At 34.7% G+C, this 72089-nt stretch overlaps 4 protein-coding genes across 5 annotated transcripts; 1 reads left to right on the plus strand and 3 right to left on the minus strand.

Moving 5' to 3' along the window:
- Positions 1–1691: 1691 nt before the first annotated feature.
- LOC132293152 (ubiquitin-conjugating enzyme E2 2) lies at positions 1692–7304 on the plus strand. Its single transcript, XM_059790500.1, has 5 exons — positions 1692–2064; positions 2186–2211; positions 3763–3852; positions 4004–4092; positions 6871–7304. Exons 1-5 carry the CDS (start codon positions 1940–1942, stop codon positions 6997–6999), a joined length of 459 nt encoding a protein of 152 aa, XP_059646483.1. The 5' UTR covers positions 1692–1939; the 3' UTR covers positions 7000–7304.
- Positions 7305–7832: 528 nt separating this feature from the next.
- LOC132293148 (probable inactive leucine-rich repeat receptor-like protein kinase At3g03770) lies at positions 7833–14382 on the minus strand. 2 transcript variants are annotated; one of them, XM_059790494.1, is made up of 9 exons: positions 13903–14382; positions 13546–13603; positions 11723–13171; positions 10824–10957; positions 9993–10233; positions 9450–9655; positions 9306–9355; positions 8783–8894; positions 7833–8394 (listed from the first exon to the last, which is right to left on the minus strand). In XM_059790494.1, exons 3-9 carry the CDS (start codon positions 13056–13058, stop codon positions 8116–8118), a joined length of 2358 nt encoding a protein of 785 aa, XP_059646477.1. In that variant the 5' UTR covers positions 13059–13171; positions 13546–13603; positions 13903–14382; the 3' UTR covers positions 7833–8115. The 2 variants fall into 2 exon arrangements, with proteins under 2 accessions (XP_059646477.1, XP_059646478.1); XM_059790495.1 differs by having other exon boundaries at positions 13546–13624.
- Positions 14383–26025: 11643 nt separating this feature from the next.
- On the minus strand, positions 26026–29646 carry LOC132293153 (plant cysteine oxidase 2-like). The gene is made up of 5 exons (XM_059790501.1): positions 29036–29646; positions 27072–27193; positions 26723–26879; positions 26429–26632; positions 26026–26270 (listed from the first exon to the last, which is right to left on the minus strand). The coding sequence occupies exons 1-5, from the start codon at positions 29262–29264 to the stop codon at positions 26131–26133; spliced, it is 852 nt and encodes a 283-aa protein (XP_059646484.1). The 5' UTR covers positions 29265–29646; the 3' UTR covers positions 26026–26130.
- Positions 29647–35260: 5614 nt separating this feature from the next.
- LOC132293154 (membrin-11-like) lies at positions 35261–40399 on the minus strand. Its single transcript, XM_059790502.1, has 4 exons — positions 40062–40399; positions 38362–38482; positions 38107–38256; positions 35261–35973 (listed from the first exon to the last, which is right to left on the minus strand). Exons 1-4 carry the CDS (start codon positions 40307–40309, stop codon positions 35812–35814), a joined length of 681 nt encoding a protein of 226 aa, XP_059646485.1. The 5' UTR covers positions 40310–40399; the 3' UTR covers positions 35261–35811.
- Positions 40400–72089: the final 31690 nt, after the last annotated feature.

Genomic DNA, 72089 nt, shown 5'->3' on the forward strand with positions numbered 1-72089 from the left:
TCATTTTTATTATTGTTATTTTTTCAACCTTTTATATTGAGATGACACGACTGTCATTTAGAACCACTCAATTATGTACTCTCATTCTTGTTTTTCACTTTTATTCACTCGCACTCTATTTTTAAAAGAATAATGATAGGGAGACGGATGATCGATGAATTAACTTTAAATAAGTATTGAATTTGATGTGTTTTTATTCACCTCATTTACTTAAACATTGTTCAAAAATAATTTTTTAGCACGTGATAAGAATGACCAATCACGTCAAATTCGATACTAATTCGATAATTCCTTTTCGATTTCCTATCATTACTTGTTCTTAACAAAAATAAATAAAGAAATAAAAGATAAAAAGCCACATATATGGTTTCAGTGTTCCTCTCTCTAATCTAATCCAGAAAGTCTGAAACTTCTTTAGTCTAAAAGCCTGTCGAACTAGGGCCTATAGACAGTATTTGCAGGGCAAAGTATACTTGGTTTAAGAAAAAAAAAAAATACTTTTGTTAAATCTAATGCACCGAATTAGCCTCTTAAAATTAAAATTAAAAGTATTTATTATTTTTTTTTATGCAGTTAAAGAATTATCTTAATTTTCTTAAGAGACTTGAACCTCTATTTTTCAAAATGAAACATGTAAATTAGAAGTAATTTACTTTGCATGAATTTTTATTTCAACTGATGATGAATGCACATGATATAACAGTTCAACAACGCTAGAAAGACAAAAACATTTACTTCTCATTTGTTGACAAATAGAGTAATATACACTCCGATTGTTTAGGTTGATTGAATATGGCCTAGTGTAATTTTCTCTTTTCTGTTCCTTTTTTCAACCTGTCTATTCAGAATATAGTTTTGAAATTTATAAAATTCTTCTCATAAATAGAGCATAGTGGTTTTCTATTTGAATTTTGGATTCAATACTTGTCGGTGCAGTGGACAGATAAATCAGTCCAACAATTAATCTCAAATTTCAATTGCTCGTATTGATCATAATAATAGCTGATTCGTGATAATGTTTGCACTAATGAACTCTAATTTAGAGAGTTGAATTTTCGAATTTGTAGAGACAAATATATACGAGTTTGCTTGAACTTAAAAAAAAATAAAAAATAAAAAGTAAAAAAAAATAAAAATAAATCTATACATTACACATGGTAAATTCTTAATTTCTTGACATTTTTATAATTAAAAATATCTTAGAATGAGAAGGTGATTTTTTTTTAAAACTAACTACCACGTATTTGATTTCTCAAATTGTGATACCATAGAAAAAGTAAAATAGGAGAGACCAGTACTACTATATTGTAAAAAATAAAAATAAAATGAAAATAAGTTTAATCTAGAAAATGTTTAGGAAGCAATCTACTTATATATTCTTTTTAAACCACGAAGGTGAGTTGATTGGATATTTTTTTTTATATTCTTTCATTATTTATTTATTTGGTTTTTCAGTTCTCCATATTTCTTTTATATTCTTTCATTATTTATTTATTTATTATATATTCTTTTGAAACCACGAAGGTGAGTTGATTGGATATATATATATTTTTATATTCTTTCATTATTATTTATTTGCGTTTTCAGTTCTCTATATTTCTTTTTTATTCTTTCATTATTTATTTATTTATTTGTCTTTTAGTTCTCCATCATAGAATATCAGTGTTTTCATTTCGTTATGATTTTTATTTATTCCTAATTTCACATCAAAAGCTATTATTTTTACTCAGCAAGACCTGTTTCAAAAGAATAACAGGAGAAAGAAAGCCTCAATCAATCCCCTTTCCTCTCTCTCATGATTGCTCTCTGTTAGATTCTCCCAGATCTCTACTTTCTCTTTTTCTCTCTCTATATTTTTTATACCTCTCTCTATATATCTATATCTATCTATATGCGTGTTCGTATTGTTGAAGCCATCTTGGGATAAGAGTTCGGAGACATGTCGACGCCGGCGAGGAAGAGGCTGATGAGGGATTTCAAGCGGTTGCAGCAAGATCCACCCGCCGGAATCAGTGGCGCCCCTCAGGACAACAACATCATGTTGTGGAACGCTGTCATTTTTGGGTATGTATACAATTATTATATACATATATATGTTTATTTGTATGTCTTCGTTTATACGGTCTTGTTTTGGAGATTTTTAATATTTTCGCAATTTTTGTTTGTTTGTGTTTTTCATTTGTAGACCTGATGATACTCCTTGGGATGGAGGTCAGTTATATTCATCTCTGCAATTCGTGCAATTTAATTTTCAATTAAGATATATAAACATATGCATGTATGTACGTGTGTATGGGACTCACAGGGATGTTGTTATATATCATAGTTGGGAATTATACTGCAATTTTTTAACTATCCATAAATTGAATCAAGATTATGGGTTACGTTTGATTGTGGCTGCTGTTAAGTTTTGGTTTATAATGCTTGTGATCACAAGTATTCATGGTTTTGTTATCTATCTATTTTTTCGATTGATTGGTATATGAAAAGTAATGGTTGTTCTTGCAGTGCTACACATTTAACTGATACAATGATTATCTTATCTTTCTGAAATATAAATAAAGAGGAGGGATATAATGAATCACTAGTAAACGGTCTTTGTTTTGATTTTCTCCAAATTTTGGATTTTTGCTTAAGTACGCAATGTGTGATCGCTAATCGCTTCCTTTATATTGGTATTATTGGGTTACTTTAATCTGGATCACCACTTATCAACTGCTGAGTTTGCTAAGGACATGTGATTGCTTTCATCATATTAATTTTTGTTTGAACTACAATCATGGTTGTAAGTTTCTACTTATCAAAAAAAAAAAAGAAGTAAAAGTGTGTTGTATGTTTCTTTTGAGTTCCGGTTTATAATATTGTATCTTAATTGGAACGCATACATATTGTATGTTTTTCCTTATGTTGATGTTGATGAAGAAGAAGGCTCTTTACCATTGTATACAGATGAGCTTACTGCTCTAATTGTTCTAATATCTGGGTAGGTTTTGCATTCTGTTCGATAACCGTATGAATTCAGGACTTTTATAAATCTGAACTTTATTGTTAAGCACTAACGTCTTCTTTGGAAGTGTATTTGCCTTGTTATGGGCTATGCTGCTATGTAACATGGAAGTAAAGTACCTGTGTTAGAAGTACCACACCCGGATAAGGGTATGGGATATGTGTCCACCTGGTTTTCTTGGACATACACCTAAAAAGCATTTCCAATAATTTAATTTTATTATATTATTGCTTCAAAACTGGTGAAGTGTGTGTTGAATACTATGTTACTTCTCTTATTGTGGGAAATAAAAGAAAATATGAAATATTTTGAATACTTCCCTATATCATTGTATCATTTGGTTTGGGAATTTGATACATCCAATGCACGATACATGTAACAAAGTCCATTTAGCATAGGTTATGGGTAAAATTTAGTACTAATAATGATTTCACATCATGAGAGATCACTAGTAAATTGTAGATCATGACTTGTCTTGAGAAAATGAGTTGGCTTTTCTGTAAGTTGGAGCAATCTGGATGAACTGATGGAATATCATACATGGGTTAGATGCTGCATTGCTCAGCTGGGTTGGTAAATCTAACTGAGCGGACTAACTTCGGTGGAGAAATACATAGACTAAGTGTGGCATACGACCAAATATTAGCAGTTCTAATTTTTATTGGATGCTTTGATGATGTCTCTTGCATCACCTTTGTTCAGGAATATTCTGTTTGTTCTTTTTGTTTAGTATCCAAATATTTTTGTGAGTGCAGGTACGTTTAAGCTGACTTTGCAATTCACAGAGGACTACCCAAATAAACCACCAACAGTACGTTTTGTCTCTCGGATGTTCCATCCAAACAGTATGTTCTAATTCTCATTGGAAACGTTATTGCTGCCTTGAATAGATTAATTACTTGGTGTCACTGTTTCCATTGACCGTCAACCATAATCTATGCTTATAATGGACTTACACAGGCAGGTCATTTTCTGATTGTATTTTGGATTGATCAGTCTATGCAGATGGAAGTATTTGCTTGGATATTCTACAGAATCAGTGGAGTCCCATATATGATGTTGCAGCTATCCTCACTTCCATCCAGGTGTTGACTCTTGATTTTCTGAAAATAAAACCTATTAATGATTTTGTTGAGTCCTTCACTATTGTTTTATACGTTTACACGTGGTATGTGGTTATAAAATTTATTTTTATGATTCGAGTTGCAAAATAATGTTCCTGTTTGCTATATTTGAAATTTATATTCATATTAAGGTTGGTCAACTTGGTTGCATAGAATCATGAACTTCATCTTCCCAGCTTTATTCATAGTTTTTTATTTTTTTCCTTTTCTTTTTATATTATTTCAGGCAAGCCTGATTTTTATAGGGTACTGACTTTAAAATTTTAATAAAATGTATATTCTAATGATCAATGTTTCATTTTTCGATCAATGACAATGAGTCATGACACATATTTTGTCCCTCACAAGAAATGTTCTGATCACTCTGCTATACAAGCTTATTGGAGAGTAATCAGGAATATCAGTTCAGATGGCAAAAGTTGATATGGATATCTAGTCCCACATTCTAATGGGATTGGGAGGCCTATTTGTAGAATGAGTTAAGTTCAGGTTGTTATAATTCAACCTGATTAATAAAGGCATGGGTGCAGGTCTGGCTTTTGGCTCTTTAATGTGAACCAGTGTGCAGTATTTTTTAAAACGCTATTATATTTCTTCTTGTTGCTACAAATAAAAAAATTATCTGTCTCTGGATGGTGGGTTGGTAAAAGGTAGTGCTGTATAGTGCGAGAATGAAGGTTTGCGTCTAAGGACAACAACTTCTTACCAATCATGTCAAAGATTCTGTAATCAGTCCACCTCTCCTAGCACCCTCCATTTGCAGGAAAATACTGGATAATGACGACTTGGTAATATAAAAATAAATAAAAGAATTATTTAACAAAATTCTTGAAATGTAGGGTTGATTGCATTTGGCTTTAGTTCACATGGGTTTGGGTTTTTTAGGCTCATCTCAAACATTGCGAATCCAGCCCATTACAAGCTTTTGAGTACAAGACATCACTGCCATGAATACATATCATTAGACCCACAAGATCTCAGCAATTTTGTGCTTGTTGAATTCCCTCATTTTACATCTTGAATATGGATGGCTTGAATGTCTCTATTTATTTATTTTTAACTTCTAAAATCTCTCAATTACTTCACTCCAAACTGAGCTTGACTTGATCTTCAGTTCATTTACCACAAATTCTCTTTCCCCCGCCCCCCCCCTCTTTATTTATTGAGATTTGTTTATGGTAATGGCAAAACAGCCACAACAAAATCTCAGTTATTAGAAAATTTTCAATTATGTTACTTGTTGGTACTTACTACTAAGCATTTATTTCTTCTTGTTATTTCTTACTATTTATTTTTTGTTTGTGTGTACTGGTTTAGGAGTCCAAATCGAACTTAGATATGATGTACAAATTTTATTTCAACTGATCAATTGCAAATTGTTACATTCACAAAATTATTATATTCAGCTGGCTATCGAGACTTTGATGACTTGCTGAATTTAATTGGATGGGGGGAGTCATTTGATTATTTATCAAAAGAAGCAAGGGAGATATTGAGTTATTGAATACATGGATACTTCTCAATGAGGACTATTTATTAAAGATTGGGATCCTCTAAGTGAAAAAAATGTAATAGGTGAAAAAAGTCCAAATCTTACGTCCAACTTGAGATTTCCATTCTTTGAATCTAGAAACACTGTTGAATAAGCAGAAAGGAGATCGTACAAACTTCCAGAAGAAAATCAAGGGTGAAAAAAGGAACTGTTGTTGGAATAATTAATTTGGGAAATAGCGTTTATATAACAGAATATACATACATATATATGTATACACACACACACACACACACATATATATATTTATTATTATTTTTTGGTGTATTGTCTTTGAATTGTCATGATTCATGAATGCTATGTCATTTGTGTAATTACTTGATTACAATATATTGACATATTAAAAAACAGCTTTCATGATTGATACATCATTTTTAGGGCTTTTGACACTTAGTAACCAGAGAAAATGAAGATCTAAATTTAGGATTGCTTAACTAATGAGATTGGAAATGCTACAATTTAGCTTCATTTCTTTTATTTGATTGCTCTAGAGTTGTTTCCTGATACTTACTTCTGATACATCATAGCTTAACAAACATAGGATTTGTTACTTCCCTTCAACAATTTATTCAATCAAGGCTTGAGCCGCAGAATATCATAGGGTTGGTAACTTCCTCAATGATTTGACTTCCACAGCTACTTCAAGTGGATAAATACAAGCCTAAGATTTGAGATACGAGATTAAATGCTACGTAAGATCAAAAGCATTCAAGTCAAATACAGTTTCAGACATAGTGAAAGGCTTCATTTCACTCAATCCTGATGTTGGGAATTACATTTGTTGCATTTTGTGTAAAACAATTTCCGTTTTGCAATTTTGGCCAAAACTGCAACTTTCTTTTAGTATGGTCTTCCAAGTCCGTTTATTTTATAATAGATCACGTTAGAACAAATTTGTTTCCAGACACCGTCACATTTTCTTTTTCAAACTATAGTGTGGTACTCTGCAGTTATGATTTTACCATGATTTATCTACTAACAAATTTTTTTTTTCCCCCGTCTTTACCTAAAAAAAGGATAAAGCATTTGTTTTAAAAATTGGCTGTTGAATTATTTGTCTGACATTGATTCTTTATGGTATTCTCATAAATAAATACATTGTTGCACCTTACAGCAAGTGTGCTCCTGAAATTGTAACTCAATTTATCATGAGCACTATTGAATCATACATCTTATGTTTTCTGCAGTCACTGCTGTGTGATCCAAACCCAAATTCTCCAGCGAATTCTGAGGCCGCTCGCATGTTCAGTGAAAATAAGCGGGAATACAACCGAAGAGTGCGTGAGATAGTGGAGCAGAGCTGGACAGCTGACTGAATACCAAACAAAACACCACCTAGCTCTGTTGTGCCAAAAGAAAATAAGAAGTGAGGAAGTGGTGTTTGAAATTGTTGGTTTTGAAGCGAGACTTCTGCAAACCTCGTGTATTCAATATCATATGTTTTTGTGTGCATTTCTCATAGGAAATTGCTTTGTAGTGAATTGATTTCGCTTATGAACAGCTTTGTTTGAAACTATAGATTGCCCAGGGATCTATCTTGATTCTTCTAATATTATGTTTCAAGCATCCACGGTAAGTCTGTTTTTGTAGCATGTGTATAAAGTATTTTGTTGTAGTTGTATGTCTTGTGCAATATTGGTAGTGTGGTTAATACTCTCGTGATAAAAAAAATTAAAAATCGGGAAAAGTTTTTTTTTTTTTTTTTTTTTTTTTTTTTGTGAAATACTTTGAACAGGATATTTGGAGTTTATGAATTGCTGTTTGGGAACTCTTTACATGCTTGATAATTGATGTGGGTTTGCTTTTTTTCTTTTATATAATTATTTTATGTTTTTGTGGGCTTGTGTATGGGAGATTGTTTATTGTTCTGAAAAAAATAATGCTATGATTGACAGATCAATGTTGATGCAGATTGCTGTACCATCGAAATAATGAAAGCCACAAAAATTTCGTTTAATCTGTGCTCGGTAAGAAACAAGTTGGCATGTAGATCATACTTGACTGCTGTTTAAATCATATCCTGATTACTTTGCGACGAAACCTGACCTTGTCAGGAGTGTAATAGGTTAACCTGGATGAACTTCGCTGTTTGTTTGTCTTCAAACTACTAACATGGTCTAATTACCCTAGATTACACTACTCATAAATGTGAAGAAAATGGTTTGTAATTGAGTGACTTCTAGTTTCAATGTGTTAACAGCATTCAAAAATTTTACCGTCTCGATTCCAAAAGGATTCCATAATTTACATCATACATACGCACAAGTACGTGCATATGAATGTACATCACGAAGCCATGGTTTTGTAATGACATGCAAGAATAACTGAGAAAACACAGAAAAGTAAATCTCAGAAATGGTTCTTGAAAAGCAAACGTTAAGCACCCACATATCGGTGCCTTAATACTGTTGCTGTTGGATGGTGAGCTGTTGCTATTTGATGGTAAGCTGTATGCGCCGAGAACTGAAAGTTGAGACCGGAGATCCATCACTACTTTGAGAGTCTGTCCGCCATGCATCCTGAACCTGAGCAGCAAACTGCAAGTTCCACAGCACGTCCTCGACAGAAGGTCTATCAGCCGGATTCTTAAGCAGACACTTGATGCAGACTTCCATCATTGTCTTCAATGATTCATCCGAGAATGCATTATGAACTGCTGAATCAACCATGCTCCTTCGGGCTGCATCCCCTGCTGTTATGCTTGCTTGTAGCTGCATGGTGCCAATCCACGATTATGAGTATGGTATGTGCCTATTATTGCAAATAACTACTAAAGTATATAAATACATATTTTTCAAATTTATTAGCTAGTAAAATAAAAAACAAAAAAAACTATATTCTAATCACTGCACGATACATATCACTTCTTTCATATTTATTTGCTACAAATGTTATCAAGAGATCAGATCCCGGTATACTATTGAATAAATATATCAATCCAAAACACTATATATTCAACTCCCCAAGGTTGACAGAAAATGATTTCATCAAGGAGCAGTATGAGTGGCTATAGGTTACAAATATTACTGCATCAGAAAAAAATCTCTTGCATTTTTAGGAAACCTATCTCATGTATATATCATTTGGAATCACCATTACCTGATCTATGAGAATATCCACTTCATTCTTGGAATTGAATGACCTCCCCACAATGACTTCAAGTAATATTATTCCAAAGTCATAGATATCACTCTTATCCATATGTTTTGACCTGCTTAAAGTCAGAGAAATGGAAACAACATACTTATTGACTACTCATTGAACAAGAACATAAGTTGATATGTTCAGCTAAATGATAGATACTGGAATCAGTAGGAATCACTTTAAGAGTAGGGGATAATTTCATAAGATGACAAGCAAGAGAAATCAATATAAAGTGCCACAGTTAAGAGGAAGAGTTGGATACCTTAAATTGAAAAAATCAAATCAACACAGCAAGATTTTATCATGCAAGAATTACCTACTTACTAGTCAAGGCATACGAAATGCAATTTAGAGTGTGAAATGCTCATCGGAGACTATTAATGTTCATGTGCTCAAGACCCAAGACCTTTCTATTAGCAAATTTTTTAAGGAACAGGAACAAAACATGAAATGAACTAAGCAAAAATTCATCACAAACCTCGTGTTGTTAAGATCCTTGGATCCACCAGAAGACGACTCGGTACCAACCTGAGTCATTCAAAAAAGCTGAATGTCAACATAAACTATTTGTTTCAAGAATAAGAATGAATGTTGAACTTTAAAGAAAACTCTTCCTTCATACCTTTCCCATATTTTCGGCTAACAAAGGCAGATTATAACTGCTAATTTTTGCCACAAGGTTCTGATCCAATAAAACATCTGTTATTTTCAAATTATTTGAAAAAACACCCGGCACAATTCCTGTATGCAGAAATTGGATACCCTTTGCTATCCCTATAGCAGCCGCTATGCGTTGTGTCCAAGTAAGTTTTTGTCTGGGGTGTCTCTCTGCAAATAAGTTTAAAGACACTGAAAATCAACTATTATGGCCAAAAATATGATCCTGTTTATTCTAAAACCTATTTCTAGAGATTATGCACCCTTTAAACTCAAATTTTCAAACTGTTATAATGCCAATATTTTCGTAAAATCAGCCTACTTTTTCCAAACTCCATCGACCCTTTGTACAATGACTTTTTTTTTTTGACTCCACAAGCCATGACAAAGCTGGAATATTCTTAAAATTTAAAATTCCCTTAAAACAGCCCCCTTTCTATAAATTCCCATACCAGAACAACTTAGATATGTAAACTACTGATAAAGATAGGTATGTTTGTTTGATTACCAGATATCCAGCCCCTTAGAGTCCCATTTGGTACATATTCGAAGACGAGAAATATTCTGCTGACACTTGAATCATCCAAATAGCATTCGAAGCAGTGTCCAAGAGAACTGACCAAATGGCGATGTCTGAGTTTTGAGATCAATTCTATGTGTTGCATAAAGTTTTGAGTGCTGTGGCTTCTGCTCATTTTCAGGCATCGAATAGTGACAAGGGAACCATTCTTCAATTCACCTCTGTACATCTGAGTTGAAAAAAAAAGAAGCCAGAGACCAAACCATATATATAAACACACATATATTTTAAAATTTTATAGCACTGAGGCAAGTTTTCGTATTGAAATCACTCGATCATAGTAACAGTAATGGATGTGAAAAATATCAACACAATGCATAGAAAAAAGATGAACACAAAACAAAACAAAAGTTCGTTTAAGATCCATGAACAAGAAATGCAGCATAATACATCAATCAGGCAGTGTAACATTTGAATAACTTAGCCCTTCAAACATGGGCATGGTCATGGTCATGAAGGAATATATGAATTAAGGATTATTATCTTGACGTTTGAACTCAGCAATACATTATTGAATAGAGAATTTGAACGAAAAGAAGTGTTCAATCATGGAAGTTATTAGACAACCCCACTCATCTGAAGCTAGGTAAGGCAGTTTCCTTTTCGCTTGATGATTAAACTTATTACACCAATAAAAATTTGGAAAGGACTAACAGAACTTCATTATAGGATATAATATAAGAGTGTCATATAATGCTGCAAAAAGAAATTCGATAGTACAACCGCATGAATAATTATGAATTGGCCAACGCTGCATACCTGACCATGAGAACCTTCACCCATGAAAGTTGATGTATCAAAGTTATTTGTTGCCTTCTCAAGCTCTTCCAATGAGAAGGTTCTATAAGCTGGAAGGCCAAGTGCTCCTAGCTTGATTGCTTGCGATATATACCCTGCAGGTTAGGAAATTATCATACCATCATATTTGTGGTCATGAGAAGTAAGAAAAAAAAAAAGTTAGCCTGCTTTCAAGACACTTTGTTTCCTTCTATATCTTTTTTTTTTTTTTTTTTTTTTTTTCATCCAATTATTTACAAGGCCAAAATTGGCATGATTCAATCGATTCTATTAACCATTATATATATATATATATATTTGTATATATTCTACTTTATCCACAAATCAGAACAGCTGCATTTTTTTTTATTGATATTAAACAAACTATGAATATTACCTATTCCTTTCCAAATCTCTAGCAGTTCAAACTGTGACAACAGATTAAATTGGTCTATGTGGCTAAAACTTCAATGTCTACAGAAATATTTTAATAGAATTAGTTCATTAGGGCTAAAGAGCAGAGTTCAGGTTATTGATTGAAAATTGTTTTCATTCACCTGGGCAAAAATCATTCTAGTAATCTGAAAGATAATGACCTATAAGAAAATATGATACTGAAATTTGTGATTCTGTACTCACAAATCTGCAAATATAGTTTTAACACTAAACTCATTATTCTAATTAAAATTTTGGCTTTGCTAACATATTATTTAAATTTGATCTAAGTATATCCTCGATTCAAATATCTAAACATATTGTTCTCATAATTCTAAACATATTACTAATGTTTTTCTTTTCTAAATTATTTATTTTGTCTCCCACCCAACTACCCCCATAACACACTTAGTAAAAAGAAGAAGGGAAATAAAATGAAACCTTACTTGCATCAGAAAGCAACTTTGAGGTGTACCCTGTTGATGCATTTTCTGTTATTGATCTTGTCGGAGGTGCTTTCATTTTCTTTTTGTCGTGAACTCTTCTAACAATCATGAAAGCTAGACCAACAAGTGCAATTCCTCCAACAATTCCTCCAGTTATGCTTAAGCCAAGAACTACTTTGGAAGCATGTTTTGGCTTCTGGTGGTGAGGTAGGATTCCCACAGCCAAAGCTTCATTTCGGCAAAAAGAAAATGGATGTTGAGTTCTATCTTCAGATGATAAACAATTCCTAGCATAAAGGACAACCCTGTTCTTGGAATCAGACAGAAGACAGCTGGGCAAGTTTCCAGTCAAAAGATTTGAGGACAAATCCACAAATTCAAGTTCAGCATTGCAAGACAGATTTTCAAAGAGCTTCCCAGTGAATCTATTTCCCGCAATATTCAGATAAGTAATTGATGGCAAGGCTAACAATGATGGTGGAAATGGTCCCACAAATCTATTCAAAGAAATATCTAGTCGTTGCAGTTGGTAATAGGAGCTCACTTCAACAGGAATGCCAGAGTTGAACTTGTTCTTTCTCAGAATAAGAGTATCTACTTTATTACCAAGCTGAGGAAATTGAGGTCCAAGCAAGTTATCTTCCAAGTCCAGCACTTGAAGGTTTGTCAAACTGCTAAGATCAGGAACTTCACCAGTAAAATGGTTATGTGACAGCGAGAGAATCCTGAGATTTTCCAAACTTCCTAGTGAATCTGGCAAAGATCCATTTAACAAATTCTTCTTCAAACACAAGACAGTCAATTCTGAAAGTGAACTTAGCCAATCTGGAAATCGGCCAATGAACATGTTGTCATCAAGTATGAATGTCTGGAGGTTTGTCAAAGATGAGATCTCATGTGGAATGGCACCATAAAGGAAATTCGAACTTATGTTAAATATTTCCAGTGTTGATAAACGTGAAATTTTAGCAGGCAATGGCCCCCATAGACCAAGAGAAACCAATGTGAGGACTTTCAAGCTTGGAAGCCTAACGAGTGTTGTCACGAAAGAATCAATGGAGAAGTTCCGCGGTAATGGAGGAATCTTCTTGTTCCCAATAATATGCAATTGGGTTATGCTTTCTTCATAACACACAACCGTCACAGACGAACTTGGTTCAGTGTTGCAGAAATCTGTGTCCTCGGTCCAGTTGCTTAACACAGCTGGGAAGTTCAAAAGGCCTTGAATTCTCAAAAGGGTCTGTGCTTGGGATGATTGTAGTTGCTTTGAGTGACAGATTAAAACTGAAGTAACAGCCAGAACAATTAAAGCTGAAGGGCTAAATGCTTTTGCCATCAGCACAAACTATGACTGGCTAATGGAAAAAAACAAATACCGAATCGAATAGCTTGGAAGGTTGATTTGCTTCTATATTATATTAATCAATAAAAAGGTAACTGTCTTCTAGTCTGCATCCATAGTTAATGTGAAAGAAATTAAAATAGAGATTTTGAAGATTAATTAAAAAAAAGAAGAGAGATACTACAAAGTAATATTTATCTGACAAGTATATATATATATATTTAAAAAAGAACAGGAAATGAGATGAATAAAAAAACTAAGACAATTTGACTTGAGATTTTTATCAGTTTATAGAGGTGTATCATGCTTTAGGAATTCAAAAAATATTTTTAGAGATTGCTGTGGTTTTTGTGGTGTAACTAATGAACATTTCATTTTAAACAAACACATATGCCTAAGAAAAATATTACAATTACAAAAAATTTACTTATACATCTGGCTAAAATAATAGCAATATGAAAGGAAATTTGAGGAAGGTTACCTCTCTAGGAGCAGAAATAATCAAACTCTGACTTCAGAACTCTCTCTGGTGTATGGGCCTGAAATAGGATAAATCCCAGCTGAATTCATATGTTTTGAGAATAATAGATGAAACCAAATCAGAGCCTCGAAAATGCGGTGAAAAGCTAAAGAAAATCACCACCAAAATCAACCAACTCAGTGGGAAAAACATGACTTTCAAATGAAGGAATCAACAAATATTAATTAAAAACCCTGTGAAATGACTCAAACCCAATTCAAATTATCACTTCTACTTATATTCTACACTTTAATCATACGAAAAGAAAATGAAACCTACAGAAGGAGAGAAGAAAATAAAAGAAAAGAAAACTCGTACCTTCTTTTTTTTCCCCAGTTTAATCCCCAAAATTTCATGCATACATTTTTTCTTTTCTTTGTTTCAAGTCCATAAATTTATATCCTTGTAATGAGCAAAGCCTGAATGTAAGTTAAACACGGAGACTTTTTTCAAAGAGTGAGCAAGAATGGACACGAAGACAAGTTATTGACACGGGTTACAGAAACAGAGAACCACAGTCTAGAGATAGAAACTAATCGAGGTCATTCTGATTCCACAAACCGACAATTTCTCTCTCTTTCTCTCTCTACACTACCTCCCATGTTTCTAAATTGTCTCTGTGCTTTTCAAGCTGTATTGAACGCCATTTTTCGACGCAAAAGAAAAGAAAAGAAATGAAAGAGATTCTTGCAGAAGAGAAGAGAAGAAAAGCCTTTATTCCCTTCTCTCTCTACCTCTTTCTTTTTCTATGAGTGGAGAGAGTTTTAGATTTAGCTCTGGGATTTTGTAACTTTTGTTTTAATTATTTGTTTGTTTTCGATTGAGAAAATAATGAAATGAAAAAATGGGTTGCGGTTGTGGGGTGTTGTGTCAGTCACACTGTTTGCTTTCGCTTTCCGAGTTTGGCTTTTGCCTTCTTGGCCGTGGCCCCTCTCTTATATATATATATATATATATGTATGTATGTATGTATGTAAATGTATATAATATATTCAGTTGCATTTGGCGCCTTTCTTTTCCCTCCTTATAGTTTGTATAAATTGATTTGATATTATTAGTGCAATTGCTTTCAATTATTGAGACCTAGTGTGGGGATGTAACATGTCTTTGCTCGGAAAATTATTCGAGTTTGAACTGTTTGATTACGAATAAGTGGAAAAAAAAGAAAAAAAAATGAAAATGAAAGAGCTAAATACAACATAAATGTGACAAGAATTCATAACTAAAAAACATGAAAACATCAATCAATTAATTCACTTTCAATTGGGCTAGACATGTCCCATTTGATTGATCTATTTTTACTCATATATCATCTTTATTAATAGGGTTGAAAGGAAGTATATAGCATTATTTTTTTTCTTGAGCAAAATTTCTTGATGTCACAAATACTTTTATATTTATTTTATTTGTCAACCGAAAGCACATGCAAATTCCGAAACATCCTTATGATTTCTTCTATCAAATTTCAGATTTCTTCACATTAAACATTTTGCTTCATATTTCACTTAGATAATATATTTTACAAATATCAAATTATTGTGTAAACCTTCTTCTATAGTATATCAGCAATGGTGATAAAGACATAAATTAATTTGTATATTAATCTATAAAAACTTTTCTTATCTAAAAAATAAAAATAAAAAACCCACCTGATATGTCGGTGGTGAACCATAAAGAGTTGCCACAGTAGTGAAAGTAATGGAGTCCAACTGAAAAAGCAATTTCCAATGTGTTGGATAGTAATTGGATTGAAAAAAAACAATAATAATAATATTTGGAGACTTTTAGGAAATTGAGAGCCACATTATTAAAGCTAGCTAAGGTATGGCTCACCATAGAAAGAGCAAGACTGTATCCAAATAAAGGTTAGGTATTCCTTCATATTCAACCACGTAGCACTCTAGACTCCTTTTCCCTTTACTCAGGCTTTCACTTTCAAAGTACAAAAAAAATTATTCTTAGAAACATGATTGAAAACTCATTCTTGGAGGTTTCTTTAGAAGATTGGGTTCTAATTTTCTGTGCCCCATGTAGTCTTCTTAAATATTGATGGAACAACCTTCTATTTTCTTTCTTTATTCATTTTTTTTTTTTTTTCTAGGAATATAATCTCAATGGTTCCTCTGTGAGTTGTCAAAAACATTAATCATTTTGTCAAAGTAATGTAGGTACAAGGAAAATTTGTATTCCAAACAGTACTCAAAACACTTTTGCGTGACTCACATAAATAGTGGGTTCACGAGAAGAGTTATGATCCAATAGTGACAACTTTGAAAGTAAAATAGTGTAAAAATTATGCTATAAATTAGTGTTGCCCCTTTGACAATTTATAAGAAGTAGAATTTCTATAATAATAGCTTTGTCCATTACTGGAATGAGGTTATTTTTTCCTTCCTCCAAGTTCAAGTTATAGAAGTTATGTTTCCACTACCAAAAGACTTCAATTAAGATCATCCCAAAGACACATGGTATGAGAAAATGTGAGATTTCACCAACTCCGACCATATTATAAGGTTCACTGTGGGTGACTACACATATTTGTGCAAAACGATACCTAATACTGTATTAAATATATCTTTGTCCTCTCAGAGTATTCTTTGTGAACGTCTATTTCAAAGATCAAATTACATCAATATGAAGTGCTCTTTATTAGCAAGACCTCAGCCAAATTAATTCATTGCACGATATTTGTGAGGTCAGCTCTAGGTTGGTTCATTTTGGTCTGATCAGAATTCACATTAGGTAAGTTGTGAGTGAGTGATCGTTGGTTGATAGAAGTTTACTTAATTTTTTGAATCGTACCCTGTCCCACATCGACAAATGTATGTTGAATTTTACTCTTTATATATAACTTTGGGAATCTCTTTGACTCGCTGGGCTTGGTCGCTCAAGCCTTTAACTCAAGTGAGGGCATTAAGGATGGTCGGAATTGAGTTTGGTCCAGACGGTAGGACTTTTTGTGTATATTTGCTGGCTCGCCCTGTCCAAGTAAGGAGTTCGTTCATGGGCCTGGGGCGAAAGCTAAGGGCTCATGGGCCTTATAGTGGGGGGCACAGCGTCAGGCTGGTTTCACAGAGCACAGCGAGCACCTCCCGTTCCTGTCGGTGGAAGGATAACGAACCGGTGCTCCGTACGACCATCTTTTTCCCCTTTCTAGTATTATGTATTTTTTTTTTTGATGCAATTGTTTCTGTTTTTATTATATCATGATCAGCTAGGGTTTCTGTTTTGATTACATTTTCATAATCTTCACTTGCCATAGTTTAGTATTTTAGGAGATGGAGATGTTTGTGGATTCTCTAGATGTCATTTTGTTATAAAAAAGATTACCCAAGAATATCTTGCATCAGTTTTCTCAGGGGCTTAACTTTTTTTTTATTTTAAGGATTTTGAAGGTAAGTTCTTGTTCTCTTCTAGCAAGCTTTTTTGTGGTCCACTCTTCGTGTTCGTAATTGATACTATTATTCTTATTATTGCCATATAATCAGCCTGTGAATGTCTTACATAACTATTAGTGTGGATCCCACATGTGCTTAATGGCCTTTTTAACCAATTTGCTTCACTAATTTGTGGTTGTAAATTGTAATTATTTATTTGGCTCGTTTGGATTTTGATAAGAGTGTGGCCAAATACTTCTTAGTTGCTTTGTAGAATGCAAAATGATGCCAAGGTTTATATTAATTTTACTTTGTTAGTGTTAAACGAGTTTGGTTGTGGTGTGGGGCAACCAGTTTGATTTATTGTGTAATGTTATCTTGGTTTAGTGTTTCTTCCCATGCACAATCACCCTGCTGCAAGAATAAACTTGTGATTTTAGTTCAATATATATATATATATATATATATATATATATCTTACTTTCAAGAGCTTGCATGAGTTAGAAGGTTAAAATTATGCAATGAGGGTCGTCTTTTATTTTTTTACTTGAACTGTTCTATATATGAGTGATCTTACGATTCTTACTCAATGTTTTGAACCCGTCTGCATTGTTTTTTTTTTTTGTTTTTTGGTTTTTTTGTTTTTGTTTTTGTTTTTTTATTTTTAATATTTTTCACTTTGTTAACAACCCGATTGAATTTAATAGGCTATAGTAATCAAATTTGGATTCTATTGGTCTATTAATGCTGCCACCAGATGGGGTGGTTGGGACCTTATACTTTTATATATCATGATTTCAAAATTTTGTACTCTTTTTAAGTACAATATTTATTGTGATCTTGCCACATCTATGTTCATTTAAGTGAAAAACAAAAGATTAGGGCCCCATCATTCGAACTGTCAAAATGGATGGCTTGCGAAATATTGGTTGAATGGGTCAATGATTATGAACGTACACTGATTCAAGGGTTGTTCAGATGTCCGACCCGTTGACTTTTGGGAGTGGAGTTGATGTAGTCTGCAGAGCATGTTTTAAAATTTACTCCTTGCTTTGTATTATCAATTAAGAGATTAAGGTACTAAAAGTCTTTGAAATAGGTTCTGCTCTGGCAAAATCTAATGAGGAACCGGATAATCCAGATTTTCTGCGAGCAGAAAATTATTACAGTATGAAAGAAGTTCTACGCAGATTAGAACACCAAGGACAAAATTCTCGTCCTGCTAATCTCCCTGATCTTAAAATGGAGATTAATCTTTTAAAAGAAGAAATTCGTCAATTGAAGTCTAGGCAGACTACGATGGATTTGGAAATTACTCTTTTAAAAGGAAAATCTGCAATTCCATCTTCCTCATCCAAGGAGGAAGCTCCTCAATCAGAAGAAGGTAATAATTATCTTCAACTCTTGAATCAAGTTACTTACCAAAAATGGTATATTACTATCAATTTGGTAATTAATCAGGAGTACACACTCACTAATGCAATTGCTTTAGTTGATAGTGGTGCAGACATGAACTGCATCCAGGAAGGATTGGTTCCTACTCAATATTTTGAGAAAACCACTCAAGGTCTTACCAGTGCAAGTGGAGGTAAGATGCAGATTAAGTATAAACTTAATCATGTTTTCATTTGTAAAGAAGGTATTTGTCTACCATCTACTTTCTTACTCATCAGAAACTTGGCACAACAGGTTATTTTGGGCACTCCCTTTTTAGCTTTGATTATGCCAATTGAGAAAATTGATTCTCATGGAATATACTCTACTTTACATGGTCAGTCAATTACTTTCCAGTTATTGACCCCACCAGTAAATAAGCATATCAATGCTCTTAAAGATAACATTATCTTTAAGGAAAAGCAACTGAATTATTTGCAACAGGAGGTATCCTCCTTAGCAATTAATCAAAGATTGGTACAACCCAAAGAGCAACAGAAAATTGAGTCACTACGGCAACACTTTTTAAAGGAAATCTGTAGTGAGATTCCTAATGCTTTTTGGGCCAGAAAGAAGCATATTGTTTCTTTACCCTATGTAAAGGGGTTTACCGATAGCATGATTCCTTCAAAAGCTAGTCCCAGCCACATGAAAGCTGACTACTTGGAATTATGTAAGACTGAAATCAGCTCTTTAATGGCTAAAAAGCTTGTCACTACTAGCTACTCCCCCTGGAGTTGCAGAGCTTTTTATGTCAATAAAAAGGAACATCTAGGGTTTTCAATCTCTGCTTCAGAGGAAGAAGAAGACTGTAATTCCATGACAACATCTCCGTAATCACTTGATGATTCTGGTTCAGAAGAACTAGTATTAAGTAATAATTTACTTAATTGAAGTCTCAGTTCCTCTTCTATGTGAAGACTACTGAGCTTCTCCTTAGTTCTACACTTGTTTGCATAGTGGCCAATGCGTCCACATTTGAAACATTTAGCCTCAGCCTTGGGCTTTCCTTTACCCTTTGCTTTCGGAGTATATCTCCTTTTAGGCTTAGTATACTGTCTAGAATTATCCTTTTCCTTTGAATAATTCTTTCTTCTGGAATACTTCCTTTTATAAGGTTTTTCAACCTTATTTCTTTTCCTAGGTTTAGGATAAGATAAGGGAGTCTGGTAGGCAAATTGATCACAAAATTCACCTACTTCCTTTCGACCAGTTAATCTTTGGGATTTTAACTGGGATTGTAACTTCAGATCATTACAGAGAGCTAGACCTTCCTGGATTACAATGTTAACTAATCCACCATAGGTATAGTTTCTGTAAGGGATAGAGATACCATTATTCATATCTCTAAGCTTTTTCCTGATTCTTTCAGCAAAGAAGGTTGGTAAACCATCTACAAATTTGGCTTTCCAGTGCTCATGATTTGCATCATTGAGCTGGAGAACCTTTGCCAAGAATACATCTTTATACCACCGGAAATGAGTTAAAGATGGACATCTTAGATTCTGTAGAAGTTCACGACTCCGTTCACTATTAGCACCTTCAGGGCCAACAAAATGTTGGATAATAGTGGTAATGAGTGTGTAAACCGCATCAGGAGCAGGGCCTGATTGTTGAGTAGCTTCATCTTTAACAATCTTGGTAGCAGAAAAGATTTCAGATTTCTGAATGTCAGTGAGAACATTATCCCACCATCCTTTAAGGATTCCTGTAAAACCAGCAACGACAAACTTAGCAATGGTTGGGTCAGTATTGTGGTTGATTTTACAGACTTGGCTATACATCAGGATTTGATGAATAACCTCGTAAATCTGATAATCAGATTTGCCATCTATGTTCCATTCATAAATGGTCTTGCCATGAAAAGATTTCTGTGTATGAAAATAATCTTCTTCATACAAGATATCTTGAGGTGTGGGTCTGGGATAATAATATCGACTCGGAGCAGGGGCTGTATTCGAGTGGATATTCTTATCATAGACAATTCTGTTGAACTCAGGTAACTGTGTAAGATCCTTGAGAACTTCCTCAATATGAGGTAACACATGCTCAGAATCAGAACCAATTTCAGATTCATCATGGGATAAAGTCTGAATTTTAAGTCCTTGAATTTTCTGAGTAAGAAGAGTAAGAAATTCTTCATTCTTCTTAGGATGTGTCAGATTGAAGCCTTGAACTTCAATTGCAGGTTTTACCAATGCTTTGGATAAGGAAGCTTCTGGAGGAGAAGGTTTCTCAGAAATACACTTAGTATTAATTGTATTTAATACCGTGTCTATTCCTGTTTCAATTCTCCCAAGCTGGGACCCTATCGTTTGTAAGCAAACATTGGTATAATTATTCTGCTTGTAAACATGAGTAATGTCCTTTCTAGTAGCAGTACTAGTTGGATCAATTACTTTCGGTTGGCTATAAGCCTTGGTTTCCACTTTAGAACCACTGTCCGGGTCAATTCTTTTGAGAATTAGATGGTCAGGGGGAGGATGGACAGAGTGGAAAACCTTGTCTTCAGTTGTGGTCCATGGTTTGAGAAAATCATCCAATATGTTAATATTAACAAGAGAATGATTGGTCATATAAAACCAAGAAACAAAAGGTATAACCATTTTGCGTTCTTGTAGAAATTCATAAAATTGGGTTTTGAAAAGTTGCAATTGATTTTGATCAAAACTTTTGAAATACCAACTTCTGAATTCTTTATATTGATCCTGTTGAAATTCAGCATTAATGGCAATTCTATCAGGGACAAAATCCATTAAAACTAATATTCATGCGGGTCATTAATGTCTGTGGGATCTTCAAATTGATCCTTAACAGATTCGTTTCCGATTCCCATTTCAGATGGAGTGGGGCTGAATTCAATTCCAAATTGGCGACGAGACATACCTATTGGTGCTTTCTCGTAAACTCCTCTTGGAATTTGATTCGGAGATTGTTGTATTCCTTTCAGCTTGAGCTTGGAATCAACTGCTTCAGGGAGTCCTTCTTTACGATAATCTGACGAGATCGAATGTCGAGAAGGAGGACAAGAAACACGATAAGGAAGATGACTTCCTTTAGATGATGTCGATCTAGATAGATCGATGGATTTTCTGAAATTCAGAAAAACATCACCATCCTGGTCCTGAATAACACAGTCTAAGCTATGATTAGCAATTGGCTGTGCTGGGACGGCATTAGAAATCGTCCAGTGTTCAGGAAATGTTATCTCACTCCAAGGAATCATCCTTTTTGTGGCAACATTTGATGTGTACATGTTAGTATCCCATAACGCTGTTACTCCTTTAGAGTCTTTGCGTATGGCCTTGGGACACATAGTATCAAGTACTTTGTAATGGATGCGATAAATAACACTTATCACTTCCGATCCAGGTAAATAATCATATCCATAAGTCTGTACCCTAAGACTAACTGCCTCATGGATATTTTTATCTGTTAAAGATAAATTCAGACTAGGATAGACATCAAAGTAAACCGGTCCATGACATAGACTGGTTTCCAGTGCACCCATCAAAGAAGGGTGAAATTTCAGACATCTAGCATCCCTTAGGGTTGCTTGAATACAAGCATCCATACCTAACAAGGTCAAAGGTTTAAAAGCAATTTGAATTAAACCTATATGGATATACTTATATTTATTCATGTGCCTCTGAAGGTCACGGGAAGACAATAACTTAATTATTGTATCCTTAGTGCTTAATTGCATGGTCTGTTCCATGGTCTTAATAGTCCATAGATCAGCTAAATTAAGCATTCCGATTTTGTAAATGCTTTTTGCACTTACTGGAGGAATAGTCCATTTGTTCAATTGATTTTGAACATTGGTCCATTCCACTACTTCAGTATTCTTTACCAGTTCTGAATCCTGGTCATCCTGTAGTCCTGAAGAGGAGGACGAAGATGGTTGCAACATGGCTGTTAATTATTGTTAATACTTTAAGGTCTGCATAGTATAAATATTATAATATTATATAGTGAACAGTAAGTTACTATTCTGTCGTCTTTCTGCTTAAGAGAGATTCTATTACTCGTCTGTCAACGATTTACTGGAAACAATACCCTGTGCAGCAATTCAATGCAAAAACGGGTTAAACATTCCAACGCGACTTTTGGACGACCCATAATTGAATCTGGGATAAACATAATTCAGACAGAATAATATTCATATTGTTCAGTACATAATGACGATAATAATCATGCTATCAGAACCTCAGAAGTATTAACAATAGAAACTTAAGCCATCATGGCTCTGATACCAAAAAGATCTTAATTCTGAAGATGAGATTTCCATAGCAGATTATTGGGACTCTCTCACAGGACATTTGAAGGACAAGATGAATCCACCCAAAAAGTAAAGATTCCTCTTATCCTACCGACAGAAGAAGACAAAGAACTTTTTCCAAAGTCTTTGATTCAACAGTAAGAAAACAAAGAACTTTTCCCCAAAGTCTTTGATTCAACAGTATTTCCTTTATCAGATGTCTACTTTCCATCAGATAAGGAGACAGCACTTAGTGGTGGGCCGACCGACTGCATTATTCCAGCACACGATCCCATGCACTATGCGGACTTCAAAGTATTAATTTCAAGTCCATTTTGTGTATAAATAGAGGGCAATGTTTCCCTTTAATGTACTAAATGTATAAGGTGCTGCTATTTGAAAGTGATTTCGGGTCTCTTACATGAATACTACCTTCAGGTCTGTCAAATTTGATTTAATGAAGCTTGCTTTCACCAAGTTGACCACTCAGATGATTTCAGGTCTCTTAACAAGAATGAATATCAAACCATTAAAGCCAGATAGTGTATTACTTTTCCTCGGAAGCAATGCTATAAAAAAGGCTTTGATGCAGATGCATTTTTCAACAAAAATTTCTACACTTTCAGTGTGATGACTTTGTGGGCGGGTGTGTCGTAGGTGGGTGCGAGAGACACTGATAGACTATCACACTGGCGATCTACGTATACACAAGTTTCACATTAGGAGAGGAAAAAGTGAATTGCTTATATGTAAATGTGTCATCTCCAATTGGTATGAAGCCTTTTGGGATAAAGTCCAAGAGCAAAACCTTGCGAGCTCATGCTCAAAGCGGACAATATCATACCATGTGGTGGAGTGGGTCGTTACATTGAGTATAATGGTGGCTTTTTTCTTCATCTTCTTCCCACATTTGGCAAGGAGTCAGACCTGCCATTTGATGCCTAGCCCCACTTGATTTTCCATTTGTCTAGTTCCTATCCTCTAGCTCCAATGATGCACCTTTTGCTTGTTTTGGGCTGTTGCAGGTTTGTTATCGCCTTCCACAGGACTCGAAATCAAGCAGGACTACTACTCAACATTCCACAGGACACCTAATATTCCAAAAAAGTTCTAACGGAACATTCCACAGGACTCCTAACCGAAAGTAGTTCTCACAGAAAGAGTGAAGGGAATTCACACAGGATTCAACCTGTCAAGTTATATGGCATACCTTGCTGCTCTGATGAGTTATTATAGAGTTTTATGTTGTCATTTTTGTAAAATTTAGGTTTCGAATGATGTATGGGATCCCTTTGGTTCCATGTTTCTCGAGGGTGCATGCATTCTTCATGAGCAATCAGCCCTTTCTTTGATGGCTTAGCTTTGTTACCAGCAAGTTCAATATCTAGCAGAGCAAGGGAAAGTCATTGGTAATGGGGCAAATTATGAATTTCATCAGGTTGCCTATAGTTGTTATCTTATTCAAACTCAACAAGTTTTGACTCAACTGTTGTGTCTTTTGGAGCACTTGTTTTCAGTATATGGACCTGCAAAATTTCATTAATAGGTACTAATTTCTAACTAGTGAACTCTAACTAATGAACCAAGTGTCTGTCTGTTTTTGTTTTTGTTTTTGTTTTTTCCCCCTTCTCCTCAGCTTCATAGGGCAAGAAACACATACACACACCGACTTGCAAATAGTATTATTGTTAAAAACTTGAAAGTAATAAGCATAAGTCATCAAGACTTTGTGCTTCTCGGGTTGTATAAACTCTTTTTTCTTCCGTGTCTATGTTGTGAACTCTTCTTCCTCACTCAAATGTTACCCTATTGTGCACTAATTATTCACACCAATTCCCAATCATATTATAAGGTTCACTGTGGTGATGATAAATTAAATAGAACTTCTAAATTAACATCGTCAAATTTTAATCTCTTACAAATTAGAGCCGTTGGAGCATAAGAGACCACTGGTTTATGGTAAGAGTTCAAGTTAACAAACATGACTATAATAGTATTTGAGTTCGACAGTACTCAATTTGTGCAAATGATACCAAAGATCCCGTTGCAGCACTTTTTCCCTACCTCGTTTTGTGAACGCTTAAAGATCAAATTCCGTCAATATGAAGTGCTCTTTATTAGCTCTAGGTTGTTTGTTCACAATTCACATCAGGTAGAGTCAGGGAGTGACTGTTGAGTGTTGATTGATACAGTTCACTTAGTTTTCTGAATCCTACCTCGTCCCACATCGACAATAAATGTTGAATTTTACTCTTTATATATAATTTAGGGAACGGGCCGCTGGCACCGGTCTTGATCACTCAAGCGTGTAAGGTGAGGGTATCAAGGGTGGTCGGAATTGGGTTTGGCCCGAAGGTAGGGCTTATGGCGTGTAATTGCTGGCTCGACCGGTCCAAGTAAGGAGTTGGGTAATGGGCCCCGAGCGAAGGCTTGGTGCTCATGGGCGGGCCTTAGAGTGGGCGCACAGCGTCAGGCTAGTAACCTCCCGCTCCTGTCGGTGGAAGGATAACGAGCCGGTACTCCACAAGTCCATCAAACACCGTATGAGCCGCTCTCAATCTGACGACCATCTTTTTGCCCCTTGTTTTTTAAGAAAAGTAAAAGCTTTTGGGTGATGAAAAAATTGAATGATTCTATTATTAGACTGATGCTCTAAATGGGGTTTGGGAGTACCAAATTGAAATTTTAGATTGAAAAAAATTTAATTCAAAATTTTAACTAAATTTTCTCCATTCTAAAAAAATTACTAGTAAAAAATTCAAGCCAACGAATCAACACTTGTTCGGAAGGAAGACTCTTGAGAGTTTACGTCTACAGTCACTGCAGGCATCAGTTGTTTGTAAAGGAGTTCATGATATTTGAAGTGCTTCAGATGAACCATTCACAACTATTAATCACCTCACAAAAGCTAAAGTAAGAATAATCCGAGCTTTAGGTCCCTTTCGATCAGATTCTGAGCTCTAGCTTTGTTCCAATGTTCATCACTTGTTCACGTAGCCAAAATGGTATCACATATATTTTGAGTTGTGTGAACTCACAACTTGGATTCGGTGGCTTTTTCTACACAGCTAAGGCGCAAGCCACCATTTAATTTTTGCAACTTTTGGTGTAAAGCCATGCACCTTAATCGTATGATTATTCATTTAACTAAACTAAATTATGCTACTGACTGACACTTTGCATACAATTTAAACCAAACTCAAAGTCCCAAGTCCAAGTGCAGTATTAGCCAACTTTTGTTCAAATTGATTCAACCTGAAAACCAAAATTGTGCGGTGTTGCACCCAGGTGAAGTTTTAACTACAAAAACTAGAAGCTGTCACCCCTAGTTTTCCTTGTGAGAATACCAAAACACATTATATACCAAAGTTTATAAAATTCTTGAATCTACACAGCAAGGTTTGATGCACCAGTATAAACACAAAAAGGAACTACTCCAAAAAAGATTTAGCGAAAATGGTTGTCCTCAGACAGCTAGGAACGAGTCTCGACAATCTGCGGACCCATGTACTCAATTCCAAACATCTCTGAGTCTTCTGGCATTTCAATCTCTTCCAACCATCCGTAACAGTCACCCACTTCTTTTGCTACAGTACTAGTAGTTTTTTTAATACCTGCAAGTGTCAACATTCAAGGTTGAGGAGGTTGAATGTTTCAATTATGGAACAACTCAGATTCACATTAAAGTTTCAAGCTGGTAATGTGTGGTAACTAAAATAGTATATATGTCGAAAGCCACCCAAACTGAGAAGAGAGAAGGATTTGTGCTTACTTGATACAGCAGAGTAAGGAGCATCTTTGTAGTAAGAGCAGTCTCTTCCATCCTCTTTAGAATAGGGAGGTCCAAGCACATCAAGCACTGCACAGGGTGTTATAGCTGTGAAGGCATGGATATTGCCTCCTGATGTTGGATATAGTACAGAAGTGTTGCATGGAGCTGTGAATACCCGGTTTGCTTTCAACCGTGCCAATCGCACTGCAATACCATTTTACTAGGGTCAGTTAAAGTAGAATCCTTTTCATCTATCATTTTGGTACACAGAGAGAGAGAGTCTACTCTACTCACATTGAGAGGACGCCTTGGAGTTATCAGAATTGACAGGATCAACCCAATCATATGCCTTAATGTGCATGCTTCCCAGTAGAAGCTTGCTGAAAACAGTCATTTCTGGGTGGTTATGGAGGGGAATGACACCAGTAGCAGGAAGAAAGAAAATGCACATCTGCAGAGGACATGATAAAAGGTAAACGGATTGTACAAATTTTAAAATGCTGGAGACAAATAAAAAATCAATATTTTAACTTGATAAAATACGCATTCCAGGCAGACTAGAAAATTTAATAATTGCACTGGATGTTTCATTTGTTTAAGATTGTGTGACACCACATTCCACAAAAGAACCGGCCAGTCTTACCGAAAAATGTTCACACTGGTATATGGTTGTGTATGAGACTGTTGGAATCCCTTTGACAACACCTTTAGGCTTAAAGAACTGCAGATCTTTACTTAGTCCAACATCTTCTGGCATCATATTATCTACAACATGATAGAAGGTTAGTTAAAGAAACAAGGATGATTAGTATGTTCTAATTTCACGTATTTAGTAAGAAGATACCTTCTGGCACCATATAATAGATTCGCATGCAAGAAGATACCGTATTTATTACATACCACACAGTACATTCATCCATGCATAGCACATAAACTCATGCACATGCCTGTCACAGAAAGCACATCTTGCTATGTACTATTTTACTTTCTACAATAATACATCAGAGTTTAAACCTTTTTTTTTAAAAACCTCATCGTTTAAACTAGCTATGTATAGTTCCAATTTTAAAGATCTGGATGCATGCACATCAGAGCATGCTAAATAAAAAGGACCCCTCGCGTCGTCTGTGTATCTTTTCATTGATACCTATGGAAGGTATAAAGATGTATGAAAACAAAGACCATAAGCTCTTTAGTCCATAAAAATCTAAACAGATTACAGCTTATGTTCACTGTATTTATATGTTTTTCTCTTCATATTTGACAAGAAGGAATTTAACTAGCTAAACATATATCTACTTGATGTGCACTCTGCCGTCCAGCCACTAAAATACACTCACATTGAATCCATCAACTCATATCACCTAATCAAAGAAACTGCAATTTGAAGAACTCCAAGACATTGAACTATAAAGATCCAACAGATATAGAAAGATAACTCAAAATGTACATCATTGTAAGATATATGTGATAAAATGAAATATACCTAAAAAGGAGACCTACGATATACCTAAAAAGAAGAGCATTACCCATGATAATTTATTTTATCCTGCAAACCCGAGCTACTCAGAGAGGCACATTGGATAATAGTCTACAAATGTAACTTTCTGCACTCACTTTTGACTACTTGAACAACGTGGTCGATCTCCGACTCAACACGCATTTAGAACATGTTTATAAGAATTCAAGGCCAGTGTAGAGAGGCTTAAGTATATATATTTTCCCCTTTTGGCTGAAATCGAAGTGTTGGCATTTTCAGGCATTCAGCATAGCACAAAGACCAATTTAATTTGGAAAATAACCAATAATAATAATAATAATAATTCAGAGACGAAAAGAAGAAACAACAGATCCATATTTTCCTATTAAAAACAATTTAACAAAGAAGATCATGGGATCAAAACGTATTCAACCATCCAACAGCAGAATATATAGCCATGACCAATTCGATGTAAGATTTACTAAATTTCCGTCATAATCTTTCAAGATATACAAACCCAAAACATTATCAACCATCCAACAGCAGAATATATAACCATGACCAATTCGATGTAAAATTTACTAAATTTCGGTCATAATCTTTCATGATATACAAACCCAAAACATTATCAACCAGTCACGGTACCAAAAGATGAAGGGGGATGTTATTTCTAGTGGAAGCTAGAAAGCAGATAAAAAAATCTTCCCTTCTTGGTGAATTCAGTTATATGTCATTTTTGGTCTTCCTTAAGACCAATTGATGATCTTTTTAGCGGCTCGGAATCCATTAGTCCAGAGCTTTTGTAGTATAGCACAAATGCTGTAATGCAACGGACGGCCTTGATCACTCACACGAGTGATCGATCGTGGCCATCTGGTGATGTAACAGCAGCGGATCCAGGTTCCTGAACTCATTTACTATTAAGGAACACAAGGAATTCTTAAATGTTACTATTTAGTAATTTTTTAATGGAAAATAGTACAATTAGAGTTGTCATTTAGGTAAACAGCGCACATGGTACACTACTCCCAGTTATGAGTAAAGATAAGGTTTAGATCCATATAAATATCAAAACATATACACATACAAACATATACAAAAACAGAATTGTGCGTTAGGAGACTGACCAAGAATGTGACACAATTTGTGCACATCAGCAGAGGTAGGAACGGTTCCAGGGCCTTTAAACACGTCTTGACAGGATTCGAACAGCCTCTGCAGCGCCATCATGGGAACCGGCGGTGCCGGCTGTTTGGTTCTTCTTACTATGCATCTCCTCTTCTTAATAATCTTACTAACATCCCCAACCCCATCCCTATCCCTTCTCTGCTCCACCATCGCCGCCTCAATTGTCATCGACCCACGGTCACCCACCACCGCCTCAACAAAACAAAACCCACTAATTAATTAATATTGGTGGTGTCCTTGCAACTATATTTATAGCATACCCCCACAGAGATGCTTCAAATTCAACCCAACAAAAAACTGACTAAAAGAACAGCATGTTTGTTGTGGTTTGAAATGGATCCGTGGGGGATGGATAGGGAAAAAACAGTTTGTATTCTAAAAAGTTGTGCGAAAACCAGAAGGAAAAATTAATGTTTCGGTGTGTGATCAGTTTTAGTCCCCATGGAACAGAACAATGAGCCTTTTAAAGGAGAAGCAAAACCAGGGGCTATGCCAAGTGGATTCCTAGAGAGATAATATGGGTGGAATTGACAAAAATGATGTTGGTTGGGAGGAACCTAGAAAAAAGAATGGGGTGGGGTGAGGTGCCAGGGTGGCAATTCTTGGTTTCTTTTCCCGCCCCCAGATTTAACCGATTAACTGTACCCGGTTTTAGGAATTCACACGTGCGATTAATGTGAAATGACAAAAATGCCCAACACCTATATATGAGAGTGGACCCATTGGGGTAGGCGTAGGTCCAAGGTTCAGCTCCTTGAAATCCATATTTAATCGACTTCAATGTGAATTGAAAAATCCACAATTCAATTCCACTCAATCCTTGTTGAATGAGGGTACAACTATTTCAGACGTTTGGATCTCAAATTCTTTTTGGTGGATGACATGATTACAATAGTAGAATTATCCAAAAGGTCAATAGATATTTTGTTCGCTCAATACCCCCAATTTTGATAACTAAGTTTTGAAGTCCTTGGTTGTGATCACCAAGGACCAGGTCAGTCCATTTAGTAAGAAACAGGGTGCGTTAGTTTACTTGTTCCAAAAATAAATAAATAAATAAATAATAAAAATAATAATAATTAAGAAAATGATAAAATTGGCAACTATAAAATTTCTACAAAAATCAACTCACATAGACGTGACTATCTTAAAATTTCAACTCAAATACAAGTATCTTTCATAATATGATCCTCTTAAAATATTTTCAACTTAAGCATCCATAATCTGGTTATCTTAAAATTTCATTTCATACATAATTTTTTTCATTTTTTTTTTTTGTATTTAGAAAAATAGAAAAACAAACTCTTTCCATATATATATATATATATAGATATATATATTCATTTTCAAAAAATGGATTTTCATATCTCTGGAATGTATTGGAATGCTTCCATAAGAACTCTATAAAAAATTAATTTCTACAAAAACTAAAACATAAATTTCATTTAAAATTTTGAATATCAACAAAAATCGACCTAAATTCTTATTTTATTGATTTGTTTGTACTTTCTTTCATAGTTATTGTTTTGTTAAATTTTTAATTGTTATTTTTCTTTTAGAGTTATTTTTGTTTTTTTCTTTTTAGTAAGTAAAGAGAGCTATTTTTATTAATTAATTTTTGGAATGCATCTTATATTTTGGTTTTAAATGACCTACTTTTACTCTATCATGGTGAAGTATCGATTTTGTATTCATTGGGCCAAATGGTACAACTCTAAAAATTATGGCTCATTCCAACTGTAATCCATGCGTAAAAAGGAATTTTAAAGAAAATATTTTATTTTATTTTTTTAAGAACAATTAACGGAGAAGCCATTCCCATAAATGCACAGTTTGCACTCTATCTTTAAAATAAAATGATTTTATTATCCCTAACTCATAATTCATCCAAGACATACTCCGTAAAAGAGGGGAGGAGAGGGAGAATACAATTTGAAATTGAATAATGATAAAAGTTTGACTTTTGAATTTATTGGACTATTTATATGTGAGGAAATGATATCATCATAGACATCATTAAATATGATGATGTTATCGTGACGTCATTTCCTACTTATATAAATTTAGTCAAATGTCTTTGATTATGACTCCCTAACCTTATTTCATATGAAATTTCCTTTTAATAAAATAACATTATTATCCCTAACTCACAAATGAGATAATTAGTTTTGGGAGTATTTTGTTATTTATATTATACACACACACCCACTTATCAAAAACACCCTTTACTTTATACCAAAATTCTATATATTTATAATTCTTTAGATATTTTAAGGTGGGTTGGCAATAGTTGGGACTTGGGAGACGTGGTAAATCAAAAACTGCCAGCAGTGGATTAAAAATGTGCACCAACATAGAAGATATTACATCAAAGAGTGAGTGAGTTGGTGTATAAAATTGAAAACTAAGTATTAAAAGTTTCAAGAGCTGAAATGTAGCTACTAAGACTATAAAGCAGCAATCATATATTGAATTTTTTTATTTATATTTTTTTAAATTCTAACTATTTAATTTTCTTTGAATGACGCCTATGACCGTCTAATAGATAAGAGAAAGGAAAATAATTTCTCCATTTGATAAGGAAAAAGAAAACCTGGAAGATTTCCATGTCACGTGGCACCCACACTGAGGACTTGGCTTCCACGCTTTCGGCTGAGGGCTTTCCTACTGAGGCACATGTCTATAACGATTTCCCCACTCTCATTTTACAGGACTACAGTTGAGTGTTTCGGTAATAAAAGATTTTACCCTTTTTTGAATTAATTCATAAAAGTATTAAGGCAATGGAAAATGGTATTATTCACAGTCTTTAATATTTTAATTTAAAATAGACCGAGATAAAAATATGACGTGTTATTATAAAATTTTAATTTAAATAAGTATCATTATTATTTTCTTATCTTTTTATGGTACTCAAATATAAGAATTTTCATGGTACTCAAATATAAGAATTTGATTGGTACAAAATTTAAAACAAAAATGGTAATATTTTTCAAATTTTCAATGCTTTACAATTTTTTTTTTTAAGTTTCTCTCTTTGTTTTTGTTTATGGAGTTACATAGATTCTTAATTTTGATTATTATAATAATGAACAAATGTCTAACTAATTATATATAGGAGATGCAATCTTAAGTATCTATTCCTCAGAACATATACAATTTAATACAGTGATTGAAACTTTAATAATCAATAAATATATTAAATTAAGATGAAACCTAAAAATATGGAGTACAACTTTTCAAATAGTTAATTACCTTATATTTTAAAATAGATAGCGTATTTGACAAATAAATAGAGTTGTGAGGTAATAAGTTTTTATTTGTTGGGTAAATAGTAGTACTCTAAAGCAAATGTGAAAAATAGTAATTACACGTCAAATGTAATATACATACATTATACACATATATCAAATGTAATTTAAGGAATTTCTGAAGGAGTAATAAGGAAGAGAAGGGGCCCTCTTCCTTGCAGCTGCAGCCTTCATAGCTTAAGTGCTTCATCTTCAACTTGTTTATTTATTTATTTATTTTTAGTGTTTTTAGCATACAATATGCAAGTCGAATCAATTACAAATTGAAGGATGAAGCAAAACACAAGCATTGGACCACACAAGCTTCTTCGTCCCAAACAGGGACAAAACTACAAAACCTTTAAAAAAAAAGGGTAAAGTACACAGACACCCCCTGAGGTTTGGGGTAAGGACAAGCAAATGAAAGTTTGGCTATTTTTGGACAATCACACCCCCTTGTTAAATTTGCCATCCAAACAGGGCCTTAAAACACGTGAAAAGTCCATTTTACCCTTTTCTATTTTATTAATTTAAATTATAAAATTATAAAATACTTAACGGACCAAATTACCCTTATATATATATATATATATATATATATACCCCCACACAACAGTGACCACCAGCACCAACAATAGATCCACTGATCGTCAATCTATTCAAAACGACGCCATTGGGAGTCGATGACGGAGATTCTCCCGGAGCTGAAGAGAATGACGGAGGCACGGCAATACCGGAGGGAGACGAAGCAGGAGCGTCGGAGGTTGGGGGAGCAGGCGGAGAAGCAATCAGAGAGGTCGGGGCAGTACCGCCTGCGGTGGAGAAGACGACAGCGAGGACGACAAGCCGAAACGCCACACCCGACCATTCGGTCTTAAATTAGTTCAGAGGTCCCGTTATTGATCAGGCGATATATGTTGGGCGTCGAGGTCTTGAATTGGTACCCAAATCGAAACCCAATTGATGAAATCAGAAGAACAACTGGGTTGTTGGTGAGAGGAGGAGCAAAATTTTCAATTGATTCAGAGGTTTGATTGGGGTGGGATTGAGATTGATATTCACATCATCAAAACCCATCTTTCCAACCAGCCTATATTGGTGGGATTAAGATTGAGCCGCACCTTGTCGGCTCCCTTCGTCGGAACCTTTTATGCATAATGAAGAGCATGGACTGAACCGGTAAAATACTGCCCGACGATGGCTTCACGGAGAGCATGGATTGAATATACCGGCGGTGAAGCTAGACTGACCGGTGAGGAGCGGGCCACGACTGTCGGCAGAGCTCTCTGCCATGGAAAAGCCGGAGCTCTGTGGAAGATCATGCGTAGGCGAGGAGTGGGCCACGGCCGTCGGCGGAGCTCTCCGCCATGGACTCGTCGAAGCTCTGTACAAGAATCATACGCCGGCGAGGAGCAGGCCACAGATTATTATGTGTATATACAGATTAGAGTCAAAACCATTATGTGTATAAGCTATATTTTGGCACCATAAAATTCAATCCACAAGTCTGAAACTGCTCTGTCGGTCAGAGACACACAAGTCTGAAACTGCTCAAAACCCATCATCATGAAGCCAACGTCAAATTCAGATTATTATGTGTATACTCAAAACCATTAGAATCATCGGCAATTCCGGGAAAATTATTTAACAATTTGAATGCGAAATCAGAACCATTATTAGTAAAGAATGATATGGGCATCAAATCAATACCCATTATAAAGCAAAACTCTATTTTTCTTCATTATTTATTTGAAATTCTTTCTTCTATAATTTAATTTTGCAATAGACAAAAAAAATAAGTTGATATATATTGGTTTATAATTGAGACCAGACCAATAATATATATACTCCGTATATATACACACACATTTTGGGTGTAATCCAAGAATGAATTATTCCAGAAGATTTACATATATACCAATAAGGAAAGAAAGAAAATTAAAAAAGAAAAAATAAATAACAAATTATATTTGTTAATGAGAAATTTTAAAGATGGAAACAATTTTATTGACTATTAGTTTCAATGTGTAAAAATAAAAAATAATAATAAAAAAAGGATATGATAAATTTCGTCTAAAGAAAAAATAGAAAATTCTCTTTACTTTCTAATATATATTACTTATGATCATATTTTAGCAACCACCGAACAAACTGGGCACAAATTCTCGTCCCGAATCAACTCATCGGTCGGAGACACACAAGTCTGAAACTGCTCCGCTAAAAGAAGCTATATTTTGGCACCATAACTCCTCCAAATCCAATCCACAATGGTCCCTCTTCTCCCCATAAGCGCACCAATCTGTCCCACCACCGCAACCCTCTCAAAAACATTAACCAGAGCCTCCTGAGATTGTGATACATAGCACTCCTCTTCTTGTGTGATCTTCTTGTAAATAGCTGGATAGCCGATGATGTTTACACGCTCAAGGCAACGGGTTATCATAACTTCGACTCTAATTTTGGCTCTGATTTCGCATTCAAATTGTTTAATAATTTTCCCGAAATTGCCGATGACTCTAATCATACGTCGGCGGGTTCCTTTCCGTTGATTATATGTGTATATACAGATTATTGAGAGATAAATATATATATATATATATAAAGGTTAAAAATGTAATTTCAACATTCAATTTGGTCAATATAAAAGTCAAAAGGCAGAAATGTCAACTCATTACCATTGGGGTGTCTTTGGTTATTATATCAAACTTGAGGGGGTGTGTTTGTCCCAAAATAGGCTAAGTTTCATCTGACTGTCCTTATCCCAAACCTCAGGGAGTGTTAGTGTACTTTACCCAAAAAAAAAAAAACTTAAGATGCAAACCAAAAGCAGATTCTGACCAACCATAGCGAGTATAATCACCAAACAACCTGATAAATGCAGCAAAAGAAAAGCAGATATATTTGATCTAAGCATTCAAAATTTACAGGGGGTTCTTATTCCAAACAGGAGTAAAACTTGAAAGCCTCTAAACAAACATGCAATGCAAGTCAACAATGAAGGGAAGCAGCACCAGACCCAACATGGGTGACCAATTCAGCTTGAGGTATTAATGTGTTAGCGTACTCCGGAGTCGGAGCAGTATCAAAGTTTTCCAGATTAATGAACTGAGCTACAATGCACAAAACAGCACAATGAATCTATGATCAACCACAATTCCCCAGCAGTTTGGACTTGAAATCATGGCAAAAGAATGGTGCCTTTTCTCAGAGCTACAAGATCTATACTTTTCTTTCTTCTCTACTATTATCAGTTCAATGATTCTATAACTTTTCACTAACCATAAAACCACTCACTGCTGATCTAACCCTTTGAGCAAACTCTACAAAGGGATTTTATGGATCAATCTCTCTACTTCGTCCTCTCCAATTCCATCTTCATACCTCATTAACCTTCTAAGAGAGAATCACAATAACATAATGACAAATTATCGCGTCCACCTCCAAAACGCAATTAGGATGATGATCGTCACAACCATGCCTGCATATTTTATCCATTGATCAACGCGATTCCGTCTCTCAATGAGTCTCAATACCGAATTTGATAACCCCACTGTGTTGAGTACATCCAGTGCTTTCCTTTGTGCTCTCTGCACCAAAAAGAAATCTAGTCAGGAATGCAAGTCTTTTAGCAGCTTCAATCCTTACAATATTGTCAAGCCTAGGAGTAATATTTCATTTGGTAAATGCTGATTGCATTTCTAACCTTTTCATGCATAACAATAAAGAAAGCACTGCCTATAAAATGTCCTGTCCCCAGGTTATGTCACTACAGCACAGCACCACAAACAAACTATTGCAACTTTTTACCTTGTATTGTCAACAAACTTGCTGAATTTATATCAATGAAGGTGCAAGCATGTAGTGGAAGCAGGAAGGAAGATCAAATATAGGTTGGCAAGGACGAGAACAAAGAAGCAGGGGGTAACAAAAATCAAACATAAATAACAAGAAGCTTTGGAAGAACATACGAGTTACCAGCAGGAAATATTTTAGTGCTATAAAAGTGCATCAGCATTTGAAACAAAGTCTGATGAGACAGGGATAAGGGAAAGAAATCAACCCAAAAAAACTAAATAAATAAACTGAGTTCTAAATAATTTCATCCTTTTTCATAACCACGAAAGTGATGAGACACCCAAAATTCAGTCCAGCAAAAAAATATTAATAAAATAAAACTACCCAATAGCCAAGCTAATTGAACAGGTAAATTCCATATCAGCAAAAAGGCAGTAGAAAAATCTATGAAAATAGGATTTGTCAAAGAGAAATGTACTAAATTAAAATGGAGATAAGAAGAATACAACTTGAAACTTAACTTACCAGAGTCTTAATACAACTCAACACTTGAATTACCAGATTCTTACCAACAGGCCAATGACCTAGAGGTACCAAGCCCCTACTTCTCAAAGAGAGGTCAGGGGTTCGAGTTTCAGTGGAGGCATGTGTGTGTGAGTACCAACTAGGAGGAACAAAAAAAAAAAAAAAAAAAAAAAAACCAGATTCTTATCATCAGTTTCCAAAAAAATTAACTACCTTCAAGAAACTAAAAAGTTTAGTTCAACCAAATCTAGAGAGAGAGAGAGAGAGAGAGAGCTATATAAACTCTCCACAAAATGGGTGTGTGAATTCTTTTCAGATTCTTATCATCATTTTCTGATCAAACTTTTGAGTACTTGTTATATTATAAGAAAGCTTTATATATGTTATAAATAAGATACATATTATTGCACATTACAATAAGGAAATTCTTAATTTTTACAGATATCAAAAATAATAATAATCATAATAAAATAATAATAAAAATCATAATTTACAGAAATAATAATAATAATAATAATAATAATAATAATAAGAAGAAGAAGAAGATAAAACAAATATAAAAAAATACCTTATCAAAGTTAGATCGGAGAAACGCCTACCTACCTACACCACCACCAACACTAGGTCACTAGCACAATTTACCGATGCAAGAAAAGCCTGAATAAGGAAATGAAGATTGTACTACCACATCCAGGCTAACCCATCATCTAGTAGATTATTAGATACAAAAAGGTCACAGATCAATTTTTTTTTTTTTATAAGTGTGTAAATTTCAGCAAAAATCAGTACATTACATGTTCTTTCTGAATGCCAAGATAATCCAACTGAAAGCATTAATTAATACAGGAACCAGCCTCTTGAACTGGATTGTATATTGCTCCTATTTTATGTAGACATGCCTAAAGGCTAAAGGCTTTCAGCTTCGAACTCCAAAAACCCACCCTTTTGAAGTGTTTATTGTGTTTGCCAGCAGCAGACTGGCAGAGTTGATAGTAGATTGCATGTAGATACTAGTCTGTCTTCTTGTCTATCGGAATACCAAAATCTAATATTTAATCATAAAAGAGGGTCAAGAGTACTACAAAGTACAAAAGAGAGTAAGGACCACTTGTAAATATTACATTTTGACCAGTCAACTCGTCCCTAACATTTTAGTTGTCTTCATGATCCTCCAATATGTTTTCAATCTAATTCTGGAATGTGATCAAATTCAAAGCCAGATAATACTTTATCCAATAATTCTGAAATTTTGAACTTCATACCCAGATATAGTAAGTCCCACAGTGAAGATGTCCTTGCAATACTAGCATCTCAATACATACTAAAGTTTCAATAATCGCACATATACATACATAAATACAAATATGCATGGGTATCATATGCTTAATTCGTATGAGTACCTTTAAGCGATCTCTTTGGGTAGCATACTGGGCAAGGATAGCCACTCCAGTTGCATGAGATTCTTCCAGCATCCTGGACGAGTTACGTGCTGACTGCATTGCTTGAGCTTCGTCATCAAAAATTCTCAATACATGAGAGGACTCCCCATTCTATAATGTACAGTAAATCCATTAGATAGTGAAGTAAAGGTCTGCATGAGACCAACAGAGCACAACTGACTGTAAAATACATCAAAGAGAGAAAGGATTACGTACAGCTCTTCCAAGCAATTCTGCCCTCTCTCTGGCTTCTTGCATCCGTCTCTGGTTGCGTAAGAAGAACTTGTCCAGACTTTCTTTCAACGAGTCAGCCTCCTCAGCTACTTGTTCCACTTTTCTGTGTCACACACACACAAACGCGCATAAAAGACAAATACGAGACCATCAAATCACAACATTGGTTACAATATTGGAAAAAAAAAAAAAAAAATACAAACTACAGGACTTTAATCACAACGGAAAAAATAACCAGCTCTAACTGCTGCTAGATTTTCTGCTTTATGAGCTAGTAAGATTGGTCTGACGAAATTTTCCTGAGACTACGCCCAACAAGTTGTCCAAGCTTCAGTTCAAAATTTTAAAACCCTACAGTGGTCTATCTCTCTTCATTATTGAAGATAACACAGAATCTTTTGCTGTAAAACCCAGTTGGAGGCTAATGTACTCCCAAGGAAATCCAATGGTGCACATTAGGAAATGGGTCAATGGACTCTTAAGCATAAGTTTTCTCAGATCTAGTCTCCCAGTCTCCCCCCATAACAGTGTTGAAAGAAGTGGAGAAGGATGCTACTTTTACTGAAATTCAACAAGGCTGGTTCAAACTTTATTTTTCTTCTTTTGATTATTCTTCTTCTTTAAAAAGTAAATCAGATTAATCACATAAACACACGAACGTTAGCCAGAGGATAGACAGATCCAATTCAATTAACTGACATATAACATTTATGATTCTATACAATGAAAAAATGGTAAGAAATTTTTTTTTTTTGGGAGAAAGTTCCAGAATCTATAATATCTTCTGCAACAACCAAGAGAGAGGAACTTTTGCCTTTCTAAATTCTATAGAAATCACAATAAACCAAGTTAAATATAATTTATTTCCAAACAAGACCAAAGAAGAGCCAAATAGACTTAAATACTTAATATATTAGCAACCCTCCAACAAAAAAAAGGGTAAGCAGGAACAAAAATGCTTGAAAAATAAAAGTTGGGATGAATATGTACCAAAATGCATATATTCATCAGCAAACACTGACGATTAAGAACAGGCTACTCTGCACTATTGTAGCATATAAATCCAACAGGAACAAAGATCAGATCGAATAGAAGAAAACAAAAAATGATTACAAAATTTATGCATATAAGCAGGCATCTACATATATATATATATATATATATAATACATTTAGATATCATGATTGACTGAGATTTTTATTTTCTGTTTGAATCGTTGAGAGTATCTATGGCCTAAATCCCAATTAGGTTCATAATTTGACTTGATTCAAGAAGTAAGCTAAACAAGAAGATAGAAATAAATAAATAAAACAATAATAAAAATTTAAAAAAAAAAAAAAAAAATCAGGTACATGATTCTCTATAGATTCTTGACTCTCGAGAGATTTCAAAATATCAAAGGGTAAAAAGCTGCAAGTTAAAACCCTACCATCGCAGTAATTAAGGGGGTAAAGAAAGTCCCATAATCAACAAAGATATAACAGAAGTACACGCATTTCCAGAAAAACAAAAGAGACGGAAGACGAGAAATATCCTCAAATGATCGATTGATCAAATCAAATAAAAATTAGAAAATCAAACAAGCACTCAAAGATCCAGTAGTCCACAAATCAATAAACCGAGCATAGCATATGATGAATTGATTGATAGAGTAATATATAGAAAGAGAAAGAGAATAGGACCTCTTCCAGAGATCGCGTTGGGGCTTGGCGGCGACGGACCTCCAGAGACGATCCATCTCAACGCAGAGCGATTGGATCTGACCGATATCCCTCTTGACTGCAGATGAAAGTTCCGGAGAATCCAAGGCATTGGACGATGAAGATGAGAACTCAAGCCTTTCGAGCCGCTCAAGACCATCTCTGCTACTCAGTAGAAGCTTCTTCGAATTCTGATAAAGGTCCGACAATGTTCCTCGTTCCACAGCCATCGCCGATTTACGGAGAGAAAATCAGAGTTTAAAGAGAGAGACACGAAGAAGATTTATAGCAACCTACGTCCACGTTAGGCTCGTTTAATTTGATTTGATGCAATTTATTGTGATGGTCCGGTTTGGACCTTTAATCTGGACCAAACGTTTCTATGGGTCGGTATCAGAGCCAGGGCTCTGACCCCAAATGCCACTCGAGTGGAGTCTGGATCCTAGTTGAGTAAGGGTCCGTTTGACATGCGTTTTATTTTAGGCATTTTGTTTTTGGCTAAAACAGAAATAAAACTAGAATGTTTTGGCAAAAATCGGAAGTACGTTTGGGAATGATCTTTTACTGTAGAAATGTCGGAAACAAAAACATGCAAAACATATTTGGTAAGTCATGCGTTTCAAGAATTTTAAAAACAAAACATGTTTGGTAGCTCCAACTGTTGTAAACAAAATAAAACAGAAACAAAAAATATGTTTGGTTATCATTGTTTTTAATTTATTTTTATAAATTTTAAATTTATTTATAAATTTATTTCTATATAAATAGTCTATATATTTTTAATAAATATATTAAAATTTGAACACACAAACACACACACAGAGCATATTATCTTGATATGAAATTACACTTTAAGTTATTTGAAATTTCCTGGTATAGTTTGTTCCTTTGGTGATGATTGTCCATAGGTTTGTGTTTCATTCATTTTGCTCATTTTTCGCATTAGCGAAAGAAGAAAAAAAAAAAAATACTACACAGCTCTGATAATAATTTTCGACTCTTATAAGTCTGCATTGGTGGGAATTTAACTCCAAAATACAGATTCTTGTCTTTTCTTTTGTAAAAAAATGTAAACCCCCCCCAAATTATATATATATTAATTTTTGTAATAACTTATTTACAAGTTATTTGTAATAACCTAATTCAATTTTATTATCATTATACATGTATAGTCCAACTTAATATTAAAAATAAATAATCCCTAGTCACATTTTACTATACTACATGAGAGTCAACATTTGTAAAAAAATTTGCAATAACCTATTTACAAGTTCTTTACAATAACCTGCTTCAATTTTATTATGATTATACCTGTATAGTCCAACTCAACATTAAAAATAAATAATCTCTAGTTACATTTTACAATACTACATGAGAGTCAATATTTGTAAAAAAAAATTGCAATAATTTATTTACAAGGTCTTTGCAATAACCTGCTTCAATTTTATTATCCTAATACCTTTATAGTCCAACACAACATTAAAATAAAAACAAACTCAATTGAAAGCATAATTGAAATAGAGTGTATAACATTTACAAGTCCTTAAATATTCAACCAACAAATTAAACAAGTTTAAGTTCTACATAAAATGTTTGGAACAAAGCATTAACAATACATAGTTGTCACTAAAAATTGATAAGAAGTTCATAAAGTGGATGACAATGGCAACGACACATCATCTTCATAACAGAACATGTGGCCTTCAAGAGAGCATCAACACACTTCATATCTGCAATAATAGCATTTAAGTTGAATTATATATCTGTAAAAAAGATTTATATTACATATATATATATTGCAAGCTCACAATAGCAACAAATATATTACATATAAAAGAAAAAATATACCATTACTTTCAGAAGGATCAAGAGTGCTGAAGAGAATTCCAAATTTGATCAGCAATAGTATTACGCAACTGATCCATTTCTCGAAGCTGAGCCGAAGGTACATGCTCAACAATCTCATCATCTTCACCATCACTTTGAGGAGGATCATTACCATCAAATATGTCATCAGGCTGATGCTGATTTTTGATGAAATTATGTAATGTGCAACAAGCCATTACAATCAATACTTGTGTTAAAAACTTATAAGGAGGCATTGCACTCAAAATAGCGAATCTCATCTTCAATAACCCAAAGCATCGCTCAATTATATTTCTCAAAGATGAATGCCTATGATTGAACACTTCCTCCCGACCACGAGGTTGTCTAGTCTTATGGTATTCCTGAAAGTGGTAAGTATGACCTCGAAATGGGGCCAAATAACCAGGCTTATTGGCATACCCTGAGTCCACCAAATAATACTTACCTGCCATGTTTAGAATACATAAAGATATATACAGTATGATAAACTAACTATATATTAAGTGAATTTGTAAAATAATATTACCTGCTGGTGGAGCTGGAAAGTTCATTGCCTCATTTTCAGTACACTCATTTAGGATTCTCGAATCATTAGCTGAGCCTTCCCACCCAGCTAGCACATATGTGAACCTCATGTCAAAGTCACACACAGCCATTACATTTTGTATAGTATAACCCTTTCTACCACGAAATGGAAGTTGTGTACTTGCTGGCAGAGTTGCAGGAATGTGGGTTCCATCTATAGCTCCCACACAATGCCTGAAGTAAGGGTAAAACCTAGAAGACTCTCTAATCTTATTCGGAATCACAGAAAAATTAGGAGGGGCAATGATATGGGTGCCCAACTGACATACTGCATGCAACACAGCATGGAAGTATCTAGAAATGGTTTCAGTGGAGTGTTGAAATCTCTCTGCTATAACACGATTCATTTGATTATGAGATAAAGTGAGCAAAAAGATTGCCACTTGTTCATAAACAGTTAAAAATTTAGAATCCTTCAGCCCTATACCTTTCAGGGTACTACACAATGTTCTGAAAACTTCAGGGAACATCCTAAAATTTTCATAACATCTTTCTCTATGGCCGTTTAAAATCTCCATAACATATGTTTCTCCTTGTAAAATGGAATCCCTACAACGCCTCTTTTGATAGAAGTTCTGCTCTTCTAAAAGAGCAGCAAATATTAAGACACTCTCATTGTCCTCCTCATCGTCGCATAATTGAATTATTCTTCTTATATTGTTCCACATATCCATTACCCTATTTAAAGATTTAATACAAGCAAAACATTTAAGTTAATAAGTAAATCAATTAAATAATAAACAAAACATTTAAATAATAAAACAAACATTTAAATAATGGTATTAAAGTATTTGAGTACTAACAGGCATCTAAGAAATAAAATTATTTAAGTTATTATAGCCATCCAAATGTGAGATAATAAAAGTATTTAAGTTATTATAGCAATCCAGATGTGAGATAATAAAAATATTTAAGTTATTACAGTAATTCAAATGTGAGATAATAAAAGTATTTAAGTTATTACAGTCATCCAGATGTGAGATAATAAAAATATTTAAGTTATTACAGTCATCCAAATGTGAGATAATAAAAGTATTTAAGTTATTACAGTCATCCAAATGTGATATAGTAATAAGTTAAACGATGACACAAAACACAATCATCCATAAAGAAAAACTCAAACATTCAATGCCCAACCAATTCTTACATCCTCAGGTGCCGAAAGAAAAAATTTCTGCCACTTCTCATAATCATGTAATAACTTCGATACCTTAGCGAATTGGGCCATCTCAATTCCAGGTATTTTTTGTAAAAGGAGCATGGAGGCATCAAACATTTCATAATCTCTATCATTTTTTGAGGGAGAGAGAGCTTCATCATCTCCTTTCTCACATGAAGATACACGAGTAGAAGTAGAAGATGCTTTAGCTGCTTCTCTATTGCAGCTTCCATTCTCTCAGCTCTCCTCTCAGAATTCTCATTCATGTTTGACAAGAGTGCAGCTATACCAGGAGATAAAACATCTTTTTTGGCTTTCTTACCTTTACGTAAAGGTGGGGGACTGACCCCACAACCCTCTTCCTCATCATCGTCATCATTGGGAGTGGGCAAAATGATTGTGGGTGGTGCTGTAGTGGATGGGTGGGCATGCATCCCTTTTGCATATATGTCCCCAAATATAGTCGACATCTTGTCAAAATGCTTACATCCATACTTTTTATACTTATTTGCATTCGTAACAACCTACAAATTTTGTTATAATATTAACCACATAACCAATAATATACAAGATTTTATTATTTATTTAGGACTAATAATTAAATTACTAACCTTGCACAACCTGTCCCATCTCTTTTCCTCAACTATAACCATGCCCGTCTCATTGTTATATCATACACCAGTCTCTGATAATAATTTCTTAAACTCAGTATAAATTTTCCTCAAACCATTAAACTTATTCCGAAGTTGGGTTAAACCAAAATTTCTCCCCGTTTGAACATTCATTTGTTTGACTAAATTACTCCAACCACTTTTACTAAATGTTATGCCACTACGATTATTAGCTTTAACTTCTTCCACCATAATATTCACGAATTTTTCAATGAGTGACTCATCCCATAACAATTTTCCATCGTTCGTAACTTCAACCACTTCTTCAATTGTGAGAGAATCACCGCATTGTTCCACATTCTCAACATTCATATCCATCTAACATATTAATAACAACACTATAATTAATAACAAAAAAATAATAATTTTAAACTAGGAAAAACTATTGATGGTATTAAAGTTGCTCTATCACAACTACTGATTCATGAATGTTTATACTATTACAATATGTTTATTCCCCTTTTATACATTTGCTAGAAAGAGCTTATGATTTTAGGTTTTACTTAGTTCCTAGGAAACGTACATATAGTTAATATGGCATAAGTGCTGGAAAGCCCTACGAGAAGTTCACATATTTAATAAAGAATACTGAATCAAAATATAAAAAATAAAAAACAAGAAGAGAAAGGAGAAATTGGTGATAAATGTTATAATATTAGGTATTTTACTAAAGGGAAATATGGTCATTTCATTGTAATAGCAATTGTATATATATACACATATGTGATAGGAGAAGGGAAGCACTCTTACTCACAAAATTTCACTAATAATTGTGTTTTCTTATTCTATAAATCCTAAATTCAATAAGAGTAAAAGATGCAGATATTCTTCTGAACTTATGCATATATATTTAAAAGTAGGGGAAATGACATAATGATAAAGACTGAACCAGAAAAGGTGGGTGTGCATAAGAAGCTTACCTCTTTTTGGTGCTGTGAATCTAATGAGAAGAAAAGCTACCAAATCAACAAGAGATATCAAACTCCAGTCCAGTATAGCAGCTACAAGAAGGAAAGGTGGAAGAGGTAAAAACAATTATTATTCCAGTTAAAAAAAATGATAAAAATGTAACTAAATATTTAAAAATATATCTATAATGCATTGATTATGTATTAAATGTCTAAACTCTATTGACACATAATGATAAATTTTAATACATACATATATTACCAAACTACAACAAAAGTGACTTTTTGTGACAAAATTTCAGAGACAAAATTTATTTCGTCCTTAAAAGCAGCCATTTAGAGACAAAATACTAGTTCATCACTATTTGTTATATGTTTTAGTGACGAATTGGATAATTCGTCCAGTTTTACAGTATCGCCTTATCTCTATCCTAATTTTTTATACATTGGCGCCCGTGTTTTGTATTATGAAATAACCTAATGAGGTAAAAACGAGGTCGTTCCGGTACTTCTTTCCCCCCTACAATCTCGCATCAGTTCTCACCAGCGCCCTTTTCTCTCCTAATGTTGATCAAACTCCAACTACCCCCACATAAAGACGCTATTTTCCCCATTTTTTCTCACAATATGCTGCACTATTCTGTCCTAATGCCGCCAGAAGACTTTCTGCTCCTTCAACAATTGAATGTCCCTTAAAGAGAGAGAGAGAAGTTGAGTTATCTCTAAATCACACAAAAGCTCTCAAATCTCTGTAAGTTTCAATCTCAAACTGACATCTCTCAATCAATTTTATTCCTTTAACAATATTTTGGTCTTTAACTACTACCAGTCCAAGTACTACCACTAACCCTTTCTTAGTTATCAAAAAGAGAAGGTGTGATACCCCTCGGATCCGAGACACAGGTTGATCAAGTCCGACCCGAGTCCGAGGGATATCAAACAATTAAAGTATTTTAAACGAACACAGATTACAAAAAAATGATTTAAGAAATAAAAGAATAAGCGGAAAGAAACTATAAAAGAAATCCTCAATATAAAAACCTTAAAATATTAATAACTTAAAATCCTACAATCCAAAATCTCCAATCTTTTAACAACTTTGGAATCCATCTCTAGTGGACCCCTAATAGAAAAATCACAAACTGAATCAAAGTAAAACTGAAGATAAAATCCAAGTCGAACATCTGGAAAGAGATCCTACATCGTCGGAAGAATGAGTGACCGTCTCTGCTCCACACGAACAAGCTCAAGCCTGGAACTGACGTACACCTGTAAAATAGGAGTGGGTCAGGCCCATGAACAAGTTCTATCCTACTGCAATCCAAGCAGAGACCTGATACGCATATACATACTAAATAGTTCAACAATAACTAATAGTCCATACATAAATATATATCCACACTACTGGACTCTCGCTAGACTATGAAGAGGGTCTCAACCTGAATAGAAGGCATCACACAAATCGCACCTGAGTGGGTATGAGTACCTAAGCCTAAACAGGGTATACCTCAATCCCCACAGTCAGCTACACATCCAACTGCATATACGCATCCTAACCGTTGACTCTGAGACTCAAGCTCATGTCACGGTACCATAAAAATATATTTAAACTCCAATTCCATCCATCCACAAGAAATCCATTAAGTCGTTCGGTGTAGTCCACCGCACCGACTTACATACATATAAGGAGGATTTATTTAATAACCCGTACCCTCATTCCAAATAGGTAGGACTTAGCAACTTGTGCTGTCCAAACCTAGTATGTCACCGTCCCATACCGGTACATACAATCCATTCCATCCAACAGTTGATACCAAACATAAACAATGCACATAGCAACTGAGCCGTAATAAGCATAAATAGAGATATAGACTAACATGTTTACTCCAGTAATTGATAACCCAAAATCATAAGACATGTCAATTAATACCATGATGAATATAAAATAAATATATAGGTTATCATATTCATCCCATATCTCCATTATAAATTATCATATTTCTGAGCATGCAGATAATTCATCATTCTCGTCCACGAGTCCATGACAAGTACAATAAACTTAACTATATTAATTATCATGCTTGTCACTATTAATAGCATCATAATAATCCATTTTCCATCCACAGAGAATATAAATTAAGTTCAGTAAAATTATAATTTCTCTGCACTATAATGAACAACTTCCGTCGATGCTTACTAATGTTTAAGCTATAAACACATATTGGTTTATTAAACTTTAATCCACTCTCACAAGTGTTGATTAGACTTAGAACATCTCAAAACACCCAAGTATAGCTTCCTACAGCTTCTGAAAAATCCAAAATCCGAGTTCCGTAGCCAAATTGGTCGCAGAATACGCAAAACTGGAAGCCCGTGAAAGAGCCTGCTCTTTTAACTGAAAGAGCCTGCTCTTTCTTTGCTTAGAGCCTGCTCTTTGGTTGCAAAGGGCCTGCTCTTTGCTTCTATGAGCCGTCTCTTTGCAAACTTAAAGCGTTTCTTCTCTGTTCTTCATACTTAGAGTTCTTAAGTGTCTAAATTAGATTCCAATGTGCTTTAAGAAATATTTTAATTCCCTATTCAATCAACACTATCCCTTAAACAGGAAGTACACAGAGAATTCACCAAATTCATACATCTCTGTAAGACACACAGAAATACTTCCACAGACTTTTAACATTTAATGCTCTGAGTTCAATTCTGTATTATTCTGTTCTTGGAGACTTTAATCCTACTCTAAACCATTGCTAAACCATCCATTACAGTCATAATTCTACTTAGAAAAACTTAGAAAATCAACCCCCAAGAAGCCACTTCACTGAAAACTAAAGACACCACAAATAGAACGTAGTAAAAACTGGAAAATAAAAGTAGAGCCGGCTCCCCAAATATTGGAGCCGCCTCCAATAGCCTTGGAGCCGGCTCCAATTGCCTAGGAGCCACCTCCACCTCAAGGAGAGCCGGCTCCAATCAAGGGAGAGCCGGCTCTCCCCCTCCTCTGCCTCGTGTTCTTTTTTCCGGCTACGTTTAACCCTTCTACAGATCACCGTTTTGATTTCCAGAAATTTCTAAGTAATTCCCAGTGAATTCTAATGTTGGTTTAAGCCTTGATTATACTTACTAATATGGATTTAACCAAGCACAATGCAAGATCAGTTCCAAGCTTTAATAGTTTATCAAACCAAACCTAGGACTAACAGTTTGCGTCCTAGTAACAGATAGCCTATCTATTTTTGTTTTAAAATCATATAATAAACCTGGAACCAATTTAATATGCAAAGAACATGAGTATAAGGGAGAGAGTAAGGTTAGAACTTGCTTTTGAGATCTTTGTTCAAAATCTCTACGCCGTCTCTAAAGCTTTCCGACGATTCCCACTGTAAAACTACTCTGTTGCTTCTCTATCTCTAGAGACGTGAATAGGATTTTGTTTGTTTTCTAAAACCCTATACAGACATCTCACATATATTTATAGGGTTTTACTAAACCCTAGATTAATTCCAACCCTTCTAAAAATACTCATCGACCCAAAGAAACCTAATAAAACCTACGTCGGCAACAACTGACTTTTAAAACAAAACCCTATTTAAAAATACAATTAAATTAAAATAATTACCACTTAAATTAAATTAATCAAACCATTTTATTAAATTAGATTAAATCAATTAAACAGTTAAATTAAATTAAGTAAAGCATTTAATCCTAATTAAAAAAAATAACTAAATGCAATCAAAACACAACCATGAAAACAATTAAACTAAAACAAGGTATAAACATAAAACCCAATAAACTCATAATGAAATTTAAATAAATTTTCAATTAAAACAAACCAATTCATAATTAAATAAATAAAAATATAATTTAAACAATAAAATAAATTCCAAACCTATCCTTTTAAAATTAGGGGTATTACAGAAGGCCTTGTCCATATATGTTTCGTATGTGTGTGTGTTTTTGTATTTATCTTAGAGAGAGAAATTAAAATTCTCTATTGCATGTTTTGTATTTATTTACGTACACAAATAGCCCAAAAAAATTTTAAAAGGTAAAGTATAAAGTTGTTCTCTAGTTCTAAATTTTAATGTACAAGTTATTATACTTTACCTTGTTTCAACATTTTCTGTAGAATCTAGAACCATTATGCCATTGGTTATTAATTACAAAAAATTTAATTGAAAGAAATTATTATGTCTTGTTAATTCTTCATGCAGGGGCTACAGAAGGTTGCACATTTAAGTGTAACAACCACTACTTAATTGTAAGAAAGGTGTCCAAAATGAAAATAAGGGTGAGACAACTACATAAATTTGTCAATTGCTGATCAATATATGCTACTCAACTAGTTATATATGCTGATCAAAATGAAGGTGCATTGGCAGTGTTATAATTTGAACATAGCTTCAGCAAACAACAAAATTTAATGAAAACAAGCCTTTCCTTAATTTTCAATAATCACCATGCATGTCCAGGAGAGTCAAGAGATGATACAAATTAAACAAAAATATGAAGGCATGTAACATGGATTTATCATTTATTTTTCCCCATGTGAATTACTTAGGTGTATATATATATAGAGAGAGAGGTGTTCATACGTGAGTGGCAATACTTTAGTTGCCTGTATTTTCTCCGGTGGGTGATCCTTAAGATTTCTGGTGTCCCATTGACGGTTTCGATTTGTTTATATGAGTGTTAATTAATTATTTTTTGCCATTAGTAAGTACACCATTTACTATATAAAAGCAAGGACACAACCCGAATGCAAAACGGAAAATATTGACACTCCATGTGTAGTACTGTAGTCTTATCCATGTGACATGTCTATATTGTGGACAAATATTTGATGACAATATAAAAGGGCAAGCAGCAAGTTGATGAATGGTGAAACAATTACATAGTAAAGAGGTAACCTACCAGCCACAATTTACAAATACGAATTATTAAATTTATGTTAAAATTCAAGGAATTATGTAAATGTGTGATTGGCTCTAGCTCAAAGGGTGCTAATAAATTGGATGATTACCATAAATGTCCTTGCAGACTCACCCTTGTCGATCAAAATTACCCATGGTTTACGAGAAATATGTGTGCTATACATGATAGATTCACACAGCTTCTAGAAATAAGTAAAAGTTTATCAATGGTGGTGTGAACATAAAATCTATACAAGTATTTATAAGTGATTAAATATGTCCACACCCCTTCAGCTTCCTTTAACCATGGTGAAATGTAATTAATATCAATCATGTGGACCAATAAATGCTCAATCAATGAAAACTCTATCCATCGAATTAAATGCCACAATACTACAGTACAGTCAAGGTTCAATAAATTTTTTCTTCAAGCTAGCAAATTCAGTGACCAACCGATAAAAATATTTTTATCTATTCAGGCCATTTGTTGATGATTTTTTAAAACTAATTTGCCACATTTTTTAAAACTTTTAGGAAGTTTATGGCAATGGTGCTGTCATGTGGAATTGAACAGAACCCCTCTAGGGATCAAAATGCAACCTTTGTGCAGAAGCAAAAACTCTCCTGCATGGCCATAGTTTTGCTTGATACAAAGGACAATCCCTCTTGATGACATCATTAAGCCAAACTCTCCAGCAATCTGGACCAAGTGGAGTATAATCATCTGATAGTGCATTGGTCTAGATTTTCACTTTTTATTTCTAATGCTTAAATGTCCGTTTTATGAAGTTAATAAATTTTTTACCATGACTCTCTTGCTGTCATAGTTTAAACAATATCAAGATTAACAATAAAAAAAATAAATTTAAAAATCAATTATGCCAGCCAATCTTTTGTAGTTGAACATTATTTTTTATGTTTTTTTCTGGTCAGTGAAGTAACAAATGAGTATAATAGTGATACGAGGTTGCCAAAGGATTAAAACTAATAGACATACTATGTAACGCAGGAATGTCACTGATGAATGCATTAACATCTGTGAATGTAACTGGAGAATGGGGCATGAGAAATAAACAAAGTGTAAGAATCAAACAATTAAAGCAAAAGAGCTAGAAATAAAAAATTTAGAACTAATTTTCTATTTGCGCAACACAACTATCAGCATAGATAGAAAAAAATTCCCTGTTCTACAACTTAAAGCTTGGCCATGTAGAGTAGCAGAATGCCCATAATGAATTTTCATTGGAGAGAGCAGGCCGCGAGAAGGAAGATCGGTGGGAAATTTGGAGGCTCCGCCGTCCGGTTGGTTTGAAATCCGAGGCGGAGCAGAAGAGCCTTCCATGGCGCCCAAAAGCACAGACCCTCGACAATTTTGATACCAGAGAGAGAAAGAGAGAGAGAGTCAAAAGAAATTCGTCTTTGTGACTATATGAGAGTATACGTATAGATTTTCTTTACACAGGTCGCTTATTGAGATGGATTTCCAGGTTGGTTGTAAAATTGATTGATTCTTTGGAATAGAATGGCTTCGTGTCCTGTGTAGGGGAAAAGAAAATCAAGAGAAAATCCTGATTGAAGAAAATCAAGAGAAAATCCTGCTCTCTAAGTCACTCGTTGAACAAACTAAAGCAGAATCAAATCTGAGCTTTACAACTTCGTGTTTGCAGATTTGGAAAGCAACATCATAGGAAACAACAAAGGAAAGGGAAATAGAAGACAGTACTCACAGTATATCGCGATTTCTTTTTGTCGCCTCCCTAATCGCTTCTCTAGGGTTTCAGAGGAGAGAGAAAACATCGGGCCAAAATGTTGCAAATTCGTTTTAAGGCTACTTCATCCGCTACAGTGTTAGACCAACTTACTTCATCCGCTACAGTACTTTTTATTGGGCTACAGTACTGAAACAACCAAAAACACCATTTTGGTGTTTCACTTTTGGGCCCAAATTCAGCACTGTTTAAAATAATATTTTTGTACTGTTTAAAACAAAACAAGTGTCACCAAACATGTTTTTGGACCTGAAATGGAGTCCTGTAACAAAAACACCAAAATAAAACACATAACAAACAGGCCATAAGGGTGCTCACTCGAGTGGAGTTTGGATCCGAGACGAGTAAATAAGATGGTCCCACAATAAGGAAGGCTCAAATGTGAATGGAAATAACAAATTTACGTCGCCACATCCCGTGGATCGATTAGAGACGTCTTTACCGTGAATCGATTCAAGTAAAATTTTCAAACCTTGATTTTTACTGTCAATTTTTAAAGTAGGAATTAAAAGTGAAAATTATGTTTAGTAAAATATTTTTACTTTTTCACTTTAAGAAAGTGCTTTAGCAAAGAATTACTTCTTTAACTGTAGCTGATGATTTGTTCTCTCTCTCTCCACAGATTTCATTTTACTCCTTTGACTCCATTTCTGCTCTGCTGCTTTATTTATTTATTTATTTATTCTCTCTCTATCTGTTATTTGGTTCCATTTTAGAGAGAGAAAGTGAGGATAGTTTACGGAGAGAAAGAGATGGGGCTCTCTGCGACTGTGTAATGGGCAATGGCGGTTCTAAGAAGTGGATTTCTCTGTGTTCGTTTCTGCTTCTGTTGCTGTTCGTTGGTGTCATGGCAAGAGTGAACAAGGATGAGATCTCTGAGACGAGTTTCTCTCTCTAAACTCACTCGTACTCTCTCTCTCTAAATCCCCCTTTTCTCTCTCTTTCTCTCTCTGAGTTTGTGTTCTGTGAAATTGAAGGTTCTTTGAATGTATGAAAATCAAAGATTCTCTGTAGTAGTAGTCTTTCTCCAAATTCTCTGTTCTGAGTTCATTTGAGCATAGAGATTCGTTACAATGCTCGGTCGATTTTTGTGTTTGTATGATTAATTGCTTGTTTGGTTCGAAATTTATCTGCATTACATGGTTTTCTCATCAAAATCTTGAGATTGTTCAAGTTCTATTTTTTTTTTTTTTTTTTTTTTTTTTTTTTTTTCAATTCTAAACAGAATTCAAGAAAGTGCTTGTAGATCTTTGGGAATCCCTGGTTCACTAACTATTTTTTTACAATTTTACTCTACGAAATTCGGTGTTAGAGAGAGAGAGAGAGAGAGAGAGAGTTCTTAGAGATTTAATTGTGTTCATGAGGTCTCCAGACCCAATTGCATATTGGAGGAGCTGAGGCCAGTTGAAAGACCCAATTTACACTTTGCTTCTGGGTTGAGAGACCCAATTGAATAATGGCTCGCCGGAGCAGATTAGTCCAGTGTTGAAAGAGAAAGATACGGGAAAGCAAAATTAATATCAAAATTATTAAACTTACTTTTTGTTTTTTACTTTCAAAATATTAAAAACAAAATTCTTTTATTAAACATCATTTTATTTTTTATTTTATCTCAAAAAAGTAAAATTATGATTTTACTTTGAAGAAAATAAAAATAAAAATTATTTTTTATTTTATCTCAAAAAAGTAAAATTATGATTTTACTTTGAAGAAAATAAAAATAAAAAAATGAACGCGTTACTAAACGGTCCTTAGGTTATTGTTTATTTGGAAGGCAAATGATACATTGATACAGTACTTATTTGCCTTTATTTATTTATTTTTACATTGATACCGTACTTGTATGATTTTACTTTTGAAGAAAATAAAAGTAAAAAAGTGAACGCGTTACTAAACGGCCCTTAGGTTATTGTTTTTTGGAAGGCAAATTATACATTGATACAGTACTTATTTGCCTTTATTTATTTATTTATTTTTACATTGATACAGTACTTGTTTGCCTTTTTTTTATTTTTTATTTTTATTTACCTTGATACAGTACTTATTTGTTATTTTTAACCACATTGTAAGAGCAGTCGTGCGGGTATTGACAAAACTAGTACTTAGAAAAACTAAGTCGAGTTTATATCTATCATTTTGTTTTCTTGGTTGGTATTCACATAACTTGTCTCTTCTGAGAGGTAAGAGGCTCATACCCGTTGGTTAATCTATGTATATTGTGTTATGAAAATTTCACATATTTCGTATAAATATACAAAAGACAATATATTAACCAATTCCTACACAATGATTTAAAGGAATGAACAATAACACCAATGAATAATTAAAGAATAATTCTATAATACATCACTTAAACAACATGGATATAATGATGAATAAGAACCTAAAAAGATAAATAATTCAGTAAGAGAAGATTAATATAAAAATAGAAATTAAGAATGAAAAAGATAATAATAAAATAGGTAAGAAAGAGCTGCCCGATTGTTGAGCAAGGTATATAATCCTCCCTTTCATGCGAGTATTAGCTCGCAGCCGCGTCTCTGCACAACCACACGAAGACTAAGTCTAGTTATCCATAAACTCAATATGTAAAATAGTATATAATATAATACAGGATAGAGAGAGATGAAAACTTCTATAAGCGTCTCACGTACTTATTTGTCGAAAGATAGGAAGAATATGGTAGGGGTATATATCTACTTATTTATAGAAAGATAGGAAGAATATGGTAATTCTAAGTTGAATTCGTTACAGATTGGCACGTGACATTTAAACTCTATCTACTGTTGGTGTTAAATCACGTCAACTAATTTAAATAAAGTTTGAAAACTGCACCGTTTTAAAATAAGGAAAATTCACCGTACTTTAACGGGGAATATTTCATGCCAAAAATGTTTTCCCACGATTTTTGGCACCTAGAAGCTCTTCACCCTCTTTTTCTGAAATTTAAATTGCAAAATTTATCTCCTTTTTCACTCTCTTTTTTTGAAATTTAAATTGCAAAATTCCTCACTTTTTTGAAATTTAAATTGCAAAATCCATTATAGAGGCTTAAATTTTCCCGCAGTCGTGGGAATGAGCAAGAGGAGGGAGAGAGAGCGATATTTTTTGGAAAAGATGAGGAGAGAGAACGATGTTAACCTCGTTATAAAGTATGGTGAATTTTTCTTATTTATTTGACGTGGTTTAATACAAGCGGTAGATAGATTTTAAATGTCGCGTGTCAATCTGTAGCGAATTCAACTTAAAATAACTTAGAAATTATTTAACTTAGATGATCCAAGTCTCTCTATATTTTTAGATCAATGCATCAATTTCTTAAACAGATGGATGATTTATATATAGAAATAATATGTAACCGCTAAGGTAATATAATAATATAATTTACTATTGAAATAATAACTCCCATAAAAATAATTTAACTACTATAATAATATTCATCATTATAAATATAATAAATAATTATATTAAATATTATTTACGTATTTATTAAAGAACAATGCTAACCTTCTTCTTATGATGAGGTGACCCAATAAAACATAGAAGAAAAAAAAAATGATGACTACAGGCAATAGAAGCTGACGCTTCCCTCATTCTCTCTCAAACAGCTATATATATTATTTTTGTGTTTTGAATCTAAAATCAAACATTGTTCTGAAAATATATATATATATATACACACCACATATTATAAACAGTAGGGCCAGGTGGAGAATGACCCTAGGCCTACATTCTTTCACGAATGATGATGTTCTCTCTCTCAAATACAGAATTACATGTTATATATATGTATGAATGACACATTATACCAAATTGAATAACTTTTTCGATAGAAAAATTTAATAGATCTATTTTAATTGTTTTTATTTGGTGATAATCATCTTTAAATAATTAAATTTGGATGACAAGTTTGTAATTAGATACAAAAGAAAAGAAAATGAATATGGAATGTTTTGAAATTTAGGAGAGATTGGGATGAGAAATGAAAAGAAAAGAAAAAGAAAGGAAGATGAACATGAGAAGTTTTAAAATTTATATATAAGCGAAAGGAAAATTTTAATTTCTATATCAACCGAAAAACATAGAAAAAAAAATATATGTGGCTAATAAATAGAGTGCCAGTCTTTCATGATTCATATCATAAAAATGAATTCATGATATATGTCATTTTCCATGAATTTATAGTGATTATTTACCTCAACTCTCATAAATGACTGAAAGATGCCGATCTAATATATATATATATATATTGTTTTAGGGAAGTGATATTATTTGAATTAGTAATTAATTACCATTGAAGTAAAATGACTATAATAGACAGTTTCATAAAAAATAATAATAATAATCAGTTGTGTTTGACCTAGCCTTTTAACATTTGGTTGATTAACCGTGAATATATATCTTCCATCAAAATCACATATGAAAACTGTTTTTTTTTTTTTTTGCTAATCTTATTTTTCTCTATCAATTAAACACGTCTTCAAGAATTTACTACCTGATTAGCACCACAAGAATACATTTTTTTAAAAGAAAAAAAGTTAAGGAAGAGTAAAACAAGAATTTTTAATTTTTTTTTTTAATTTTTAATTTTTAATTTTTTTTTCGCGTTTTGTAATCTTATTTTTCTCTATCAATTAAACATGCCTTTTGTAATACCTCTAATTTCAAAAGGATAGACCTGGTATTTAATTTATTGTTTAAATTGTATTTTATTTGTTTAATTGATTATTTGCTTGATTATTTGAATTGATTAAATTGTATTTTATTTGTTTAATTGATTATTTGCTTGATTATTTGAATTAATTGATTTAAATGTATTATTTGTTTTAATTAAAGTATTTGATTTAATTATTGTTTTTATTAATTGAATTATTTGTAAATTGTTGATTTTGAATAAGTTAATTATGTAATGAAGATAAATAAGGATTTAAATACGTTTTTTTTATTAGGGTTTTCTTAGAGACGGCATACAGGTATCTATTATGTATTATAACCTAAGTTTTCTATGGGCCAATTAAATTACAGTCTAGGGTTTTAATTAGAATTAGGGTTTGGAATTGCCTATAAATATACAAGTCATATGGTTGCCTAGGGTTTTAAGAACCCTATTCACAACACAGTGAAACGGATCAACATAACAAAGACGTGAGATACAGAGTGAGGTTTTGAGATAACAGAGCAAGTTTGTGAGTTCTCGACTGAGGTTTCAAGGCCAAACCTAGGAGAAGGAGAGGGCAGAAGTATTAGGAGGTTAGACAATATTGCAGTGGTTGCCGGAAAGCTTAGAACAACGACGACAAGGTTTTGTTTATAAAACTGTACAGGCAAGTTCTTATCTTCCTCTTTCCCTTTTGGCTCGTGCTCTGTGCACCTAGATAGTCTCTAGGGTTTAACTAATTAGTAATTGAAACTTACGTGTTTAATATATGCTTTGTTGATGATCTGTTTGCCTTGAATTCAAATCTATTTACAGTTTGTGTATGGTTGCTCCCAATTCTGTTCATTAAAGCATGTTAAAATCTGTTGTGATTTTAGTTACGATTCTTGCTTTTATCTTCTGTAAACGAACCATGGGGATGTTAATGGGATGATATAAGACTCCTAAGATTAGTTTGTGAAGAGGAACAGAGGGGTTGGAATAGAACTATAGTTTCAGTTTTGTTCCTAACGCGGGTTAGTTTGGTAGCAAAGTTAATCTCTGTAATTGATCTTAATTTTTGTTATCAAGCCATTGGGATGCTACTGGGTATTAATATGACACCTAAGATTAGTTTTAAAAACCAACAGAGTGATAGGAATAAGCCGGAGAAGGAGCAGAAAAGTTGAAACGAAGCACCGGGGACTGAAGGCTCTCAAAAGAGGTGAGAGCCGGCTCCATAGAAGTGGGAGCCTGCTCCAAGGACTCCTAGAGCCGGCTCTAGGCTGAAAGAGCCTGCTCCAAAATTTGGAGCAGGCTCCCTCTTCATTTTACGTTCTGTTTTATTTTTTATTTTTAGTTTTTCTACGTACTGTGTTTTACTGTTTGGAGCATGGGTGTATCTGATTGTTCTGGGACTGTACAGAATGATTAAAAGTGTGGTTTTGGGTATCATTAAGACTCTAAAATAATTAAAATTCAGTTTTAAACACTTGGTACAAACAGTTGAAAATTAGTGGTACTAGTGTACAACTTAGTACACTGTTACCCGATAAAAAGAACTAAGTTGCTTAAATTAATTTAGCAATTTATTGGACTATAATATGATTATAGAATTCATTTTAAATGCATGATAGAGTCATTGATATATTAGATTTGATCTATGCCTGCTCTGGATGCTAGTTAGTGAATTATTAAACCGTTTCCAGCAATTACGTGGTTTAATTCTTGGATTTAAATTGCTGAAACTTTAATATTCTTTCTGCAATGATTTGGATACTGGTTTTATATTGTAAATTACTAGCCTATTATTTATGTTTTGTAATTTACATGGATATGGAGGATTGTATGCACCGGTATGGGACGGTGACATACTGGGGACGGTTTAGTTTAAACGTATAAACCTAACCTAGTGGATTAATGGAATGGATTGAAAGATATTGAATCCTAATTGTGACTAAGTCAGATCAACTGCAACTAAGTTGGATGACTTTCTGGATTAATGGATGGTAGTTAAGTCATATCAACTGAATAAGTTGAATGACTAACTAGTTGGTTTATTGTATGTTAGTTTAATAAATATTTGAACTACATACCCTAGTTTTGGACGGACTTTATATATATGTTTATGGTACCACGAGATAAGCTTGAGTCTCAAACTCGTTGGTTAGGGTGCGTATATGCAGTGGATGTGTAGCTGGTTATAATAGGTTGAGGTGTACCATGTTAGGTCTAGGTACTCATGCCCACCTTTGGGTGCGTTTTCGCATGTTGTCTTCTATTCAGGTTGAGACCCCTATTATAAACCAGTGAATGTCCTTTAGTGTGGATATATTTATGTATGGACTAGATAGTTATTGTGAGGTATCTACGGTGTATCTGCGTATCGGGCCACTGTATGGATTGCAGTTAGATTTGAACTTGCTCGTGGGCCTAACCCACTCTCCTATTATTCTGTTCAGGTACAGGACGGTTCTAGCCTTAGAGCTTGATCGTGCTTGTCGAGGAAAGTCTCACATTCATCTGATTACATAAGACTTCTCTCGATGTTTCTAGTATTATCTATTTTCAATTTCAGTTTTAGTTGAACTTTTGGTTAGGGGTCCACCAGTGGATTCCCAAGTTGTAACCTTGAAGTTTTGGAGGATTAGAGTTTTATTATTCAGTTATACATGGAGGGTTTTATAATTAATACTTCTTACAGCTTTATTATATCTTTATTATTTCATTTTGTCATCTGTGTTCGCTTTAAAATACTTTAATTTTCTGATATCCCTCGGGTTTGGGCTTGGCCCTGATCAACTCATGTCTTAGATCCAAGGGGTATCGCAGTTGGTATCAGAGCACTCCAGGTTCAAGTGTCTCTAGGACATTTCGTATTAAGACTTTCGCGTAGCGCTTTCTTTTGAATAGAGCTTATGTTTAGGATTCGTTGAATTCTTTTACGGTTCGTTTAAACTCGTACTGATGTCTGTCTTTCTATGTTAACAGCATGGTTAACACTGGAAGATGACAGAACATGAACAGTCGACAGAGGAGAGCGGCATATAGACAACAGGAACGTCTACAACGTCGGCAAATGGAGGAAGAGCAGCAAATGTCAGGGTTTCAAGAGGAGCATGAGGAAGTTCAACAGGTTCAGGGTTGGATCAGAGATCCAGAGATTCCTCCACACCTCAATGACCTTGTTGCTTGGGCTATAGAGGTTGGGGTAACAGCTGTACTCCGGAACCAACCACAGGTTCAGGAGGCACCTGTACCAGCACCAGTGGTTCAGACGGATTCTTGGGGAAAGGTTAGGAGCTCTTTCACAAAGGGGAGTCCACCTGTGTTCTCAGGTTCCACCGATGCAAAAGCAGCTCACCAGTAGAAACAGGACATTAAGCGTCATCTTCGTTTGGTTCAGTGCACGGAGGTGCAAAAGTAGATACTTGCTACCTTCAAGCTGGTTGGGGAAGCACTACAGTGGTGGGAGTCAGTTACCACCCCAGAGGAGAGGATGACATTGACTTATGATGAGTTCAGTGCTCGCTTTGACGAGAAATATTTTCCCTATGCAGTCAGGGCAGCTATGAAGACCGAATTTCTAAATCTGCAGCAGGGGAACATGACAGTGGCAGAGTATGAGCAGCAGTTCACGCGCTTATCACTTTTTGCTACGGAGGAGGTGGATACAGAGGAAAAGAAGCAGAATAGTTTCGTCAAATGACTGATGTGGTCTATTAAGCGAGCTATCACAGGGAGTTTAGCTTATACTACATATGCTCAGGTGGTAGACGCCGCTCTACAGCAGTATCAGTTGACCGTGGACATCAGACAGGCTAGAGGTGAGAAGCGGGATGACAAAGACTCTGCTAATCAGTCAATAGAAAAAGGGAATGGCAATGGACACTGGCAGAATGACAAGGGCAAGTTCCAGGGACAACAACCTTGGAAGAAGCACAAGGGTGGTTCAGATGCTCACAAGAATGGGGCACCTATTCAGAGGCAACAGAATGCGGGACCACAGGCAGAACAGGGTCAGCCACAGGCTAACCGACAGAGGAGACCATTTGGTACTTTCCAAGATAGTTGTTACACTTGTGGAGAGTATAGTCATACCACCAAGCAGTGTCCTAAAGCAAGATAGGGACATGGACATAGACAGTATGTGCAGCAGGGACAGAGGGCACCAATGCCTCTACCAGCTCCACAGGTTCCACGGATTCAGGAACAGACACATCTGATTTTACCAGCACCGCCGCAGGCTAAGGGATAGACACCACAACAGTTGCACTATGGTAGGGTGTATAGCCCCATGCCACAGGATGTTCAGGCACCTCAGACTGTTGAGGGTAAGTTTCCTATTCATGGTTTACATTGACGTGTTTTATTTGATACGGGTGCTACATACTCATTTGTAGTTAGGACTTTTGTTGCTTTATCAGGAATGAGGAAGAAGGTATGTACTAGACCTTAGGGTATTTCTACACTATTGGGTGATACAACTATTATACATGAGAGTGATGGGCCTGTGACACTAGATATTGGCAGACTCAAATTTCTAGCCAATTTGCTGGTCCTGGACATGCACACTTATGATGTGATACTTGGGATGGATTGGTTGTCTCACTACCATGCCCAAGTTGATTGTTTTGATAGATCTATTATATTTACCATACCCGGTCAAGATAGGTATGTAGTAGTTATGCCACATTTTAAAAGGGGCGGCATCACCTATTTGTTCCATGTGGAGGAGGAAAATGAGGAGGGGATTACTGTGTCATTGGATCGCATATCGATTGTATAGGACTTTCGGGATGTTTTTCAGGAGATTCCAGGGTTGCCACCTAGTCGCGAGATCGATTTTGTGATAGACTTAGCTTCAGGCACTGCGCCTATTGTTAGGGCACCTTATAGGATGGCATCGGTGGAGATGCGAGAGCTGAAGGATCAGATTCAGCAGCTACTCAACCAGGGTTTCATTCGCAGGAGTACTTCACCCTGGGGAGCACCGGTGTTATTTGTGAAGAAGAAGAATCGTTCGCTCCGCTTATGTATAGATTACAGGGAGTTGAACAACGTTACGATTCGTAACAAGTATCCTTTGCCCAGGATTGATGACTTGATTGATCAGTTAAGGGGAGCCACATATTTTTCCAAGATTGATCTGCGTTCTAGGTATCATCAGCTGAGGGTTAGGGAGCAGGATGTTCCTAAGACAGCATTTCTCACGAGATATGGTTCTTATGAGTTTCGTGTTATGCCGTTTGGGACGATTAACGCACCAACAGTGTTCATGGACTTAATGAACAGAGTCTTTCGGGCTTATTTGGATCAGTTTGTTATTGTCTTTATTGATAACATCTTGATCTATTCTCAGTCGGAGGACGATCATGCTAGGCATCTACGGATAGTGTTGCAGATGCTTCTTGAGCACCAGCTATATGCCAAGTTCGAGAAGTGTGAATTTTGGCATCGGGAATAGAAGTTTCTGGGTCACGTGGTGTCAAAAGGGGGGATAGCGATTGATCCAACCAAGGTTTCAGCTGTGGTAGAGTGGGGACAGCCTGCTTCACCTACCGAGATTCGGAGTTTTCTCGGTTTGGTAGGATATTATCGTCGGTTCATCCAGGGGTTTTCCAAGATAGCAGGACCACTCACTCATCTGACCAAGAAGGGTGTACAGTTCGTGTGGGATGAGCACTGTCAGCGAGCTTTTGATGAGCTGAAAAGGAAGTTAACTTCTGCACCGGTTCTGGCTATTCCTCAGAGCGGGATCGAGTATCTTGTTTACATGGATGCTTCATTGCAGGGTCTTGGATGTGTTTTGATGCAGAAGGAACGACCGATTTCCTATGGATCTCGGAAGCTTAAGCCTCATGAGCTTAATTATCTAACACATGATTTGGAGTTGGCAGCTGTGGTCTTTGCCTTACGTATTTGGAGGCATTATCTGTTGGGTGAGTCCTTCAGATTATTCAGCGATTACAAGAGTCTGCAGTATTTGTTCACTCAACAGGAGCTGAATATGAGACAGCGCAGATGGTTGGAGTTTGTAAAAGACTATCACTTTTCTATACAGTATCATCCAGGGAAAACGAATGTGGTGGTGGATGCACTCAGTCACCGACCTGTTGGTAGTCTTTCTGCTTTATTCATCACTGAGTGGAATGCCTTGAAGAATGTGGATGAGTTATCGAATGCTTTTATGGCTTGCATGGTGGTTACACCTTCCATCATTCGTAAGGTTTTACAAGCACAACTCATGGAACAACAGTGCATTTACAAGATTGCAGAGATAGCTTCTAGAGAGGTTCCATTTTACTATGTTGGGGCTGACGGAGGTTTGAGGTACAAGGGACGTTTAGTGGTACCTTCTGCTGATAATTTGAGGAAGGATGTGATGACTGAGACTCATCATTCTGAGTTTTCTGTTCATCCAGGAGGAGACAAGATTTATCAGGATATGAAGTGACAGTTTTGGTGGGCAGGTATAAAGCGAGATATTGCTCTTTTTGTTTCTCAGTGTAACACTTGTCAGATGGTTAAGATTAATCATCAGAGGCCACCAGGAGCTCTACAGCCACTACCGATACCGGAGTGGAAATGAAAGAGCATTTCTATAGATTTTATGGAGGGATTGTTCACTTCTTTCAAGGGTCATAATTCCATTTGGGTCATTGTGGATAGATTGACCAAATCCGCTCACTTCCTACCTGTTCGCACTGATTTCACTACGGAGCAGTTGGTGAGGCTTTACATTGCAGAGATTATGAAGCTACAAGGCATTCCATTGTCTATTATATCAGATAGGGATTCGAGTTTTGTGTCAGGGTTTTGGAAGAGCTTTCAGTAGGCTTTGGGTACGGAGTTACATCTTAGTACTGCTTATCATCCTCAGACTGACGGGCAGACTGAGAGGGAGTTACATCTTAGTACGAAGATAAATAAATTTTTTCTTGTTATATTCTTCCTTAACTTCTTATCTTTCAAAAAAAAAAAAAAAAAGTTTTCATTCCATTCACATTCACGGTTAATCAACCAAATCTTAAAAAGTTGTATCAAATAAAATTGATTTATTTTCTCTTATGAAACTGACTACTATTGTCATTTTACCTCAATTGTAATTAATTACTAATTCAAATAATATCAGTCTTCTAAAATAGTGCAAAGATTATATTAGGGATGGCAATGGGGTGGGTTTGGAGTGGGTTTATGTAAACCCGTCCCCGCCCCGTTGGATTTTTGATAAATCCATCCCCACCCCGTAACGGTTTGAATTTCCATAGTCCATCCCCGCACTGTTATGAAATATTTATCCCCGTGCCTGCCCCACCCGTTCCGGTTAACGTTTTTTTTTTTTTTTTTTTTTTAACTTAATTCATGTCCAGATCATTTTCAGGCTTCATGTATCGGAGAAAAAAAAAAAAATTTCCTCTTTTGAAGGATCATTATATGGTAAATCTTTGATTTTTTTAAAGTAATCGCTTACCCATATTGCAAGATAAGGATCATTATATACCAAATAATCACTTAACCAAAATTGGAAGAATGATAAAGCCTGTATATACTAAAACGCACAGCAGCAAATGACAAAATAAAAAATAAACCCTTCACCCATTCTAGATTTTAGATCTGCCGTCGGCCTTTAGCAGTGGTGGTAGATCGTAGCCTCAATCCTGAGTTAAGATCGTTTACACAGAGGAAATAGAAGGGGGAATGAGATAGAAAAACTAGGATTGTAAACTTCTCTCTCTAACCTCCAACAGGGTGGTAGATCCCAGCCTCAATCTGTATTTAGTTGCAAGATTAAATCACTCACCCAAAATGATTTAGTTGCTGGCGAGTTTGGTTATGAAGGATATGAGAGGTTAGAGAAAGAAGTTTTGTTTGGCCTTTGACTACTGAGGTGAGGAGTGAGGCGGCATGAGTAGTGTTATTAACTTTAGGGTTTCAAGTGTATAAGTTATATATATATATATATATATATATATATATAAAATAAAAAAGGATGGTGATGGATGTATAAATTAAATACCCGTGAATAAGGGAAGGTTGTTAAATTAACGCGCTATCTCAGAAGGATTATAGATTACGATAAGGATTATACCTACAGATTACGATAAGGATTAAACCTACAAATTACGATAATAATTAAGCCTACAGATTATGATAAGGATGAAGATAACGGTAACTCTACGTGACATCCTGACCTAAGCCTTATAAATAAAGGGGGCTAATTGACGTTTGGAGGTACGCAATAAATCTTAACTCAATTTCTTGATTTCTCCAGAAAGATTACTTTGCACACTGACTTGTTCGTCGGAGCCTACTCCACCGGCAACACACCGGTGTTTGTAGGATCACATTTTCTTTTCTTTGTTCAGGAAGTCAGATCAAATTCGGGTTGCACCAAATCCATCATCAACAGATGGTATATAAGGCAAGGCGGGGCGGGGCGGGGCGGATATGAACCAGAACCCGTCCCCGTCCCGTGACTCGCGACGGATACAAAAAATATTTCCATACCTGCTCCAACGGTATAAAATTTATTCCCATGTCCAGTTATTAACGGGGCCGGATGGCGTGGAGCCCCGACGGGACTGTAAAAATTGCCACCCCTAGTTATATTAACAGTAAGATTAGATCCTAAGGTTATAATTAAAAGTGAGTATATTTTTTCCTGCTCACCGGGGAGCAATTGAATACTACTGTATATATATATTCTCCAGAACAATGTTTGATTTTAGATTCAAAACACAGAAATAATATATATCGCTGCGTGAGAAAAAAATAGGAAAGGGTCAGTTTCTATTGCCTGTAGTCATCATTTTCTTTTCTTTAAAACTTAAACACTTGTTGATGTTTTATTGGGTCACCTCATCATAAGAAGGAGGTTCCTTCTTATGCGGCCTAAGGCAAGCATTGTTCTTTATTAAAATATCTATAACATCTGGTTGCCCACAAACTCTAAAAAAGAATATATAGAAGCTTTTTCTCTCAAGAATGTCAACTTCACTTAAATCCCTACAAAAGATAAAGATAGTGTCTTTTATAGTGTATAGAAAGGTAACCGCTTTAATAAAATTTAATAAGGGATTTATGAAAAATAAACCATGCTTTTAAATATATACTTAATATACAATAAATTACTATATTAAATACTATTTTTATTTTTATTAAAATATCCCTAGCAGCTCCTATCTATTTTAATAAAAATAAGTAAATATATAATTGAGTAACTTTATATATGCAATCGGAGTAGATGTTTTTTGGGCTTGAACCTACACTTAGTGTTATAATCTCCATTTGAGGAATCTGAATGAACCAAGTATTGAATTCGGTTCCTTGAGCCAAACTTCAACATATCACACAGTATTTGACGATACTTGGTTTAACGGGTTAACGCGATTAATGGTCATGTGCTAGTATCTTGATTCTTATGAAAGTTCTAGGGAAAAATCTAACTCCCACAGTCGCTAGGGGTGTACACGGTTTGGTTCGATACGTTTTCGTTAGGAACCAGAACTGGAACGGTTCCCAACTATACACTTTTTTCCTATTGTGTGTGTATATGTATATATATATATATATATATATATATATATATATATATATATATATATGTAGAAAGTGGTTAATCTGTAGCTATGGAGAGTAGTAACAAGTAGGATTCGACTTTGCAACTTGAGAGACTCCTACAATAATCTGCCATCGCCGTCATCCTCATTGGCTATGCTATTGTTCGTGGTTAATCTACTATCGCCGTCATCTTCATCGGCTACACCGCGGACTTCGGCCACCTCTCCTACAATAAATCCCCGAAAACCTGCCCTATCGCCATCTTCGTCATCGGATTCTGGATCCTCGACGTCGCCAATAACATACTTCAAAGTCCCTATCATGCCTTTCTCATCGGCCTCTCCGTCGATAACCAAAGCAAAACCTGAAGCTCCAACGCCTTATTTTCCATTTTCATAGGTTAGGTTTAGGTTAACTTTCATTTTTTATGGTTTACAACTTTACTCAAGTCAATGATTAAATACAACTTTACAAAACAAAAGGACAAGATGGACCATGTGGTGAGTGATTAATTGTTGCCTCAGAAGTGGTGTTACCATGTTATGTATGACAATAGTCAGTAATTAATAATATATATTATTGAATATATAATCATATATATATGGTTCTAGTTCTGGTTCCGAGCAATTCTCGTGGATTTAGAATCGGAACCGTAAGTCCACAGTTCCAAATTTTCAGAATTGGAACCGTGAGAACCGAAACCGAAACTCTGGTTCAGTTTGGTTCGGTTCCACGGTTCAATGATTTTTTTGTGCACCCCTAACAGTCGCAGACTCACGACGACTTTCACTTAGGTAAATACTCCATGGATATATGTGACATATACCCTGCGAGATATGTACACCTCGAATTCATTCAGGGCAAAATGCTTCTTTAACTTCACATCACATATTGTTAGCATGACCTGTATGTGGGGTGTAATTATTAGATTGGTTTTGTTATTAATTCTAAGAATCTGGTTAGTTGACCAATCTTGTATTTAAATATAATAATATTTAGTTTCCCTTAGAATATGATTGTTTCCTTTTTTATAGGATGTAATTGCAACTATTAATTGCCTCTGACGTGGAGAAGTTTTTTTAATATAGAAGAATTATTCACAGACACCATTGTCTTACACGGTATCAGAGCAAATCTGTGAATAAACAACCGTATACCTTTTTTTTTCTTTCGAAGTTAGTATTTTGAATATCACCACCACAAATCTATTGTGAGTCTGATGGCCATCACTATAGATGTATCAACCGAACCAGCCCCAACACCAGCATCGCAGATTATTGTCCACCAAGATAATTCTATGTTTCCTATCGGTAACACACTGGATGAGACTGATGTGTGTGAAATTTCAATCATAAAATTACCACTCGCAATATAACGAATCCTTTGTAGGATAGGGCTACTTAGTGGGTGTCAAACCTAAGGGACCATGGTGGATTATCAAGTGTTCAATTGATACTATTTTAATTCAAAGAAAAAGATTGTTTGATTTGGTGTGCGTCACTTATATAAATAAAATTAAACTAAATAAATGAATAAGATCAGAGAGAGAAGATCTTAGTGATTAACTTCACCATGAACCTCATATTATGGTTAACTGTTCAACATTGGGATTTCAATACTTATGTATAATATGGAATTAAACTCAATAACATTCGTTTAATTCAGATTTAAAGAAAGATGTTTCATAAATTTCAGTTAATAATAACTTATCTTCGGTTGGCATGAATTATCTACTTACCTACTTCTAACCAATATTGGAGTATAACTCGTCTGCTCTACGAATAAACTATGAAAACATTCATTCATGAAAAACGTTTGAATATCATTGCATGATCTCTATTCTTATTGTCCGAGAAGCCCTTAGCCGCCAATCTCGTACACTAAAAACAGGTTAAATATAATTAATGAACAATTAAATCTAAGACAATGTATTAATCATTCAAAAATTATTTATTTCATTGAAACGCAATTGATCTAAGTCAATTGCCCATAATCATGCAATCAAAATACATAAAGAGTTAAATTCCCAAAGTATAGATCAATCAAACCATAATATTTGGATTCAGGTTACATCAATGCCCTAAGAGGAGATTTAGCTACTCATGATGACGCAAGATATCATCTGTATTGTTTTGGGGTTTATCATCATAGACTACACTTCTCTTCTAAGGATATTCACCTTCAATGCTTCAGAACAACTTCTAAAAAATCCTAAAAGCCGCCACTAGATCTCGCATAATGAAAACTAAAATGAGAGAACAATAGTGCTTTTCTGTGGCATTGTACATCCTTTTGTAGAATTAACTGACTTCTAATAAGGATTGGATGGGCTTTAGGTCTTCTGGAGTTATCCGGGCCCGTCTAGGATGAATTAGGACTTAATTAGAATTAATCCCATAACTTTAAAGTTTGACTTAATAGCAAAGGCTCGAGTAAAGAAGTTTATGCTCAAGCCTTTTGACTTGTGCTCGAGCATGAATTCTATACTTAGCCAATTTTCTTCAAATCTTTTTCGAAGTGTCTTTTTTATCAACACTTTGAATATTTTGGGATAATTTCTTTATATTGCTTGAGCCTTGGGACTTCTACTCAAGCTTTTTGAATTATGTCGAGCCTTTTGGTCTCTGCTCGAGGTCTGGCAACATGGATATTCTGAAGGTTTTCGATATAGCCTCGGAGATATGGGAGGCTATATCGAAAACCTTCTATGATGGATCGGACAAAACTTGTATCTTTGAATTGAATCAGATATCTTTTTCTACCACGCAAAATGGTATACCATTATCAACATACTAAAATGAATTAGTTGCTATTTTCCAAGAAATCGATCATAGGACTATCTTTCAGGAAGGAACAGTTGAAGGGTTGGTTGTAATACCCCTAATTTTAAAAGGATAATCCTAGAATTTATTTAATTGTTTAAGTGCATTTTACTTTATTTTATTGTGAAGTTTGTTTGATTTAATTATGAATTAATTAGGTGAATTATTTAATGATTTGTTTGTGTTTGCTTATTTATTTTAATTGTTTATTTATTTGGATTTTCTTTTATTTTAATTGACTTAATTGTGTCCTAAATTGTTTGTACTTGTTTCTTTCGTTAAATTGATTTTTATTGCATGGTTGTATTAATTTAAATTATGTTAGATGTGTTTTATTAAATTAGGTTTTTAGTGGTCATGTAGGTAGCCAATAGAATTAAACATTAATAAGGTTTTCCATGGGCCAAGTTTTCAGTTTAGGGTTTAGTTAAACTAGGGTCTTGGCGTAAACCTATAAATATAGGTATTATGTTCGATTTAGGGTTTGAGAACCCTATTCATGGCATACTAAAACAGAGAGACGTAGAGAAGTCTGGGAGATAACAGAGACGGAAAAGCTTAGAAGAAGAACGTTGAGATTTTTGAACCGAATCTCACAGGCAAGTTCTAATCTTAACTCTATCCCATTGACTCGTGTTCTTTGCACGTTTAATATGACTCCAGGATCTAATAAGGATTAAAATTAAACTGGGTTCCATGGTTAGATGCTTACAAACTGGACGTGTTTATATATTGTATATTGTTTTTGTTTTAAATTCTTTCTGGTGTAGATGAATTTTAGTAGTTCTATAACATGTTGGAGAAACACTAGAAGTAATTTAGTTACAAGGTTGATTTGCTAAAATAGTTGGTGTTCATGAATGGAAATTATCCCGGTTTAAATTCCTTGTGGCATAATTGATGTATAATTAATGTTGTTGAGTGAGTAAGGAATTTAATTATTTCTTTAGCATATTGTAATTTAATTAAAACACTTAGGAACCCTAGGGATAAAGAACAGTTCGTCGGAAAATCGCCAGACGTGAAAGAGATGAAGAACAGAAGAGAGAGACGGCTCACAGGTTGAAGGAGCATGCTCTTGGAGGTCTTGGAGCCGGCTCCAAGACTAGGAGAGCCGGCTCCTAGCAAAGAAGAGCAAAAGAGCAAGCTCTTTCAGTTGGGTTCTGGTTTTTGGTTTTTCTGCGACGGTTTTGGCTACGGGGCTTGGATTTTCACGTTTTCAGATTCTGTTGGAAGCTGTATTGGAGTGTTTTGAGATGTTCTAAGTCTTATTAACCCTTCAGAGAGTGGATTAATGCAAGATAAATCAACAAATGCTCGAGCTTGAACCGTAGATAATTGTTTAATAAACTAGTTTACTGTTCTTGGATGGAAAGGATTTTAAATTTCTTACAATCTTAAATAGAAATTCTTTGAGTAAGTTTCTCTGTTAATCAGTTTCTAGTGATATAAAATAAGCATGTGAATATTTATATTTTAATATGCTTATTTGGAATTAAAACGGTTTATTATTTTTGGATGGATAATATTTTAAATTGCTTGAACCTTAAGATAGCAATTCTTAGAAATGGTTTGACAGTTAATTATGTTACATGTTATAGAACTAAGCATGTGAACTATTATATTATGTTATGCTTACTTAAAGGTAATTGGTTTACATGTATAATCTATAAAATCAATTAATGTATTGTGCGGAGTAGTTTTGTCTAAGACTGTTAATTTACAGAATTTTTAGCAGGCTTGATATGGAACAATTGGTGCTTATGTTTTATTATTTCTATTATCAATTGTGGATTTTATGGATTAGTTGATAGTTATAATTGTTATTTATTCTATTAACTACTGGATGGATTGGATTGTATACACCAGTATGGGACGGTGACATACTAAAAATGGTTTAGTTACAAAATACTAAATCCAACCTGAATTGGAATAAGGGAATGGATTATAACTAAATCCTACTTATATTTATGCTAAGTCAAAGAAGCTGCACAAGCTGAATAACTAGCTGGATTACTGGTTATCTATGTTAAGTCTGTGCAGTTGAATAAGCTGAATGACTTACTAGATTTATTATGGATGGTTATGAACGGATTTTAAATATATTATTATGGTACCGTGACATGAGCTTGAGTCTCAGAGTCGACGGTTAGGGAGCGTATATGTAGTAGGACGCGTAGCTGGCTATGCTGGTTGTGGTGTACCCTGTTAGGCTTAGGTAGTCATGCCCACTCAGGTGCATTTTGCATGTTGCCTTCTACTCAGGTTGAGACTCGTATCATAGTCCAGCGAGAGTCCATAGTGTGGATATATATATATATACACGACTTATATAGTTATTGTTGAGTTGGTTAGAGTGTATATGCTTATCGAGTCTTTGCTTGGATTGTAGTAGGTTAGAACTTGTTCATGAGCCTGACCCACTCCTATTTTTTAGGTGTACGTCAGTTCCAGGCTTGAGTTTGTTCGTGCTGAGTAGAGACGATCTTCCATTCTACCGATGATGTAGGACTTCCCTCTAGATATTTGATTTGGATTTTATCTTCGGTTTACTTTCATTTCAGTTTGGGATTTTTATTAGGGGTCCACTAGAGATAGATTCCCGAGTTGTTAACTTATGGAGGTTTTGGATTATTGGGATTTAAGTATATTTAATATTAAAGGATTTTATATTTTAGATTTCTTTCAGCTTAAACTATTGTTTCTTGAATTCATTTTGTATTCCATGTTCGTTTTAACATATTAATTGTTTGATATCCCTCAGGTTTGGGCCTGAGCCTGATCAACCCGTGTCTCGGATCCGAGGGGTATCACATTGGTCCAGTTGCATTTCGCGATGGCTAGGCTTTGAGTTCATATTTTTTTGTGTGGACTCGATTCCGAATTTGATCAGGTTAAATGAGAAATCTTACGAAAAAACCCAAAACTCGATTTGGAGAGCACGTATGCATATGTTAGCAGAGAATTTCAGTAGAGATAGACAATGGGAGGCTCTCGTCTAATCTCTGAGAGCTCGGCTATGCTAGCCAACCAAACTCGATAAAGATTGTCGTCTGGCTTGTCGAAAAATTGAAACAATTAATCAACTAGAAAGTCTGGCGGCCTAGTATGTACCTATTGTGG

Source organism: Cornus florida, unplaced genomic scaffold (assembly GCF_030987335.1).
Source record: "Cornus florida cultivar Cherokee Brave unplaced genomic scaffold, ASM3098733v1 CherokeeBrave_3.0.0_Hap2_Chr02, whole genome shotgun sequence".
Classification (NCBI taxonomy): Eukaryota; Viridiplantae; Streptophyta; class Magnoliopsida; order Cornales; family Cornaceae; genus Cornus; species Cornus florida.

Bases quoted from the DNA above. Each gene is read 5' to 3' on its own strand.
- LOC132293152 (XM_059790500.1), top strand. From the start codon at position 1,940: ATGTCGACGCCGGCGAGGAAGAGGCTGATGAGGGATTTCAAGCGGTTG. The intron at 2,065-2,185 runs GTATGTATACAA...TTTCATTTGTAG, and splicing joins TGGAACGCTGTCATTTTTGG to ACCTGATGATACTCCTTGGG. The intron at 4,093-6,870 runs GTGTTGACTCTT...TGTTTTCTGCAG, and splicing joins CTATCCTCACTTCCATCCAG to TCACTGCTGTGTGATCCAAA.
- LOC132293148 (XM_059790494.1), bottom strand. From the start codon at position 13,058: ATGGCAAAAGCATTTAGCCCTTCAGCTTTAATTGTTCTGGCTGTTACT. The intron at 9,356-9,449 runs GTATGAAGGAAG...TGAATGACTCAG, and splicing joins TAGCCGAAAATATGGGAAAG to GTTGGTACCGAGTCGTCTTC. The intron at 8,395-8,782 runs GTAATGGTGATT...GGCACCATGCAG, and splicing joins TGGATATTCTCATAGATCAG to CTACAAGCAAGCATAACAGC.
- LOC132293153 (XM_059790501.1), bottom strand. From the start codon at position 29,264: ATGACAATTGAGGCGGCGATGGTGGAGCAGAGAAGGGATAGGGATGGG. The intron at 26,880-27,071 runs GTAAGACTGGCC...TGTCCTCTGCAG, and splicing joins ACCAGTGTGAACATTTTTCG to ATGTGCATTTTCTTTCTTCC. The intron at 26,271-26,428 runs GTAAGCACAAAT...TGACACTTGCAG, and splicing joins TCCTTACTCTGCTGTATCAA to GTATTAAAAAAACTACTAGT.
- LOC132293154 (XM_059790502.1), bottom strand. From the start codon at position 40,309: ATGGCTGTGGAACGAGGAACATTGTCGGACCTTTATCAGAATTCGAAG. The intron at 38,257-38,361 runs GTACGTAATCCT...TGTACATTATAG, and splicing joins CAGAATTGCTTGGAAGAGCT to AATGGGGAGTCCTCTCATGT. The intron at 35,974-38,106 runs GTACTCATACGA...TTTTTGGTGCAG, and splicing joins CCCAAAGAGATCGCTTAAAG to AGAGCACAAAGGAAAGCACT.